The sequence below is a fragment of the Lampris incognitus genome, chromosome 8 (assembly GCF_029633865.1).
Source record: "Lampris incognitus isolate fLamInc1 chromosome 8, fLamInc1.hap2, whole genome shotgun sequence".
In the NCBI taxonomy this organism is placed as follows: Eukaryota; Metazoa; Chordata; class Actinopteri; order Lampriformes; family Lampridae; genus Lampris; species Lampris incognitus.
Window position 1 is genome coordinate 33,155,481 of NC_079218.1, and position 72,089 is coordinate 33,227,569.

The 72,089-nt window shown below is 43.3% G+C and overlaps 1 protein-coding gene across 1 annotated transcript; it reads left to right on the forward strand.

The window, feature by feature from the left end:
- Positions 1 to 15,926: 15,926 nt before the first annotated feature.
- LOC130117327 (glutaredoxin domain-containing cysteine-rich protein 2) lies at positions 15,927 to 34,279 on the forward strand. Its single transcript, XM_056285537.1, has 5 exons — positions 15,927 to 15,986; positions 17,551 to 17,737; positions 18,392 to 18,498; positions 26,433 to 26,654; positions 34,106 to 34,279. The coding sequence occupies exons 1-5, from the start codon at positions 15,930 to 15,932 to the stop codon at positions 34,277 to 34,279; spliced, it is 747 nt and encodes a 248-aa protein (XP_056141512.1). The 5' UTR covers positions 15,927 to 15,929.
- The last annotated feature ends 37,810 nt before the right edge of the window (positions 34,280 to 72,089 follow it).

Here is a 72,089-nt window from a genome sequence, read left to right on the forward strand (position 1 = left end):
AAAGACTGGAAGCCATCCATGCTGCAAGATGTTCATTAAACTGTAAACTAAGTCATCCATGTTCTCCTGCGTGCTTTATATGCCATCCACCTCTACCAATTGGCGACGAGGTAACCCACCTGCTACGAGTATAGATGACTATTTTTTTTGCAAAGATGGCTGTAAATGTACCCAGTCCTGTCCCATTTCTGCCTTGTCCTGGGAAACCTGCTATCCAGTTCAAGACCTGGATGCGAATGTTTGACAACTATCTCCTAGTCATAAATGCAACAGGGAATGCATGGCCAGCTGCAAGAAAAAGAGCTGTCCTGCTTCATTGCCTTGGAACCGAAGGTCAGAGGATCTTTTACTCACTACCAAATACAGGTGATGATTATGATTCTGCTGTTGCTGCACTACAAGCACATTTCACTCCTATGGCTAATGTGGTAGTGGAACACCACACATTCAGAAAACGAGTTCAAGGCCCACACGAGACTGTTATTCAGTATGTGGCTGCTTTATGAGGCCTGGCCTAGGTTCAATCAACTGATTGCAATTTCTCTCCTTTTTCATGAACTCGAATGGCAGTATTACATGACTAAATGTCCATGGTCCATTAGTATCAAAGGGTGAAACATCCATAGAAGTACTGGTGGGCCCCCCCCAACCCCAATCTTCACAAAGAGACAAGGAAAATACCATATACACCCGAAATTATGTTTCTACATATTTCAAAGCCATGTCTTCAGTGAGTCTATACCACTAGTGTACACATTTCTCTTCATCTCATTACTACATGTTCCACAATATTGTCTTAATTCCATTTTTATGCTAAGATAGTAACCCATTTCTGTACTTATTCTTAAATAAATGTCCATATTCTCTGTTTCTACATTAAGTGTAATATGTACTTTCAATGCTATAACATCACCATGAACTGTAACTTGTATTAAATCAAATTGTAAAGTTAAACTAGCTTATGACAATGTCTCATGTTCTTTTAATGTCTACTTATTGCTATGAAAAGGATACAAGAATGATGATCTGTTAGAAGGATCATGGCTGGATTCTGAGGGCCTTTTTCACACTGACAGGGCAGGTCTTCAACACCTTAAAGGTTGGCTGGCCTAGCTGGTCATAGGTGTAGAGATGCCGGGGCTGTCTGGTTCTCTTTGGCCTTTCCTTCAGCGTTTCAGCATCACTCTGATCATTATCAGATTCAACAGCTGGAGCATCAGTATCTTCATCCACGCAGCGTCTCTCCATTCGCTCCTCTTTTGGATTCTCCTCAGGTTCAAAAGCTCTCTCGGGCTCATCTCTGAGTGTATCCGTCCTAGTGCAGAATCCTCTGCTGCATTGAGGCGAGAACCAGCTCGTCGCATCGCTGTCCACATATGATACTTCTCTTCACTGGAACTGTTCGTGTCTGTCAGGTAAGTTTAGAGTCATTACATTAGAGTCATTTAGCCGACACTTTTATCCAAAGTGACTTACAATAAGTGCATTTAACGTAGGAAATCAGGAGAACTACTAGTCATCAGAGGTCATAAGTGCATCTTCTCTCTAAACAAGCATCTAAGACCAAAACCAGTGCTAAAGTAAAAGCGCAAGAAAGAGATTTTTTTTTTAAATGAGTGAATACAATAAGTGCTAAGAGGAAGTAACAGGGTAGTAGTTCTTGAAGAGGTGAGTTTTCAACCTGCGCCGAAAGATGGGCAGCAACTCTGCTGTTCTGACATCAGTGGGGAGTTCATTCCACCACTGTGGGGCCAGGACAGAAAAGAGCCGTGACCGGGTCGAACGGCAGCAGGGGCCTCTGAGCGACGGGACAACCAGGCGTCCCAAGGCAGCAGAGTGAAGTGGTCAGGCGGGGGTGTAGGGCTTGACCATGGTAAATTCAATTTCCATCCATCCTTCATAGGGAATGGCTGTTCCATTTGCTGCTGAGAGTTCTAATGCTCCTTCCTCAAGAAACTCCTCCACTGGTCTTAGGTCAACATCTGGCAGGTGTCTTCTTTTCCAGTTAGCCCCCACAACTGATACCTGTGAACTGGTGTCCCACAGTATCGTAGTGTCAACACCACCAAGTGAAGGTTGAACTAGGCATCTCTTTCCCACCAGCTTAGCTGCTTGTTGCTGCTTACCAGTGAGAGGTGCTGTTAGATTGAACAGACCGACTTTGTCCATCTTTTCTGCAGGATGTAGCAGGATTACAATTTTATTTGTAGTGGCTGCAAGGTTTTTACTACCACAACTTGATGCCCAGTGTTCTGTGCTGCCACACTTATAACAATGACCACACCTTCCATCAGGGTTGGACAACTGACACTGCCAACATTGTCTTTTGTTTGCAATTCTAGGCTGTGGTTGATATTTTCAGCTTGGCTGCTCACTCACTTTAATTGGTTGGGGCCTTGAAGTCTGACTGAGGCTTGTGATTTGAGTGGGGAGATCAGGACATATGGCTTTGCTCCCTTGATCAACTTTTTCCATCAGTGTATCACGTTTGTGGATTTCACCATGTTTAGTCTTGCTATTTGGTTTATGCGCACAGCTTTCCTTTTCAATTTCCTCATTTTCCTCGCTTATTGCTGCAACTTTTATCATCCTTGCTTTTGATGTACAAAACCCAATTCCAATGAAGTTGGGATGTTGTGTAAAACGTAAATAAAAACAGAATACAATGATTCACAAATCCTTTTTGACCAATATTCAATTGAATACACTACAAAGTCAAGATATTTAATGTTCAAACTGATAAACTTTGTTTTTTGTAAATATTCACTCATTTTTTAATTTGATGCCTGCAACATGTTCCAAAAAACCTGGGACAGGGGCATGTTTACCACTGTTTTACATCACCTTTCCTTTTAGCAACACTCAACAAGCATTTGGGAACTGAGGACACTAATTGTTGAAGCTTTGTAGGTTGAATTCTTTCCCATTCTTGCTTGCTGTACGACATCAGTTGCTCAACAGTCCGGGGTCTCCGTTGTCGTATTTTGCGCTTCATAATGCGCTACACATTTTCGATGGGGGACAGGTCTGGACTGCAGCCAGGCCAGTCTAGTACCCGCACTCTTTTACTACGAAGCCACACTGTTGTAACATGTGTAGAATGTAGCTTAGCATTGTCTTGCTGAAATAAGCTGGGACGTCCCTGAAAAAGACGTCGCTTGGATGGCAGCATATGTTGCTCCAAAACCTGTATGTACCTTTCAGCATTAATGACGCCTTCACAGATGTGCAAGTTACCCATGATGCCATGGGCACTAACACCCCCCCATACCATCATAGATGCTGGCTTTTGAACTTTGCTCTGATAACAGCCTGGATGGTCCTTTTCCTCTTTAGCCTGGAGGACACCACGTCCATGATTTCCAAAAACAATTTGAAATGTGGACTCGTCAGACCACAGCACACTTTTCCACTTTGCGTCAGTCCATCTCAGATGAGCTCGGGCCCAGAGAAGCCGGCGGCGTTTCTGGGTGTTGTTGATATATGGCTTTCACTTTGCATGGTAGAGTTTTAACTTGCACTTGTAGATGTAGCGATGAACTGTGTTAACTGACAATGGTTTCCCAAGTGTTCCTGAGCCCAGGTTGTCATATCCTGTACAGAATGATGTTGGTTTTTAATGCAGTGCCGCCTGAGGGATCGAAGGTCACGGGCATTCAGTGTTGGTTTTCAGCCTTGTTGAAAACCAACAATAGAGATTTCTCTTAATCTTTTGATGATATTATGGACTGTAGATGATGAAATCCCTAAATTCCTTGCAATTGTTTGTTGAGAAACGTTGTTCTTAAACTGTTGGACTATTTGCTCACGCAGTTGTTCACAAAGTGGTGCACCTTGCCCCATCCTTGCTTGTGAACGACTGAGCCTTTCGGGGATGCTCCTTTTATACCCAATCATGACACTCACCTGTTTCCAATTAACCTGTTCACCTGTGGAATGTTTCAAACAGGTGTTTTTTGAGCATTCCTCAACTTTCCCAGTCTTTTGTTGCCCCTGTCCCAGCTTCTTTGGAACGTGTTGCAGGCATCAAATTCAAAATGAGTGAATATTTGCAAAAAACAATAAAGTTGATCACTTTGAACATTAAATATCTTGTCTTTGTAGTGTATTCAATTGAATATAGGTCGAAAAAGATTTGCAAATCATTGTATTCTGTTTTTATTCACGTTTTACACAATGTCCCAACTTCATTGGAATTGGGGTTTGTAGTTGATAAGTTATTCTTTCTCTCCATTTCCAGGCAGCTGCTGTCATTTTCTCCAGAAGAATTTCATCTTTAACTTTTCGATCTTGTAAGTATGGCTTTGCATCTGCCCGAATGGTGTCATCAAGGAGGCCAGTGATCACTGTTTGGAGGAATTGATTTTGAATAAGCTCTGAGCTGTACTTCAGTCTGGATTCCGTTCTTTCTAAAGCAAGTAGTACTTGTTGTCTCAGGTCCATAGCTCGCACCAAAAACTGAAGTGGCGTTTCTTTTGGTCCCTGAACAGCACACATGAGGGGTTGATACAGCTCTGTGGCATCTTTCTCGAAATAATGAGTCCGTAAGTTTTGTTTGAGATTTTGCAATGTCAAATCAACACTACACAGTAAAAAACTCCATTTGTACACTCTTAAGAGTTAAATTAACACTCAGGAAGTTGAATTAATGCTCAGGATTTTACTGTACTTTAAAGGTAACTTTTAAATTTTGTTCCTGGAACTATAGCTTGAATGACAGCCTCAACAACTTCTCCTTTGTCATTTCCTTTTTTCAGTGCCCTTCGAATTTGTCTTTCCATACTAGTATATCCTAACTTGTCTCTTTGATTTGGCTCACTTATTTGTCCAATTATTTTTAAATCTCTTTTGTAAAGTGGGTGAAGAAAGGTGACATTTTGGCCAGAGCCATTTACTGCTTCTGTGGCACTTGCTGAAGAGATACTTCCTCTGTGCTCGTTTGGGTTATTGGGTGCAGTACCAATTTTCTCCACAGGAAAGCGTTTTCTCAGGCTGGGGTTTAGCGTTGTAATTTTTCTCTTTTAGTTCGCCCGTCCTATCAAATATAGATATTTCTTCGTTTAGCTCATCAATTTTGTCATTTAATTGTAGTAATAGAGACATCCCCTCATCTTCTCGTGAAATAACATCTTCACTTTCTAAATACTGAAGGATTTGCCTCCTCAACTTTCACAGTAAATTGCGTTCACTTTTCTCCATGTTCACACTGAGTGCTGCACAGATATCATTTAGCTCCGGTGCTGACAGTGTCAGTAACTTTTCTTAAATCTCCCCAACTACATTCTCCCAATCAGGCGACATCTGTTGTACGTTGGACATGATAGAAAAAGTTTACCTTCTCTACTTCTTCTGTAGCACTGCACTCTTGACGTCGTTGGTATGTTATGCTAGCAGCTAGTGCTTACTGTCTTGCTGCTAGTCACTCGTGACTTGTCTTGCTTCATGATAAATTCTTCAACCGGGCGGAAACACCAAGTTTATGTTGCGCTCTTGAGAAGACCAGGACTCTGTCTTCCTTTTTGGCAACTTTATTCCTCGGTTCTGCTTCTTTTTGTTTTGTTATACTAAGCAAGCGGGGCTCACATACACATGTACAACTCGCGTCTAATCCATCGCATCTCCTAACTGCGCATTCTGATGATGTCATATTATTGACACTTGACCTCTTGGCAATAACTAAGCAAAATAATATTCAGAATGCCTAATGCAAATACAATTACAAATACTGGAATAAAATTACAATCTACCATGAAATAAAAATAAATTCTCCTTTTTAGTAAATTATCTATGCAAAGTGCTTAGAATATTTCTGGGTTGCAACATACTGTATATAATTAACACTCAATACAGACAAATGAAGGCGAGAGATGTGTATTGGTTTCTTCATCTCTCACCCCTCACTATTTCCCCTGTTTAAGGGCACAACACAATAATGTCATAGTTTCATATTGCTGAACTTTGAGACGTTAGCTAGTTTACAGTTTTATTATTACCAAACAACTAGCAGCAGCTAGCAAAAAGTGAATGTATTTAATGCTACTAATAAGTCAAAAAGGAAATATGTTAGCAGAAAGCAGAAAGCTTTCATTTGACTGTTGGTTGAGTAAAATAAATATGCGATGGCCTGGCAGCCTGTCCAGGGTGTCTCCTCGCCTGCACCCCAATGACTGCTGGGATAGGCTCCAGTATCCCCATGACCCTGAGAGCAGGATAAGCGGTTTGGATAATGGATGGATGGATGGATGGACATACTGACTCCCACTGCAGTCCCAGGATAAATAAGTGGCACAGCATCAGAGTTCAAAGCTAATTTCTTGTGAAAACCCAATGACTTTTGCATTGGGTTATGGAAATACTCCTCTTTGAAATGAGCATTGCAGATATGCTGTCTCTCCAGATTTGTAGGAATGTGGGCCACATGTCTGTAAATAAATTCCAACCATACCAGCAGTATTATGGGATTGTTTGGTAGATGGTGGAAGGAAGCTCCAGGGTCCAGATTACAATTAAAAACTGCACTCTACTATGTTTGCTGTCAAACCTTTTACTATATGCTAATGCAAACTCGCTCTCTGTACTGACAAGTCCGCTCTGCGCAGGAGATTTCAGGTTTCTTTGCCTGCCTTGCATTTGCATGTTAGACAGCGTTTGGTTTTTGGATTTGTGATGTACCAAATCTAGTTTACCTGGAGCAAGTTTAAATCTCAGATTTTAGGGAAGTGCACATGTTGTGCCCTTAAACAGGGGAAATAGTGAAGGGAGAGGAATGAAGAAACCAGCACACATCTCTCGCCTTCACTCATCTGTATTGAGTGTTGATTGCACACAATACAACCAAATTCACACATTTTTTGGTATAAACACACCGTCTTAGGGCCACAGTTTCCACAACTAGGTTATTCTTCTACGTTTTTCCTAAATAATGTAAATTATATCTTTAACCATTGTATAAAATGGAGTAACTTACATGAAATACGTTTACCTTTTTAACTTGTATATTTTAACTGACACATGAACTTACTTCTTATAGTGATGAAATAATGTTTTTAAGCACCTTACAGCAAGTCTCAGTGACTAGCTTAAATGCACATGATGGTGGAACAACAGCCGCACACTATAGCTATACAATAGCAGTAGTTAGTTTACACGGTGACTGAGTTAATCTGAAACTCGTTAAAAAACAAAAACAACAACAACATAAAAGTAATAAAATAAAAGTACAAAAGTCACCTCTGGCTCTCACAATGAACAATTATCAACATGTGTTGCTAAGTTTATAGTGCTTTGTGTCAGCTTAAACAGGGAAAAAGCGAGGGGAGAGAAATGAATAAACCAGCACACATCTCCCGCCTTCGCTCGTCTGTATTGAGTGATGGAGAGGAGCACTGATTCTCACCACCGGAGCCCCAAGGCATCACCAATCGATCGATGCACAATTAACCTAGAGAAGAACCTGCATTACCTATTTGTACTACTAATTACACTAACTTTATACCAATAACCTTAGCAACATAGTCAAAATAATAATAAAATCAAATGTTATGAAAATGAAATACAAGGAGTACAATTGCATAACACTGAAAGGAATGAAATTATTTTCTGAAAAATTAAATTATTTCTAAATTCTTATCTGCTCCACATAGACCGCTCCTCCTCCAGGAGAGGAATTTTAAAATACTGCTCTAGTGACAAACATTGCACAGATACAAGTCAGTATAGCAAGGCCAGGCATTTTAGGGGACACAAACATATGAAAAACGAGTGGAGGGGTAAATGGTAAATGGATTGGGTACTTTAATATTCCCCTCTCCTCTCTTCTGTTTCCTTCCCCTTCGCATATCTTGCCCCTTTTTCACCCCTCCCCTTCCTCTATTTCATTCTCTACAGTATGTACAGTATTGCACACCTTTCTTTCCTATTCTTCTCCTGTCCTGCCCTTTTCCTGCTAAAGAATGGAATGACAGACTCAGAAAACAGCACTTCAAATCAACTCAGTGCAGATGGCAGAGTGGCAATGAACTGACAGTGGGAAGAGAGAGAACGTTAGAGCTATAATCGCCTCCATTTTGAAAAGGTCTCATCTTACCATGGGCTAAAGACCAGGTTACCAACAACTCCTGGCTGAAGTCTGTTTATTACAGGTGACAGTTCATCATTACCAACTTCCTGTTTGATACTCTCAGTACCCTGTCATTGCAATTTGTGTTTATGAAAATTTGTATTCAATGTGCCCTGAGGATAATGATTATAATAGGGAAATTCAACCCAGTGTCTCCCACTGTCGACCTGATCTCCATTTTGTTTTCGTCTTAAAAAAAAAGAAGAAGAAAAAAAAGGTGCTGCCGATAGGGGAGACAATCAATATGATTCCCCCTGGGAGGCTTCAAAAATGGAACAGGCAAAAATAATGAGCCGGTGAGCAAGCTGAGATAGAAAAGGGGATTTTTTAAAAAAAAATTTGTGTCTTGTCACACTTTGATTATTTTTACAGGTAAAACATGAAAAAGAATAAGGGAGAAAGAGATGGAAAGACAGACAGACAAGAGTGGGGGATAGAAAGAGCTCTAATGAAAGCAGATGGGGTAAAATATATAGTGTTGCATGCCCATTATTTAAACGGCATCTTGGACACATAGAAGAGTAAACACACACACACACACACACACACACACACACACACACACACACACACACACACACACACAGGTCAGAGTCATAGTGTATCAGTACCTAATTATTGTCAAGTGGGATGGGGTAAAGACTGACTGCCGCAAATTGGGGAGATTGGGTTTTTGGAGGAGTTGGGCATAAGGATTTTTGGAGTTGGGGGGCTCTATATAAACAGATGTGCCCCTGACACAGCCCACAATGTAATATGATGATAGATTGCCTACCCTGAATGCACACGTCTTTTATGTAAGTTGGAGGTAGACTCTACAAAATGTTAAAAATAGGGTTTTTGGTTCCCAAGTCATGAATTCTCAACACTTCGTCGGCCGATGTTGCGTTGGAGATACGGTTGTCTTTAAATGTGTGGCTTAATGAAGCTATCCTTGCAGCAGTAGCTCAAGCATATTATATCACCGGCACATATTATTTCTCTTTTTGGAAGCATATTATCAGAAATGAATGCTCCCTGAAAATGGCTTAAGGGAGTAGTATAGCCACAGAGTGTATGTACCTTGGAGATGAAGTTCATATTTTAACTTTTTTTTTATCCCCTCCCCTTTTCTCCCCAATTGTATCCGGCCAGTTACCCCACTCTTCCAAACCGTCCCGGTCACCGCTCCACCCCCTCCGCCTATCTGGGGAGGGCTGCAGACTACCACATGCCTCCTCCGACACATGTGGAGTCGCCAGCCGCTTCTTTTCACCTGACAGTGGGGAGTTTCGCCAGGGGGACGTAGCGCATGGGAGGATCACACCATTCCCCCCAGTTCCCCCTCCCCTCCGAACAGGTGCCCCGACCGACCAGAGGAGGCGCTAGTGCAGTGACCAGGGCTAACATCAGGCTTCCCACCCGCAGACGCAGCCAACTGTTTCTTTCGGGATGCCTGATCAAGCCATAGGTAACATGGGGATTCGAACCAGGGAGCCCCGTGTTGGTAGGCAATGGAATTGACCGCTACACTACCCGGATGCCTGCATATTTTAATCTTATTAGTAGAGGGGTAAACAAGGATAATAAAAGCCAGGAACATATAATGTGAAGACACCCAGATAGATTTACAGTGACAATGACAATCCAACATGACCTGACACATTGAACAGATCCTTCACGCACCCAAAACAATTTCTCGCTTATGAGAACCTCCTCACAGAGGGGATTTTTGGCTGGGCTTTGTCCGTCCCGCTGTAAGTCATGCTTGCCCTCTCACTGTGCTGATGACAGTTATCCATAAACCCAATTTCAAAGTGTGCATGAGGGCATTTGTTTGCTTTTCTTTACGTAAAATGGTCTTATGCAGATAGAAAAACTGACCAATATCAGAATATGTGGATGCTTTCTAATATCGTGACGAGAAAAAATACAAAGAAGAAAGAAATCGGACGGGAAGAAATAGGAACACACACACACACACACACACACACACACACACACACACACACACACACACACACACACACACACACACACACACACACACACACACACACACACACACACACACACACACACACACACACACACACACACACAATGACCCACAGTTCATAGACTACCATTTTAGTCTATTACAGTCCAAGATTCAGGAACCACCTTGAGCTCAACAAAGCATGATGTGTGCTTGGCACTTGGTAATTACTTGAGAATTTTGTCTAAAGTCTGGGCTCAGCTTGATGATGACAGGATAAAAAGGATGCCAGCAGATCAACCTGGCTGCTACTATCCTGAACACATGATGAGAGGAAATGATAATCAGCTAATTTGGAAGTCTTACTACTACTATTTTCATCTGCTCCTGTTAGGGGTCACCACAGCGGATCATCCATTTCCATTTGTTCCTGTCCTCTGCATCGTCCTCTGTCACACAAGCCCCCTGCATGTCCTCCCTAACCACATCCATAAACGTCCTCTTTGGCCTTCCTCTTTTCCTCTCCCCTGGCAGCTCCATATTCAGCATCTTTCTTCCCAAAAGACTCAGCATCTCTCCTCCACACATGTCCAAGTCATCTCAATCTTGCCTCTCTTGCTTTGTCTCCAAACCGTCCAACCTGAGCTGTCCCTCTAATATAATCGTTCCTAATCCTGTCCTTCTTTGTCACTCCCAATGAAAATCTTAGCATCTTCAACTCCGCCTCCTGTCTTTTCGTCAGTGCCACTGTCTCTAAACCATATAACATATAGCTGGTGTCACAACCATCTTTTAAACCTCACCTTTAACTCTTGCTGGTACCCTTCTGTTGCAAATCACTCCTGACACTCTTTTCCACCCACTCCACCCTGCCTGCACTCTCTTCTTCATCTCTTTTCTGCACTCCCCGTTACTTTGGACAGTTGACCCCAAGTATTTAAACTCATAGACCTTCATCACCTCTACTCCTTGCATCCTCACCATTCCACTGTACTCCCTCTCATTCCCGCATGTGTATTCCTTCTTTTTCCCACTGATTTTCCTTCGTCTTCTCTCCAGTGCATATCTTCACCTCTCCAGGCTCTCTTCAACCTGCACCCTACTCTCGCTACAGATCACAATGTCATCTGCAAACATCATAGTCAACAGAGACTCCTGCCTGACCTTGCCTGTCAACCTGTCCATCACCATTGCAAACAAGAACGGGTTCAGAGCCGATCCTTGATGTAATCCCACCTTCACCTTGAACCCATCTGTCATTCCAACCGCACACCTCACCACTGTCACACTTCCCTCATACATATCCTGCACCACTCCTACATACTTCTCTGCAACTCCTGAATTCCTCATACAATACCACACCTACTCTCTCGGCACCCTGTCATATGCTTTCTTTAAATCCACAAAGACACAATATAACTCCTTCTGGCCTTCTCTATACTTCTCAGTCAACATTCTCAAAGCAAACATCACATCTGTAGTGCTCTTTGGTGGCATGACACCATACTGTTGCTCGCTAATCGTCACCTCTCCTCTTAACCTAGCTTTTAGTATTACTCTTTCCCATATCTTCATGCTGTGACTGAATCAACGTTATACCTCTGTAGTTGCTACAGTTCTGCACATCGGCCTTAATCTTGAAAATTGGTACCATTATACTTCTTCTCCACTCCTCAGGCATCCTCTCACTTTCCAAGATTGTGTTAAACAATCTAGTTAAAAACCCCACTGCCATCTCTCCTAAACATCTCCATGTCTCCACAGGTATGTTATCTGGACCAACTGCCTTTCCACTCTTCATCCTCTTCATAGCTGCCCTCACTTCCTCCTTGCTAATCCATCACACTTCCTGATTCACTATCCCCACTTCATCCAACCTTCTCTCTCTCTCTCGCTCTCTGTCTCTGTCTCTCTGTCTCTGTCTCTCTCTCTGTCTCTCTCTCTCTCTCTCTCTCTCTCTCTCTCTCTCTCTCTCTCTCTCTCTCTCTCTCTCTCTCTCTCTCTCTCTCTCTCTCTCTCTCTCTCTCTCTCTCTCTCTCTCTCTCTCTCATTTTCTTCATTCATCAGCCCCTCAAAGTACTTCTTCCACCTTCTCAGCACACTCTCCTCACTTGTCAGCACATTTCCATCTCTATCCTTGATCACCCTTACCTGCTGCACATCCTTCCCAGCTCAGTCCCTCTGTCTAGCCAATCAGCACAAGTCCTTTTCTCCTTCCTTATTGCCTAACCTCTTATACAACCCGCCATATGCCTTTTCTTTGCCTTTGCCACCTCTCTTTGCTTTATGCTGCACCTCCTTGTACTCCTGTCTACTTCCTTCATCTCTCTGCCTATCCCACTTCTTCTTTGCCAACCTTTCCCTCTGTATTCTTTGCTGTACTTCCTCATCCCACCACCATGTCTCCTTGTCTTCTTCTGTCCTGATGACACACCAAGTACCTTCCTAGCTGTCTCCCTCACTATTTCTGCAGCGGTTGCCCAGCCATCCGGCAACTCTTCACCACCACCCAGTGCCTGTCTTAACTCCTGCCTGAACTCCACACAACAGTCTTCCTTCTTCAACTTCCACCATTTTATCCTTGGCTCTGCCTTCACCCTCTTCCTCCTCTTGATTTCCAACATCACCCTACAGACCACCATCTGACGCTGCCTAGCTACGTTCTACCCTGTTACCACCTTGCAATCTCCAATCCCTTTTAGATCATGCCTTCTACATAAGATATAGTCCACCTGTGTGCACTTTCCTCCACTCTTATGCGTCACCCTGTGTTCCTCCCTCTTCTTGAAATATGTATTCACCACAGCCATTTCCATCCTTTTTGCAAAATCCATCACCATCTGTCCTTCTACATTTCTTTCCTTGACACCATACCTACGCATCACCTCCTCATTACCTCTGTTCCCTTCACAAACATGCCCATTGAAGTCCACTCCAATCACCACTCTCTCCTCCTTGGGTACCCTCTCCACCACGTCGTCCAACTCACTCCAGAATTCTTCTTTCTCTTCTATCTCACACCAAAATTGCGGGGCATATGCACTGATAACATTCATCAATACACCTTCGATTTCCAGCTTCATACTCATCACTCTGTCTGACATTCTCTTCACCTCCAGCACACTCTTGACATACATACTCTTCCTTCAGAATTACCCCTACCCCATTTCTCCTCCTTTTCGCACCATGGTAGAAGAGTTTGAACCCACCTCCGATGCTCCTGGCCTTACTCCACTTCCACCTGGTCTCTTACACACACAGTATACCTGTCTTTCTTCTTTCCATCATATCACCCAGCTCTCTCCCTTTACCAGTCATAGTGCCAACATTCAAAGTTATGACTCTGACCTCCACACTCATACCTTTCCTCCTCTCCCACTGCTTCTGGACATGCCTTCCCATCTCCTTCTCCTTTGCCCAACAGTAGCATAGTTTCCACCAGCATCCTGCTCGCCAACAGTACTGGTGGCGGTCATTGGTAACTCGGGCCTCGACTGATCTGGTATGGAAATCTGATTTATGATCCGCATATTTGAATTGGCAAAGATTTTATGCCAGATGCCCTTCCTGATGCAACCCTCCCCATTTATCCGGGCTTGTGACTGGCACTAAGAATGCACAGGCTTGTGCATCCTCAGTGGCTGGGTTTGGAAGTCTTAGAGATAACAAATAGCCAAGCAGAAACTGTGACGTTCACATTCCTCCATAGCTCATACTCCTCCATAGGGGTGATGCTAATTGGGGAAATGGGAGCAGTGCCCTCGTGCCAGGCATTGTGTCAGTGTACTAAATCAAATTCAACACAGTCAGGCGCCTGGCATCATATCTTCCCAGAGGGCCCAGAGTTCCCAACAGCATTCCTGTCCATAGTGCATAAACACAGACAAATATATATACCCCCCCTTTTTTCTCTCCATTGTACCTGGCTAGTTACCCCACTCTTCTGAGCCATCCCCGTTGCTGCTCCACCCCCTCTTCCGATCCAGGGAGGGCTGCTGACTACCACATGCTTCCTCTGATACATGTGGAGTCGCCAGCCGCTTCTTTTTCACCTGACAGTGAGGAGTTTTGCCAGGGGGACGTAGCACGTGGGAGGATCATGCTACTCCCACCAGTCCCCCCCCCCCCAACAGGCGCCCCGACCCACCAGAGGAGGCGCTAGTGCAGCGACCAGGACACATACCCACATCCGACTTCCCACCCGCAGACACAGCCAATTGTGTGTGTATAGGGACACCCAACCAAGCTGGAGGTAACTAGGGGATTCGAACCAGTGACCCCTGTGTTCGTAGGCAACGGAATAGACCGCTACACCACCTGGACACCAATCAAAGATATTTTTAGCTTGCTGTGTAACGTGAAACAATCATTGTCAAAAGCCAGTGGTTACAATTACATGATTATAGGATTTACTTTCAAGGATTATTGCTAGAAATATAATAACAAGGTCCCTGGAATATATAGAAAACTGTTACATGTTTTTCACATATCTTGAGAAAACTTTTCAATTACAAATTTTTAGATACTGTTTGTAAAAAAGTTTTTCTCATGTGCTTCCACCAAATCCTAGAACTAAGCAAAAACTCAGATTAGAAAGGAAATTTCATGGGACTCACCTCAGACTAAAACATTCCCACTGAGGCTTAGAGACAGACTCAAACTCTGAAAACCCACAGAAAACTTTTAAAGACCAAGGACTTGACATGGAGCTGACTTCAAAACCCATTCATGCAAGCACACACACACCTACACACGCACACACACACACACACACACACACACACACACACTCATTTTAAAATTCTCTGCCTAGAAGAATAAATAAAATAAAACTTTGCTACAGTTTCAGATATATTATAGATGTATCTATCTACATTATACGTAAACATATTGTATGTATATTTTAGACATGTCTATATATAACCATATAACTAACTACATATAACCAGACAACATCCAGATATAAAAACAGTTTCTTTCTGCAGTTTGTCATTCAAATGAACACTTAACATTGTCAATAAATCCAACCATTTTGTATATACTGTACTGTACATTGTGTGTATACTGCCTCAGACATGTATGTAAGTAACCTGCCAGCATGCATTTCGGCATCTCTGATATATTCTCTGCACCATTGCACTTTATCACCTCTTATTTTGCCTGTATAAGTAAATCCTTGTGTATATAGCTGAAGATTGTAGTGTTGTTATTCTATGTTAAGTACACTGAGAGAGCCACAAAACCGGAGTCAAATTCCATGTACGTGCAAACCTACATGGCCAATAAACATGATTCTGATCCTGAATCACATTTTAGATGTGTTTTATTTTTTTGTAAAGGTTACTATTTTCAGTATGACAGCAACATATATAAAATGACTTATTTAGTTTTCAACACTGGTACACTAGGCTCTCTTCTAGTGGTGTAAATGGAGCACTCTAACTCACTCACACACACACACACACACCTTCTATTCTGGTGAGCATAATTATTTGATGACACAGCCTCCAGTTTCCTGGGCCCTCTTTTGTACACACGATCTAGGTGTGAATAATTCAACACTCCTATGCTTGCAAGGTGGGTACCTTGAAACAGCAGGTAGATGCAAACTATAGGAGGCAAAGCAAAGAAGAACAGCACTTTCTGAGTTTGTTAGCCACCAAGCGAGGGACCATTAATCCCAGGTTCTTCCTTAAACACAGCCTTATCCTGCATTTAGCCATATAAAATCTTCCCCAGGTGGTCCGTTCATTCCTGCTGACCATACACCGTCAACTGAGCTCTGACAACTTTTTTCTTTCCCCAGGTAGAGAAGAGTGACACTCCCTAAGCCTCCTCATCGGATCAGCCAGCATGGAGGACTTCCAGAGGAAGATGAATCAGCGCTATGAGAACACCAAGCCCAGAAAGGTACGTTATATATGTGTGACAAAATTTTTTGTTTTTTATTTTTTTTACTCTCAAAAAGTTGACATTGTTGAGCAAAAGACAAAAATGAATTGAAGCTCACAGTTTATTTGTAAAGCACTGGGAGAAATAAACACATAAACACTCAGTTCTTCCAGGGGGTGAGCTGTAGATTGTGCATTTTACAGGAACACCATATTGATCCAAAAACTATTTATTGCTCGGTGTCTTGTATCACAGTCGATGTTTTTTATGATTTATACATCAGTTTATGATGCAAATTACAGTATACCTAAGGGACACAAGTACATATTTAACCCAGTTTTATTTTGATGTTTTTTTACAATGATAAAATGCCTTTATGCTTCGTCTCGAGCACAAAATGTGTGTGTTGAAAATGAGCCAGTATTGCATCCTTGATGATGACCACCGTTTTTTGAGCTTACAAAGGGGTGAATACAGTTGAAACAGGAGTGGAATACAGTCATTGTCTGTATGCACCACTCATATTAAATTTTTAGAGAAAATGTTTGTAGACAGCAGTTTACCTGCTCAGTCATCCTTATATTAAAATTGTATACCTCCGCGCGCGCGCGCGTGTGTGTGTGTGTGTGTAGGTGTGTGTGTGTGTGTGTGTAGGTGTGTGTGTGTGCCTGTGTGTTTACCAGGTTTTTCTATCCTTATGGGGACCAAATGTCCCCATAAGGATAGAAAAAACCTGAAACCACCTACCTTGTGGGGACATTTTGTGGGTCCCCATGAGGAAAATGGTCTATTTTAGGGTTCGGACTTGGTTTTAGGGTTCAGGTTAGAATAAGGATTAGGTTAAGGTTAGGGTTAAGGGCTAGGGAATGAATGCAGTCAATGAGGGGTCCCCACAAGTATAGGATGACATGGTGTGTGTGTGTGTGTGTGGGTGTGTGTGTGTGGGAAAGTAACCCAAATCCACTCTTGTCTTCCCACTAGATGGATAGATATAGATAGATAGTTGGATAGATAGACAGATTTCATTTATGACACGCTTTCCTTTAACAATAAATCTCACAATTCTACAAGTTAAAAGCAGTTTAAAAGCACATACAAACAAAGGGAAGCAGCCGAGAAAGCTCGAGCCAGAAGTAGGAGTGGAGTGTGGTGGGAATGAGCCAGTTTTGAAAGAAGCGAGAGTCAGTGGTGCCTTCAGGCAGTGGGGGCATTCGGAGATAATGAATGGCTGAATGGATGGCCTGATCCTCTGGAGGAGCTGGCAGTTGCTATATCTGGGGTTGGGGTGGGCAGTGTGGAGGGTCAGCAACTCCCTTCAGGAAGGGAGGTGCAATTCAACCAGCGCACTGAAGTCAGAAGAAGGATCTGAGTTTCAACCCTGAAAGTAAAAGGTAGGCAAGGCAGTGTGCGCAAAACAGGTGTGATGAGTTCTCATTTTATCACCCTCATCAGGATCTTGGTCACGCGGGTCTGGATGCTCTGCAAACATAGTAAAGGCTTAGAGGACTAGTCACGTTCTTTTCTAAAACAACAACAAAAAAACAAACAAGAAAACAAACTCAACTCTTCCTCTCAACCATAGGTGAGGTTCAAGCTTGCGTCATCCTACAGCGGTCGGGTCCTGAAGCACGTGTATGAGGATGGTCAGGAGCTAGACAGCCCAGAGGAGAAGTACCCTCACAGCTTCATCCACCGCAAGATCCCCCCCAGCCACCTGGAGATGGAACAGCTCTGCGGCTTCAAGGATTCACAGGGTGACCAGCAAGGTGGCTATTTGTCTGTGATGTCTACTGTTTACTTTAAAAATTTGCACATCACCCACAAACATGTATCCCTCCAGGTGCTCTACTTCCTTCAACCAGTCCAAAGACATGCATGTTTTTTTGCAGTGTCATCAGATTGTGCAACAGAAAGGATATTCCTGCCATTTCAGATACCAAAAATGACTTCATGTACTGTGTGTTGGATTAAATGAGTTATGTGTTCACTTAGTTTGCATCTCAGATATTTTAAAACAAATTTTCAGATTCTGAGACACTTCCTTTGTAGATTTTTCTAGATGCTCTGATTTTTTCTGCTTTAGAATGATGTTTGTCCTTTATGTTCAGTGATCTTTATGTTGTGCATCCTGCCAAGGCAAAAATCATTGAATAAGCAAACTTACTTGGTTAACAATGAAAGACTTTGACTTGAACCTGTTGGCAGTCTGTGTGTGTGGTTTCTTTACTCTTGGTCATTCTGCAGGTTTCACAGTGTTTTGGTCTGCTTGTAAGCTTGTCTCTGTAAATTTGTGTGTGTGCGTGTGTACCAGTAGCAAGTTTCATGTTGTCTCGGTGAGTGTGGCATTAGATGACAGCACGTTTTTACGAAATATTATCAAATAACATCATATCTAATGACACACTTTGTTCTATTCCCAGAAGTGTACCCTCCTACAGGGCTCATAGCCCAGAGAATAAATGTGTATCGAGGGGTGGGAGCCTACAGACCTAGTGTGGCCCAGACTGAGACAGAGGAAAGTGATGCAAAGGTAAAAAGAAATGTGCTGATTAAATGACTCACTATGTACTTTTCTGTGCTTTCTACTGATGGTGTCAGATGGGTGGACTTCATAACATCATTACTTCAACCTAATGATGTTAACCTTGCACTGAATGCAGTTTAGCAGTTAGTGGTCATGTTACCATGCAAATATTGTGTGAATTTTTTTCCCCCCCAATTGTATCTGGCCAATTACCCCACTCTTCTGAGCCATCCCGGTTGCTGCTCCACCCCCTCTGTCGAGCCGGGGAGGGCTGCAGACTACCACATGCCTCCTCCGATACATGTGGAGTCACCAGCCGCTTCTTTTCACCTGACAGTGAGGAGCTTCACCAGGGGGACGTAGCGCGTGGAAGATCACACTATTCCCCCCAGTTCCCCCTCCCCCTCCGAACAGGTGCCCCGGCTGACCAGAGGAGGCGATAGTGCAGCAACCAGGACATACACCCACATCTGGCTTCCCACCTGTAGACACGGCCAATTGTGTCTGTAGGGAAGCCCGACCGAGCCATAGGTAACACGGGGATTTGAACTGAGATCCCCGTGTTGGTAGGCAATGGAATAGACCGCTACGCTTCCAGGACACCCCCATGTTGTGGGGGTATCCCGGAAGCGTAGCGGTCTATTCCATTTTTGCTATGATTTTCATAGAATTAACACTGTCCCTGTATGCAGGGCACAAATACTGTGTCACCAGATCCCTCAACAAGAATGCTGGATTGTAAACAGTTATGTCAGCAACAAAAACCCAGGTTTGATCATGTGTTTTTGTTCAATGGTGGAGAAGGTGCTGACACAACAGCATTGGTGAATGTTTCATTTGAAATGGACCTCAGGGATTCATAGTTGTCAAGTCCCAATCCAATTACCCATATTACTATAGGGGTCAGCTAGTTCAACAAAAATGCCAATCTTCAGGATTGTGGTTTTAATCTAGCATCTGTCATTCGTAGTATTCTCTTCTTTCCAAATTTACTAAGACTGATTAATCATAGGCAAATGGCCTTCCTTCCTCATGTCTACTCCACCAATTCAGTTTGAAAATTTGAAGTATGAAGAGTCAGGCTGAAAAAAGGAGTATTTCATTAACCATTAACAGGAATTGTAAAGAGACAAATTCACTGCCCTAGGGAGTGAAGCGTGTAACTTTTTTTTCTTTTTTTTTTCTTCCCTTCCTTTTTTGCTGCTGCCATGTGTAAACGAAAAGATCTGTCTTAGATACTGTCTGACCACAGCAAGATGAGTATGATGATGTCTTCTTACAAAACAACTGTTAGGTAACAGTACAGAATGGCCAGGATCTCCGCCATCATAATTTATGGGGAGTCTTGGTACACAGAGAGAGAGTGAGACAGTAAGCAAGACAGAGAAAGAGAAAAAGACGTAGGAATGGAAATACATTTGAACAGTTGATTTTTCACAGTTACATTAACTTCTAATGAAAATACCTGGTGAAGATTTACATTAATTACATAACACGACACATTCATGACACAGCCATAGACAGTCTGTGGATAGGCCATAACTGATCTAGTACGAGTCATAAAGGTTTTATTCATATATCATGATTCCACCTTGCAGGCTGATAATTCTTGTGCTAGGCCTACTTCTCATCTTGACTGAGTATTCAGCGCGTCAGATGTTGTATGGTATAATCATCAAGCATACAGCAATGGAAGACATTAGTGGAAGCAAGAAACCAGTCAGGAGGGTGGCATGATGGCCCAGTGGTTAGCGCTGTTGCCTCACAACAAGAAGGTCCTGGGTTCAAACTCCAGGGTTGTCCAACCTTGGTGGGTCATCCTCTGTGTGGAATTGCATGTTCTCCCCGTGTCTGTGGTAGGTTTTCTCCGTGTGCTCCAGTTTCCCCTACCATCAAAAGAAACATGCATGTTAGGGTTTATACTCCTGTCTGTGCCCCTGACCAAGGCAATGGGAAAAGAACTGGAGTTGGTCCCCGGGCGCAGCATGAAGGCGGCAGCCCACTGCTGCTAGCTACACAGATCATAGCTAGGATGGGTTAATTTGCAGTAACTGAATTTCCCCAAGGGGATTAAAAAAGGAAAACTTAACTTAAGTAGGCCTAATACAAAAATTATCAGCCTGCGAGGTGGAATCATGACATAGGAATACATCCTTTAGGATAGGCAACAATAAGCCGTGGGCTTCAGCGTATACCTTTTTTGGTCATTGATTGATTGAATTTTGTTGTGTGAAGTGGACTGATGTAAATATGTACGATGATGTTTTTTTTCCCCTGTTTTTCTGTCTGTCGGATATGAACACAAATGTATGACCGAAATAAATCATTCATTCATTAATTTATTCATACTGGATCAGTTATGGCACAACTACAGACTGTCTATAGCTGTGTAATGAATGTATGTCTGTGAGTGTGTTTTTTATAGTTAATGTAAATCATTACCAAATACCTGACCTGAAGTTCATCATTCAATATCTTGAGCACACAAACAGTAAATCTTTAGTGTTGTCAATATATAAAACCATGTAGGTGCTATCCTTCTAAAAGAAACATAATAGGTTTTAACTTTTGTAAAAATAGCTACTACCTTTTCTGTTGACTAACTGTTCACATTCAAAATTAGTCACTGTGCCATGTCCTAGAGGACATTTAAAATTAAATCCTTTTTGGACTGAATCACAATGTGTTAAATGGAAAGTTCACATGTCATTATCTACTCACCTTAATGCTGGTAGAAACAAGGTGTTCTTTTCCATACAACAGTGAAAGAGTTATTTAACAAATGTCAGGGCAACTTTCTTCCAAACCATTGCAGTGAGTAGTGGCCAGTTCATCAGAGTTCCAAAAAAAAAAAAAAAAACCTTAAAAGTACTCTATATGGGGTTGTGCCGCACAATCCAAGTCTTCTGAAACCATATGTATGATAGCGCTGTGAGTGGAGAAGACCAAACTTTGAATCAATATCTACTGCAAATCTTCCCTTCCTCCCATACTTTCAAAATGTCTATGATTACGTGCATCTAAATGTTGCCCCCCTGACTTGGGTGTCAGAGAGGGTGAATATTAAAAGAATAAATCTTGTCAACAGGAAAGAAGAGGCATACAACATAAACTTGTGTTCAGCTTCACCGCAGGATTTAATCTGCGGAGTTGTCCCTCAGTAAATCTAATAATCCTCCTGAATAGTATGCACCCTCTGCTGGCCGGGCTGAATGGTGAACTAGAGTGGTAACAAGTAACCACAACACAATGAATTGTATTCATTTTGTATATAAAAATAAAGGCGTTTACACCGGTGTCCCATGGCTGGTAGGACAGTTGTCCCAATGATGGATAAGTGAAGATCTCCCTTGGCCTTGCCCTTTATTGGGACCTTCTTACTTCTGTCTCCATTTGATGTTCCCTTTCCTCCACTTCTTCTCCTTGAGTTTTCTCCAGTTCCTGTGCCATGTCCTTAGTATTTTTTGCTTTTTGAGTTTCCTTGGGTTCTATTCAGACAACTGGGCAGAATTAATGAGCTGTGGGATGGAGCCTTGGCTAAGTCTGTATTAGAGCCCTGTACGGGCCAAAATCTCCAGCTCTCCAGCCCTGCCCTGGCCCGTGGTGTTCAAGCCATAGCCCAGCCCAATAAAATCTGCAATTTTTCAGCCCAAGCCCAACCTGGGACCGACACCAATATCACTTTAAACGCTCTCTGACATGCACTCTCTCTGATGCACGTTTTCTCTGATACGCGTTCTCTCTGATACACACAAGTTGGGACACTAAGTGTACTCCTCTTCCTCGGAGCTGTCCATATCCAGGTTGTTGTTGTCATTTGTCTGTCTTGGTTTTTGTTGTGTTGCTTTTCTCCCTGGACATGCTGTGGGCAGTGCTTTTTCCAGAGGCTCATTCACCAGCAAAAGTAGGTTCCTATGTTGGACACACAGGGTTTTTGGACCTGTCGCTATTTGAATTTTGTAAACTAGACCCTTTCCAATTCTCTCCACGACTCAATGAACCACTTGCTCTCAGTAGACACATAGTTTCCTGGGACCACCTCTCTTAGAAAGGTTTCTCACAAATACTCGGTCACCTGACTGGATTACAGCACCACGGACTGCTCAGTCATACCGTTTCTTGCCCTTTGCAGAGGATTTCTCACTGTTGCTACCTGCAATCCCAGATGCAATGCGCATCCTCTTTGCCCGTTTCTGTGCATATGTGTGCTGGTCAGATGTTTCGGTCTCTTCCTTGGGTAGAAACAGTAGGTCTACAGATAATCATGGCGCTCGACCATATAAGAGGAGAAATGGAGAAAAGCCGGTAGCCTCGTGCCTTGTGCAGTTATAGGCATGCACAGTGTGGGGAAGGTAATTTTTCCACTGACTCTTCTTTTCTTCTTCAAGGATCTGCAACATTTGGAGGAGTATGTGGTTCAGTCTCTCTACTGGGTTGCCCTGTGGGTGGTAAGGGAGTGAGCAATACCAGCAAGCTGCTGTAGCCTACTGAACAGACTATTCTCAAACTCCCTTTCCTGATCGTGGTGTAGCTTCTCAGGGTAGTCAAAGCATCTGAGCCATTAGCTGCAGTAACTTGGAGTGGGTCATCTGGCATTAGGTTCTCTAAGGCTGGTAAGTATTTGTCTTGCCATTTTTATTTGTTATTTTTCTACCAATGCTCTTGATCCACCCTGGTTTTATATACATCTCTTTATTTTATTTTATTTTATTGGCACTAAGTACTTCAGTTTAGTTAGTTTCAGTTCAGTTAGTTAAGTACTTCAGTTTAAGGTCTTTATGTTTTATATTCTCTATAGTTTTTGTTTTATATTCTTGCTATTATGTGCATTTGTGTATTATTGTGGGTATTATTATGCGTGGGTTTCCTCTGGGTGCTCTGGTTTCCTCCAACAGTCCTAAGACATGTATGCCAGGTGAATTGGCCATACTAAATTGTCCCTAGGTGTGTGTGTGTGTGTGTGTGTGTGTGATGATGGTCTGGCAGCCTGTCCAAGGTGTCGCCCCTCCTGCCACGCAATGGCTTCTGGGATAGGCTCCAGCATCCCCGTGACCCTGAGTAAGGATAAGCGGTTTGGATAATGGATGGATGACTTTGTCAGTATGGTAACCTGTGCACTGCTATCTAGTAACATCTCAGTTCTTAGTCCATTGAGGTAACAGGTAAGCACGTCTCTTGCCAATCAATTTTGCAATACTATTCCCTTGTCTTACCCTGTATTTTGGTGGTGACTGGCTACTGGCGGTTGTTTGGGCTTTGGGACAGGTTACTGTGACAGGGGATTCTGGTTCACGAGTGGTCATAGGTGGTCCCTCCCCAGTGACCTCCTTCCATTTCCCACTGGCTTATCTTTCATGAGGCAGCCAACAGCTCTGTGACCTTCTTAACCACACTTAAAACAGTGGGTGCAACTGTCAGTCTGCTGGGCAACACACAGTTTGCATTTTCCTTTAGTTGCTGGATTGGTTGGTTTTGCATTACCTTGTGAGTTAATATGTTTGGGCTATGGGGCATTTACAACAGACTGAGGGCATTTTCCAGACTTTGTCAATGCTGAGACCTGTGCTATAAGTTATTTTATGGCCGCGTGGTTGGCTTGAACTTCTGCCTGAGTTCGTAAACTGTGCAGTTCAGCCTGCAGCTGAACTGCGCTTTGTCACTCTCCCTGTTGTGTGACACTGAAAGTGGGTGTTTTGGTTTTGTGTGTCTGACCTAAGCATGTTTGTTCCTCAACCTCCTCACTGACTGACTGTGTCATTATTTCTAACATGAAATCATTAGTAATACTCCTGTCTCTCATGTGAGGTTTTAGGTCTCGCCTGACATGAGTGTTTTTCATTTATCCCCTGATAGAGTGATTAGACAAACACACCTCGTACTAGTCTACTGTCATACTGAAACTCAGACTTGGTCTGCTGAGAATCAAACAGTATGTGTCGCCTCAGCCCTAATAAGCGGTACATGGACTGTTAGGGATTTTCTTTGTCTTGTTGTTTAGCGTGACTAAGCTCCTGGAGTAGTTCTGCACTACTCTTGTCTGTTTTCAGAAACTGGTTAAGCTCAGCAACAGTTAAACCATCCTTAGTCATCAGCGTGTCTTTAAAGGTACCAGGCTTGATTATTCTTAACACAATATGAATGACCTCTGCTTCTATGAAGTTCTCAGCTAACCCTTCATCAATTTGCCTACACAGAATATTATAGCTTACATCAGAGTCCGAATCAGAGATCAATCAATCAATCAAGTTACATTTTATATAGCACTCTGTCCTCCATGCATTTTAGAGTCTCTGCGAGGCAGTAGTGCAGCAACATCTGTGAGCCTTACCAACCCAGTTACCTGAATGGCCATTACAGTTGTTTCATCTCTCTTGACATCAGTTACAAGAGATGCTTCTACAGACTTAATCTCTGCTGTGAACTTATGCTCCTCTCCATCAACCAATTCAGGTGTTTGCAGTTCCCTGATGGGATCATTGAAGACCAGCAGATGAGCCATGCCTTAGTCCTCTAGACTTCCCAAGTGGTCGCTTTTCACAAAGTCCATGATGAAGTCAAAGAGTTCCACACCTATGGCAGATCTTCCTCTACCTTGTCCTTGGATGATTCTGCAAGCTTGAAGAATACATCTGTTTTGTCCGAGCTGGTCATTTGGTGGAGCTGCCACTGGATTTCCCTTTGCAGTTCTTGCAGAGCAGGCATCTCTGATGTCTGTTGTCTTGCACATTGGTCGAGAAACTTGTAGTCAAATTCAGCTTGGCTGATTGTTGCCATCCTGACTTAGGTGTCAGGGAGGGTGAACATTAAAAGAATATAGCTTGTAAACAGGAAAGAACAGGCACACAAATAAGCTTGTGTTCAGCTTGACTGCAAGATTTAATATGCAGTTTTGTGCCTCAGTAAGTATAATCTACTACTACTACTACAACTTTCGGCTGCTCCCGTTAGGGGTCGCCACAGTGGATCATCAATGTCTATCTCTTCTTGTCTTCTGCATCTTCCTCTGTCACACCAGCCACCCGCATGTCTTCCCTCACCACATCCATAAACCTCCTCTTTGGCCTTTCTCTTTTCCTCTTCCCTGGCAGCTCTAGTAAGTCTAATAATCCTCCTAAATGGTATGCGCCCTCTGCTGGCCTGGCTGAGTGGTGAACTAGAGTGGTAACAAGTAACCACAACACAATGAATTGTATTCATTTTGTATGTAAAAATAAAGGAGGGGGGCTCCGTTTTATCTGCTTATTTATATGAACCATACTGTTTTTTTAATCTGTTTATTCATGTATATGAACCATACTGTTTTTTATCTATTCATCTTAACTAGGTTGTATTCGATTTTTAACCCTTCACACAAACCTAACATAGGCATGCTCAAGTTTCCTGTGGGGTTTGGGTTCTTGGGTGAAACTTGAACATAAAGTCCGTACCAATATTTTATCCCTTTTAACCAATACATGGATGGTATTATTAATCAACCCACTATTTGTCACATTTCTGAAAGTGGGACGTTGATGTGGAACCATTTTATCTTTTAAGGTAGATAAGAATGCACTGTGGACATACAATAGATTAGCTGTAGTTTCGCACAACTTTTATTGTTGTATTTTTTTCAAGTTTGTGTTATTTCAATCTTGCTATGTAAAGCACGTTCAACTGCACGTTTGTATGAAAGGTCCTACATGAATAAAGTTGAGCTGAGTTGAGCCGAGTTAAATTATTTTGGAATGGCAAAAAAAGCTAATAGATATCTACTGCACAATGTTAAGAAAACATCTTATCAAAAACGCTGCTGCATTGTGGGTAAACTGCAATATAACTTTTAACTTTGAATAATAATCAAAAACTCATTAACATTTTGCAATACACAATTTTGTTTCTGTTGATCTCACATTTTCAGTTTGATATTTCATGACTTGTGCTTTCCTCTGTCTCTCCTTTAGTCCTCTGTGCTTGACTTTGGCAAAATTATCATCTACACGAGCAATCTACGGATCATCAGAGCATCTCCGAGGAAGGCTGAAGTGTTAAGACACAATGTGATGCCATCTGTGGGTTTGGAGGATTACCCGCAGATTAAGGGACGAGGGAGTGGGAAGAGGACTAAAACATCCTGTGTCCGGGATGGGCAGGGGGGGGGACAGATGAGCAACACAGAGGATAAGGTAAAGGTTTCCTGAGAAAATTATCTTAGTTACATACATTGTTCTAATTTGTGGGATTCTAGCACTGTCTCTCACAGCAAGAGGTCGCTGAGTTTGATACCAACACTTCTGTATGGAGTTTGTACATTCTCTGTGTTTTCAAATAAGTTTTATCTCTTGCCCCTAATATCTTCATGTTAAATGAATTGGAGATACTAATTTCCCAGTGTGTTAATGATTGTGTATGTGGTATGGATAGGCAACCTATCCAGGGTGTATCCCTGCCTCCAACCAATTCTTGCTTGGTTAGGCTTCTGTTCCCTGTGACCCAAAATAGGTTAAAGGTGCTATATTCAATGATTTAGATTTCCTGAACCCTAACATGAAACAAGGGTTGTTAGATAGTAGTGATTGATCTGACAAAGACCTCAATGGCGGAACTGGCGGAAGATGTTTCCAGGTCACAATGGCAGTGAATGTGGATGAAGGCTGCAACACAGGGTAGCCCCCAATCGTCTTGGTTCTCCGTGCCATTGGACTCTGGCCACCCCCTGCCAATGACCATGGAGTGGGTGCAGGTGCATCAGCCACTCCACATAAGAAGCTGTCACGCGCAGGCATCCTCCCATTATGCGGCTCCAGGATCAGCCTCTACACCCACCTGAAGACCCAGAGGAATCCAGAGAGGGGACAGAGATACTCAACCCCGATTGACCACTGATGATGAGTGATTGAAACAAAGGAAATGACCGCGCGCACACACACACACACACACACACACACACACACACACACACACACACACATACACACACACACATACACACACACACACACATTCCCCATATTTCTGCATGTAAGAATACAAGCATGAGGTCGATGGAATCTTACAATTTACAATTTCATTTGACAAATCAGTGGTGTGTCACTTTTATCCAAAGTGACGCACATCTGAGAGTTAATACAACACAAGCAAGGATATAGTCGGGAGACACCAGTGCAAGTAAGTGACAAAAAACTAGGTTCAAGTCTGATAGGACATAGGTGTCAACAGGCAGTGCACAAAGGCAATGCATAGAAGCGTTTTTTTTTTTATTAATACCATCAGGTGTGGAGGTGTTCGTGAAAGAGTTGGGTCTTTAGCTTCTTCTTGAAGATGGAGAGGGACTCAGCGGATCAAATGGAGTTTGGTAACTTGTTCAACCACCAGGGAACTACAGAAGAGAAGCGTCTAGCTAGTGACTTAGGGCCCTGTTGTGGTGGAAGTGCCAGGCGCCTTTCATTGGCAGAGCGTAGTGAGCGGGACTGAGTGTAGACCTGAATGAGAGAGTTCAGGTAAGCGGGAGCCATTTTAGTTTCTGTTTTGTAAGCAAGCATCAACGTTTTGAATTTGATGCGGGCAGGTACTGGGAGCCAGTGAAGGGATATGAATAGCGGAGTGACGTGTTGTTTTGGGTTGGTTGAAGACCAAATGCGCTGCTGCATTCTGGTTCATTTGCAAAGGTTGGAAAGTGCATGCAGAGAGATCTGCCAGTAAGGAATTGCAGTATTCAATGTGTGATATTACAAGAGCCTGTACCAGGAGTTGTGCGGCATGCTCAGACAAATAGGGTCTAATTTTCCTGATGGTGTGCAGGGCAAATCGGCAAGCCCGACCAATCGAGGCCATGTAAACCTTAAAGGTTAGTTGGTCATCAGTGATGTCACCCAGGTTTCAGGCAGACTTTGTGGGCATGAATTGGGTTGATCCGAGCTGGATATTGATCTGTTGTTGTAAGGATGGACTGGCTGGGATGACAATGAATGCAGTCTTAGATAGGTTAAGCTGAAGGTGGCGTTCTTTCATCCAAGCAGCGATATACACTCACCGGCTACTTTATTAGGCACACCTGTCCAACTGCTCGTTAACGCAAATTTCTAATCAGCCAATCACATGGCAGCAACTCAATGCATTTAGGCATGTAGACATGGTCAAGACGATCTGCTGCAGTTCAAACCGAGCATCAGAATGGGGAAGAAAGGTGATTTAAGTGACTTTGAACGTGGCATGGTTGTTGGTGCCAGACGGGCTGGTCTGAGTATTTCAGAAACTGCTGATCTACTGGGATTTTCACGCACAACCATCTCTAAGGTTTACAGAGAATGGTCCGAAAAAGAGAAAATATCCAGTGAGCGGCAGTTCTGTGGGCGAAAATGCCTTGTTGATGCCAGAGGTCAGAGGAGAATGGCCAGACTGGTTCGAGCTGATAGAAAGGTAACAGTAACTCAAATAACCACTCATTACAACCGAGGTATGCAGAAGAGCATCTCTGAACGCACAACACGTCGAACGTTGAGGCAGATGGGCTACAGCGGCAGAAGACCACACCGGGTTCCACTCCTGTCAGCTAAGAACAGGAAACTGAGGCTACAATTCGCACAGGCTCACCAAAATTGGACAATAGAAGATTGGAAAAACGTTGCCTGGTCTGATGAGTCTCGAATTCTGCTGCGACATTCGGATGGTAGGGTCAGAATTTGGCGTCAACAACATGAAAGCATGGATCCATCCTGCCTTGTATCAACGGTTCAGGCTGGTGGTGGTGGTGTAATGGTGTGGGGGGTATTGTCTTGGCATGCTTTGGGCCCCTTAGTACCAACTGAGCATCGTGTCAACGCCACAGCCTACCTGAGTATTGTTGCTGACCATGTCCATCCCTTTATGACCACAGTGTTCCCATCTTCTGATGGCTACTTCCAGCAGGATAACGCGCCATATCATAAAGCTCGAATCATCTCAGACTGGTTTCTTGAACATGACAATGAGTTCACTGTACTGAATGGCCTCCACAGTCACCAGATCTCAATCCAATAGAGCACCTTTGGGATGTGGTGGACCAGGAGATTCTCATCATGGATGTGCAGCCGACAAATCTGCAGCAACTGCGTGATGCTATCATGTCAATATGGACCAAACTCTCTGAGGAATGTTTCCAGTACCTTGTTGAATCTATGCCACGAAGGATTAAGGCAGTTCTGAAGGCAAAAGGGGGTCCAACCCGGTACTAGCAAGGTGTACCTAATAAAGTGGCCAGTGAGTGTAAGCAAGGTATGATGATATCTGTGCCGAGATTGTGAGGTCATCTGGCGGGAATGATAGGAAGAGCTGGGTATTGTCAGCATAGCAATGGTATGAGAACCCATAGGAGCGGATGATTGCACCAAGTGAGGGGGTGTATATTGAGAAGAGAAGGGGACCAATAAGTCCTGTGGTTTAGACACGTCTCCCCTCCAAGATACTCTAAAAGATTTCCCTGAGAGGTAGGACATGAACCAATGGAGGGCAGATCCTGACATGCCAAGCTCAGTGAGTGTGGAGAGGAGGATTTGGTGGTTAACCATGTCAAAGGCAGCTGACAGATCTAGCAACAATAAAGCTACACACTGCACCTCACGAGAGCACTGATCTTAGTCCCTCTATGATGTTGTATGGACGAAAGTTGGAGACTCCACTTGACCTTGTCACCCAGCCCATGTGGGATGGAATGGATGACCCAGGAGTCCCCTGCCCCAAAACCTTGACAACCTCGCTTCAAGAAGCACATGATCATGCCCAAGCACTGCTTAATACGAGTCATGATCGTCAGAAGTGCCACTACGACGACAGTCGTGACAGTCAGATTTGCTGTGGAGCAGTTCCGAGTCAAAATCAGATCAAGAGTATTGCTCGCTTTGTGTGTGGGTTGGGTGGGGACCTGTTTGAGGTCAAAAGAGGACAAATGAGACAGGAAGTCAGTTGCTTGGGTTTTGTCAGTAAGGATATTCATGTCTTCTATGACAATCAGTGGTGTGTCATCGTCAGGAATGGCTGAGAGTAACATGTCTAATTTGACTACAAAGTTCCCCAGTTGACATCCTGCTGGGTGGTATAGGACAACCACAAATAGCTTAATAGGAGCAGTACCAATGATTTCATGGTATTCAAAGGAGGAGTTGTTGCTTAGTGGAGAAAGCTTAGTGAATTTCCAGTCTTTGGAAATGAGGACACCTGTACTGCCTCCATGCTCAACAGAATGGGGTGTGTGAGAAAGCAGAGTCAACGGTGTGCAGCCAGTGTGGCAGTGTTTTCTGGACGTATCCAGGTTTTGGTCAGGGCTAGGACCTGAATGTCTGACAAATTATTAAGTGCATGGATAAATTCTGTTTTATTTACAGCCGATTGGCGATTCTATAAGCCAAAAGTAAAGGAGGAGTGAGTAGAGGAGGCTTTCCTGAGTGAATAGAGGCTCTCAGGGTTGCGTTGTCTGCGACAGATGCGATTTTTTAATTAACCTTGAGTGACAAGGATGTCTTTGTAGCACATGAGGGGTGAGGCAGGCAATGAGAGAAAAATAGTAGAAAGGGAGTTACCAGTCGGTGTCCTTGCTCGGTGGATTCACACAAGTAAACTTGCAGGTCTTTACCCAATGTGGGCTGACACATAAGGGCTTCCGCTGACACTACAGCACAGCTGTGTGTTTAAATACCAGGAAGTACCACAGCTGAACCCGGCCCCGTCTGATTTTCACAACAAAGGAAGCAATAAAGGGCAGAACCCGCGTCAGCTTACCCACCTATTGAAACTCAGAGAGTGAAACTAGCAAGTGCTCAGCCCAACAAAGCCCGACAATGGCCTAAATCTGGATCAAAACTCAAAAAACAAGTTCTAAATCACTTACCAACAGACTGCAATCTCCTTTGTTCAAGATCAGAGCTTGTTCTGCTGGGTTTAGTTCAATCTCTTATACGCTTTTAGTGAAAATCTCACCTCCATCTGATTTTCACAACAAAGGAAGCAATAGAGGGCGTGACCTGCATCAGGTGACCCACCTATTGAAGCTCACAGAATGAAACTAGCAAGCACTCAGCCCAACAAAGCCTGATAATGGCCTATATCCAAATCAAATCTCAGAACAAGTTTTAAATCACTTACCAACCGACTGCAATCTCCTATGTTCTTTTTCATTGTTTGTTTGAAGGTCTGTTGCAGTCCTCACCAAGCTAAGCAGAACTCACAATATCTGTGAACAATTTTCTCCTGAGGTATTTCTCAACTGATGTCAGTATACACAGTTTCTCAGCCGCATTTCTATTTGAATTTGTCCTGCTTGCTTTAATTTGTCATTATTCACATCACCAAGCCCTAAAGGTCAGGATTTTATTCGAATTACGCTGAACATGTTACAGTTGATGCATTTTGTCATTGTCATTACTTTGTTTTTTTCTTCTCGTTCTTCTCCTATTCTCAATCTCTTGTAGCCATTGTCACGTGTCTTTCTCACTTTCTCTGTCTGTTGACTCAGCAAAACAAGGGAGTTGGTGTGAATGTGTATATGTACGTATGTGTGTGTGTGTGTGTGTGTGTGTATATAGGTGAATGTTTGAGACGAGGGATTACGTATGTTTGTGTGTGTGTGTTTGTGTGTGTTGGAATATCTGTCACTGTCAGATTTGTCTCTGAAGTTGTATTGCAGTGATACAAACCCTTTGTATCAGGGCACTTATACCTTTTCTGTCATTTCTGTCATGTTCTCTCACTTTTTCTCCCTCCGTACCAGCCCCATGGTTTTAGTGTTATCTGTCGGTTGTGAACACATACTGATGACTCCACAGTTTTTCATTCGCTCCTTGCAGTATTCGACCGCCATTCACCAGCCTGCAAATGCACTCAGCCTGCAATGACTCCCCCTTCCCCCCGACACACACACCATGCACACACACACACACACACCACCCTTCCTCTCACCAACATCCCAGGCTGATTATTGTTCCGTTTGCCTCGTTTTATTGCTGTTCTTTCTACCCTCTCCTCACCTCAAATCATCTTTGTGGTTATTGTCTCATTTTCTCTACCACTGAACAAAAAGAAAAGGCACCAAAAGTTTTACTCTCAGCTTTTTTTTTTCTTTGCTTTGGTCTTCTACCGCCTCCACTTCTGTGTCTAATGTCTGTTCCTTTTCTCTGTCTTTGTTTACCCGAGCTTTTTGTTAGAGTGGACTATGTTTTTTTTTTTATCTTGCGTTTTACTTTTCATTTGAACAGCCACCACCATTTCAGGGTGTTTTTTTCAGACTCTGTCTTATTACTTTCCCTTTAACTTCCGAATAAAGGAAACTTGGTTAAGGACTTAACATGAAGCTGTAGTGGTTTTTCAGCTTCCACAATGCCGATGCCTGATGTGGGTCAATCAATAGCCTTGGCTGGATTTCTCATGCTCCATTTAAGAACAAGAAACCAGAGAAATTTGGAAAGAAGAACACGCCTTCAATCTCTGAGAACGCTGATGGATTTCAACTGAGATTCCAAATGAGATTACATATTTTGCATGATTATTGTGAAGACATACTTGCTTTTGTACATCTTTTTACCAACACTGGTAGATATTTTCAACCTGCTTCAGCCACAGTTCCCAATGCATTCTGATGGATTTAATTAACCACACGTTTTCGAGCCCACATCTAGTTTGGAGGGTCATCTGGAGGACCAGAAGAACACTACCCCTCCATCCCAAATAAAAATGGGACACCATACGTTATGCAAAAAGGAGGAGTAGGGCTGAGTGGTAGGGTTAAAGGGCAGCTTTGGGACGGGACCTCAGTCTCCCCTAAGTGTACTCGTACTGTCTTTTACATGTCAGAGATGAATACATCTCTGGTGATAACTGTATACAGTTTCTATTATATCCATACTATTAGAATATCTTTCGTTTAGCATCCGGGTCGCATAGCAGTCTATTCCGTTGCCTACTAACATGGGGATCGCTGGTTCGAATCCCCGTGTTACCTCCGGCTTGGTTGGGCGTCCCTACAGACACAATGGGCCATGTCTGTGGGTGGGAAGCCGGATGTGGGTATGTGTCCTGGTCACTGCACTATCACCAACTCTGGTCAGTCGGGGCGCCTGTTCGGGGGCGGGGGGGGGACTGGGGGGAATAGCATGATCCTCCCACGCACTATGTCCCCCTGGCAAAATGCCTCGCTGTCAGGTGAAAAGAAGCGACTGGTGACACCACATGTATCAGAGGAGATATGGGGTTGGAGAAGTCACCAGGATGGCTCAGAAAATAGGGTAATTGGCCAAGTACAATTGTGGAGAAAAAGGCAAAAAAAAAAAATTCTTTTAAATGGTATCACAGTCCTTTCTCCCTGTCTGTCTGTCTTTCTGTCCATCTATTGTCTCCTTTTTCCCACACTCCACCCTCTCTCCTCCTTGTAACTTTTTCTTTATCTCTAATTTCTTCGCTGGCCTTACCTTCCCTTCCTCTCTCCTCTCCTCTCCTTTCCTCTTCTCTCCTTTCCTTAACCCACCACTTCTCCGATCTCCATCCTTTACTTCTCCTCTCCTACCTTCCCATTTGACCCCCCCCCCATTTCCATTCCTCTCCCCTCCCCTCCTCTCCTCTCTTCTCCTCTCCTCTCCTCTCCTCTCCTCCAATGTGTTTCTTCTTTCTCCAGGAGGTAGCCACTTGCCAGCATTGTGGTGGTTCGGGCTGCGCTCCCTGCTCCCTGTGCCATGGCAGCAAGCTGTCCATGCTGGCGAATCGCTTCAATGAGTCCATCAGTGATCTGCGCTGCCAAGCCTGCTACCCTCACGGCCTGGAGAAGTGCCAGTCCTGCTCAGGCAAATAGCAGTTTGGCTGACTCCCATGTCTGGCATAAAGAGACATAGAGTGAATGAGAGTGGAGACAGTGTGTGTATGTTTGTGTGTGCCTGTCTGCACATGAGTACATGTGTGTATGTATATGTGTATTAATATGTATGTGATGAGGAATGAACATTGCAGTGTGTGTGTGTGTATGTGTGTGTGTGTGTGTGTGTGTGTGTGTGTACATACACACAGAGTGTTGTGATGCGTCTAGTGCAGCAGTATGTAGTTGGAGGGAAGGTGCACGTGTTCTCCCAACCCGCTTGTGTCCTTCCTGCCCTTAGCTTGCTGCCGCTGGCTAGCCTTTGTGGTGAATAGGGAAGCATCCTAGCGTGTAACCCTTCCCTTGACAGTACATAGTCTCTCCTTCACCAAGACTCCTGCCAGGCCTCCCCGTGGCCACACAGGCTAACTTGGCAGGGGATCTCGGAGCAGCAGTGGGCCCCAGAGATATGGTGTGCAGGCCCACCCTGGTGGACACGCCCTGGCACCTATCAACCACTGCCCCGCTGCCTTGTGGGTGAGTCTGGGAAGACATAAGGCTAAGGGAGCTTACCCCAACAGAAAAGCAAGCTGTGGCGGCACGCTTCGAGGCGGTTTCCGAAAAACTGGATTTCCGGCAGCCCCCTGCAGTTGTGTGGAGGTGCCGGTCGTCTAGGGATCCCCCTTGCCATCGGAACCATCTCCTCTACAGTCAAGTCATGTGGCGTTGGGAGAAGCGCACCCCTCATGCCACTTTAAAAACCATCTCTGCGCAGGTATCTTCTGCTATCTGAGTCCTCAAAGGATCCACAAATAGAAGAAGATGGTCATCATCAGGCACGATGGACCACCAGCAAGCAAGCAAGTGTGTGTGTGTGTGTGTGTGTGTGTGTGTGTGTGTGTGTGTGTGTGTGTGTGTGTGTGTGTGTGTGCGTGTGTGTGTGTGTGTGTGTGTGTGTGTGTGTGTCCAATGTCTATCTATCAGTCAGACAGGATTATCTCAATGGTAAAATTGCCCTCAAATCCAAAGTATTCTTCATGGAGTGTTTTCAAAGCCTTACTAGGAAGCATAAGCCATCATTGGAGCGGGAAACTGTGTCTGTGCAGCGTGCGAGAAATCATAAAATACAATTTCTGTGTGCAGTGAAAATGGCTCCTGATAAGGCAAACACATTATCAGTCTTTTGTTGTCACATAGTGTTATTTTGCATCGGTGCCCTCCCTACAGAGTCCCGCGACAAAGTTATCATTTTAATTAAAATGATGCAAACATTTTGCATTTTACTTTATCTACTGGGAGCAAAAGCTGCCAGGTTCCTATCTTCCCTCTCTGCTCGCCAGTGAGAAACATTTTTTATGAGGGTCAATGATGCTTTCGTCCTCTCAAAAGTTGAAGAAATGTAATCAAAGTCCAAGCTCACTAAGAAGTGTAATTGTTTCAGCGAGACAGCAAATGAAAGAGAGAGAGAGACAGAAGGAGATAACAGGGAGAGGGAGGCGATATAGCTAAACAAGGGGTCCCAGCAAACATGTCTCTTTGGGGCCCATGTGGGGCCACTGTGGGCAGGAACAGAGGGCCCACAGTGGGCTGCCCACAGTGGGCCCTGTTACCGGCATGAAATGCGGGGCACGTGTGGGCCCCACACTAAAGGCCTCTAGTGGGGCCCCAGTGGGCAGCCCACACTTTGGGCTGGGAGCAGTGGTCCCACACGGGTCCATAGTGCCCCATGTGTACCTGGTATGCTAGTGACATTTATTGACAGCCAGTTTAAACAAAAAATTAAGAAAATAAAAATTATACGAAGAAAGAATTTATTGAAAATTGGAAACAATTGGAATTGAAAAACAAAACTATATACCAAATTAAATGCTTTTATAAAACAGAACAACAAACATAGAACCACATTTGAACACAATAAGAACATTAAATCTAAAAAAAACTCCAAACATTAAATCTATTTATTTTTGCTCCTTCTGCTCCTTCCTCCGTCTCTATCCCTGGCATTTCTGAGCCACATTTTGATGGCAGCTTCCACCTCGGATGCTGTGGCCCGGCTGCTTTTTGTCACAGCATCCATAGACCTCACTATGTACAGGTTTCACTGGAACTAATATGTCCAGATGGATTATGGATGGATTAACAGATGTTCATTGCTTTGAGTGTCACAAATGAAATGCCATTCACCTGTTGGGGTAGAGGCAAATCTCGAACAGAGATGTCTCGAAACCTGGGCAAGTAAAGCCAAAATTATCTGTATGTTGTGGGAGCGCAGGAATGAGGAGACGGAGAGATCGAGTCGAGTCAATTCCGTTTACTCGCCACACAAAACGACACCGATACAGCGCAATCTCTCGTGGCAACCAGCTAACCGCTAGGCTGCTGCAAACATGGCTCCAGCCCGGAAAATCTAAGCAGTGCCTACGTCAGCACTCTGAACGTCTGCCTTAAAGGAGCAGCAGCGCCTGGTGAATCTACCCGCAATTGACCTTTCGCAAAGTCCCGCCCCCTTAGTTACTGTTGCTATGCCCGTCAAGCATTTCAGAACTATCCAGGAAGTAGCCGGAAAACACCAAAACATGAAGGAAGAAATCAGCGCATTGTGTGGGTAAAAGTAACAGTAATAATACGTTAGCTGTATTAGCTATCAATAATAGCTAGTAGCAAGCTTAGCTTGGAGCAGACAGGTATTGTTGTTGATTTTGGATGGATTAAGCTGGCCATGGGGTCTGCTATACTGCAAAATCTATTGCCGACATTGCGCTTCTTGCGTTCTGGGTTTCGGGAAGGGAAAGAAAATTACACCCCCTCCAAACTTTTCAGATATCTAGTATCCGGTTTGCAGATCCCATAGGCACACCATTCCAGCATTTTGTTGTGTGTTTGAAAGCTTGACAGACCGTTCCTAAGGTAGGATTGGACAAGCACCGTTCTGGGGCGGTACTTTGCGAAAGGTCAATTGTGTATCACCACAATGTGACCGTGTTTTTTTATTTAGGTAAACTGACACTTTGATTGTTCCGTGGACTCAGGCGGGGCAACATTCAAATTAAACTACCCAAATCCAACTTCTTGGAGTATTTAAAGTAATAAGGATTGGCACCACCTCGTGACCAAGCCCAAATTGAACCAGGGGTATAGGTTATATTTACTTGTGTACTGCTAGAGTGATGCAGTGTGTCAAGTTTATTACTGCACACATTCACATGTCATACGTATTGCAGACTATATGAGACTACAATAAGCTGCTGTGTGTGTATGTTTGCTAAATTTCTGATGGTTCAAAATTATTAAAATTGTAAAGTTATGAGTAATAGTTAATCTGTAATTAAGTTGGTTAAAAAACAGCATGAGCTGCTCTATGGGAACATTTAAGGGACAAAAAATTAACAAAAAAACTAGTGTTCTTTCTCTTAACTATAATATGAAACAGCTGCGACAAACCAAAAAGTTGAGATGGTACTTGTCTTGTTGGATGGGCAGTTTTAGTTTAGTATGGGATGGACCGGTTATATCTTGGACAACTTGTTTACATTTTACTGTCATTTTTGCAGATGTCAGACTATATGCAGCATTCGGCATGGGCGGTAAATAGAAAGTTTGAGTACCACTTACCCTAAAGCAATTGTAATCTTAAAATGTTTTAACTGTACTGTCAACAAGGGGTTGACCTCAAAGTTCAAAACTGCTGTGGGCCCCGCATGGGCTAACCCACAGAGGGCCCATGTGGGCTTACTGTGGGCAAGACCACAGTTGGACTTGGCCACAGTAAGCCCGCATAGGTGCCTCAAAGGGCAAAACTGCTGTGGGCCTCGCATGGGCTGACCCACAGGGGGCTCATGTGGGCTTAGCGTGGGCAAGGCCACAGTGGGTTGCCCACAGAAAACCCTCATGGGGGCCTCAAAGGGCAAAACTGCTGTGGGCCCCGGATGGGCTAACCACATGGGGCCCATGTGGGATTAGTGCGGGTTTGCCCCTGCCCACATTGCCCCACGGTAAACCCACACCTACCCACAGTGGGCCCGCACGGGCATGTTTGTTGGGGTAACACAGGGGGATTGGTCAGCACTGGAGATTAAAGTGGGTTTTTTTTTTTTTTAGATTTAGAGATAGAGAGATAAAGAGGCAGAGAGAGAAGGACAGGGAGCAAGATAAAACCAAAAAGAGCAAACAAGAAAGCATCCATTGATTCCCAGAACACCGACACAGGGGGGCAATGGGTCATTTTATCATTTCATGGTTTTGGAAAATAAATCCCTGCACACGTGAATGTGTGACAGGTGCGTCGGAGGAAGGTGCAACTTGAAAACAATAGAAGGAACTCCTGCACACTGTCTCGCTTACAGCTGAATCAAAATCCATAATAAATAATCCAGCAGTAAATGCAGGAGTGCTTTCTATAGTTTTCATTGTTTCACACTTTATACTGTAAAGTTCTTGTGTTTATTTATTTTATTTTTTTGGGGGGGGGGGCAACATGTCTCAGATTATGGCCCTTTCAGCCTTGCTTTTTTTTTCTAAGCTTAACATTTGTGGTTTTGCTACTTGAATAAAGGAGGTGCCTGTTCTAGTTTTAGTGGCTCCATTATTGTCATGAACTCAACATGTTTTAGGTTACAAACTCAAAGAAATTGCATACAGAAAGCACACGTACAGCATGTACTATCGCCCAACACAGAGGGAATAAGGAAATATAACACGATGGATGGGAAGCTTATACCCCAACATCATCACTATATATGCTAATATAGCATATGGTTACCTATATAATTTCTCTCCTCACTGTGTATCAGCTTCCCATTCACAAAACCCCCGTTAACATGTTAAAGGGTTAGTTAACTTGTTAATAATTGTTTACTTACATTTATTTTTCGATAATTTTTTTAATTAATATTATTAAAAAAAACAACGTGTTAAAGGGTTAGTTAAGTTGTTAACACTTGTTTGCTTACATTTATTTTTTGATAATTTTTTTATTAATATTATTTAAAAAAACATGAACGTGTTAAAGGGTTAGTTAACTTGTTAACAATTGTTTACTAACATTTATTTTTTGATAATTTTTTTATTAATATTATTAAAAAAACATTAATATGTTAAAGGGTTAGTTAACATGTTAACACTTGTTTACTTCCATTTATTTTTTGATAATTTTTTTATTAATATTATTAAAAACCATTAACATTAAAGGGTTATTTAACTTGTTAACACTTGTTTACTTAAATTTATTTTGTAACTTTTTATTATTTTTTATTATTTATTCATTTAAAAAATAAAACCCCCTTTAACGTTTTAAAGGGTTAGTTAACTTTATTTAAATTTATCAGTAATATTTTTGTTTTCATTTTCAAGCCTCTCAAGTTTCGCTGAACACATCTTACCTTTAGAGCCCTGTTATCACATTTTTGTTTCTTTCCTTCTTCCTTCTGTCAGCAATATAAACAAACACAATCTTCAGCAATGCACCTTTAAAGAAAAATGGATTTGATGCTGACTATGTGTTTGTTTTTCTCATTTCCACTCTGCCTTAGGCTTCGTAATATGCATTTCAGTAGACTTCCCCTGTTAACCTTTTTTTTTTTTTTTTAGGATTTAACTGCTTTGTAACCAGATATGAATGCCATTCAACGTTTTATTGGATCTTGAAGAATTGTTGCTAAAAAGGGACTTTCCACCATTGTCATAACCCTGCAAGCCCAGATGATCAATCAAAGTCAATGTTAGCAGTGCCAACCAAGCGCAGGCCATGTCCCCAGAAAAAATCCCATTTGAGCGAGCACCCCAAACTATTACAGGCCTCTCTGTCTCTGCAGGTTTTTCTTTAGGCAGTTTTTTTTATTATTATTTCAGATAAACATGCTCATTTGAAGAACAGAATATAAGGCCTAATACTAGTCTGGAGTTAAGCCTCATCCCAATTCAAGTCTGTGCTAGGAGTTTAACCTTTAGCTTTCCAAATTCTCATTTTTTTAAAGCATAGCCACTGATATACCTGACTCTTCTAAATTCTCTCTCTCTTTCTCTTTCTATCTCTCTCTCTCTCTCTCTCTCTCTCTCTCTCTCTCTCTCTCTCTCTCTCTCTCTCTCTCGCTCTCGCTCTCGCTCTCTAGCCAGTTTTTACACACCAGGCTGCAATGCATCCCAAACACAAGCTGATGCTCTCTTCCGTTTTGATGTTTTCCATCAGCTTTCCGTCACAGCACCCAGGAGACACAGCAGCGGGTCACACAGATGTGTGGCCTGCTGCTCTGCATCTTATCACAGGGGACCTCAAGGTGACTGGAGAGCTGATATCTACCCACCGAGCTGCTTTTCAACCTTACACTCAGTTAAGCTCCAAACAGGCTTGTGCTTGTCAGGAGAGGGACAATCAGACAAATAGATGTCCTGCAACACAAAAATCGATTTTGTCTCTGTCTCTCTCTCACACACACACACACACATTTGTTTTTCAATACTTGTGAGGACCCTCAATGACAGTCTTCATTACCCAGTCTTAACCATACATGCCTAGCCTTAATGCCTACCTGACCAAGTACTAATTCAAACCTTAATCCTAAAACCCAAGTCCTAATCTTAAAAGAGCCTAGAAGAAGTGAGGACCATCCAAGATGTCCTCACTTTGCAAAAAATGTCCTCTATCATGGTTAAAAACACAAACTGGTCCTCACAAATAAAGCTGAACAAGACCACCCCCCCCCCACACACACACACACTCTAACTCAATAACAGATAGGCTTACTGTAAAGTTTTTTTTTCTTGAGTAAAACTACCACTAACCAGAATTTTTAGATGCTTATACTTTGGTTACCTTAACCTCAACCCTAAACCTAACATTTCCCAACAACTGTGAAAGCTGCCACATGCACCCCCCCTCCCCCCCAAGCTCTCTTTTTGTCAACCAGAGCACATTTTTGAAAATTATCCACAGGCTTGTCCTCAACTAAAAAAACACTCAAAGCAAACAAGTGAAATGCAGCTTGCAGAACAAGGTCAACATTGTAAAGCCACAACACCATGACTCTATTGCAGACATTAGGGCGGGTTGTGAATGTTTTTCTAATTGCAAAATTTAATCTGTGTGTTAAGAGTCCTCAGTGCCCTCTTTCACTTCATTCTCTGGATGTGTACAAGTGAGATACACTGCATGTTACATGGTCAATGATATTTGTTTTGCTTGCTATTTAACTGTCAAGGGGGTATTAGAAATGAGACAATATCTGTCTGTTAAAAAAGTATTAGAGCATAACAAAGAAAATATGCCATAGCTTTCTTTTATTCTTTGATGCTAGGCATGACATGCATTGCATTTCAAACCTTTTTAGTTTTTTGTTAAATCTTAGTGGGCGGACACTATCTGCCCATGCATACGCCTAAAGCAGTAATGCCACATTTGCTGTTCCTGTGATGTATCAGCTAACATTACATAAAACCGTCATTTATTCCAAATCTCCATTATTACATAGCAGCGTTTTTAGTCCCAGCAGCCTATCCAGGAATATCTAGGGAGGAAGTTCTTAGTGGTGACAGAATCATCAGTTATGATGTATTAGAGATATATCAGTGTAATCTCTTACAGTCCATTCATAATACATGATTCCGAGAACAGACAGCAGTGACTGTTCATTATTCATGCCAGTCTCGCACCAGAATATTGCACCACAGAGGAGACTGAGATATCTTTAATCTCCAGGCAGACTTATTTTCTCTTTTTGGGTTACCTATTGTCTTTCAGTCAGTTTCTTTCTTACCCCTGCCTCTCATCCTCCTAGCGCTTTCTTTCCACTCTTCTCCCTTTTAACTTTTCTCCCTACTTCTACCCCATCATTGAGATAAGTGGGATTCATTGTGGCAGTGTTGCTTTCAGCAGATGGTGCTAGAATCAAAAGGTCTAAATGCTGAGTCAAAGGGTTTCCAAGCCACCCAGAAAACAATGAAAAACATTAATAGTTTTTTTTTCTTCAAAATATTAAAGCTGAAATCTGGAGATAATTATTTTTGTTACTGACACCTATGGTGATACTAGTAACAGAAGGGGTGTCTGACAAGTCCTAATCCCAGAAGTCCATTCAAGATAAAAGTCACTAAGTACTTTTGTCAGCACCTTTCTCACTATTGATCAAGAAAACACATGGTTGAACCTGAGTTTTAGCCATTGATATTGTGGTATCTGTTGGTGAAGATTGTCTACGTGCTGGCTTTGCCATCACCAGGATACATTTGACTCTTCTTTAAACCCTACTAGAATTGCCCTCCTCTCCTGAATTTGGCTGCCATGGTGACGTGTAAAATGCTCTAAATCATTTTTAGAGCAGCAAATGTAATTTTTTTTTACTACTTTGCTACTACTACTTCCCTGTGGGGCAATTCTTTCTCAGCATTCAAACCATCCTAGCTGTGTAGCTAGGAGCAGTGGGCAACCGCCATGCAGCACCCGGGGACCAACTACAGTTCATCTTGCCATGCCTCAGTCAGGGGTACAGGCAGGAGTACTAACCCTAACACGCATGTCTTTTTGATGGTGGGGGAAACTGAAGCACCTGGTGAAATCCCACCGCAGCCATGGAGAGAACATGCAAACGCCACACAGAGGAAAACCTGGGATGACCCCAAAGGTTGGACAACCTTGGGGTTCGAACCCAGGACCTTCTTGCTGTGAGGCGACAGCGCTAACCATTGGGCCACCGTGCCGCCAGGGTGTTCATGATTTGTATAAGTAGATTAACTTTTGTCTTAGATACACCATCAACAAAAGTTTTAAAAGGGATCTTTTTTTTCTTTTTTTTTTTTGCATGTGCAGTACCAGTCAAAAGTTTGGACACACCTACACATAGCAGGGTTTTTTATTTTCACTAAATTTCACCTAAGTACTAAATGAAACAAGTGGTTTCTATGGGGTCATTTCAAAATGAAAATGTTTACATTTAAAGTTGTTTTGGAACATAATTCAAAAATAGGCAAAGACTTAAAGATTTTGAAAAACATACATTCCAAACTTTTGAATGGTACTGCAAATTTCCTTGACGTAGCTTTAAGGTTCAGACTAGGTGACTTTCACAAAGATTCTCAGTCCCAGCCTTCCTCTGCATAATCATAAGCGTCTTAGGAAAGTCTCAGCATGCTTACAGTCCAAGATGCTTAAGACAAAATCAGTCTGGTTTAACTTTCTCACCAGTCCTACGGGTGGGCTCCCATGTCTGTGACAGTCAACAGCCAATGAGTTGTTGAGCACAAGTACAATGCACAGGTTTTACAAAGCAGGAAGTAAACATTACAGTGGAAAATACGTGTGCAATACAAAATCACTCTTCTCACTTCCAATAGCCACAGAATGGTACTTGTATAGTCTGTGACTTAACTTTCTGGTGCAGTTCTCCAGTCCATACAAAAGAGGGTGCACAATTAGTCAGTGCCAGGCCCCAGTGTAAGATCTTCGAAGCAGGCCCTGGCCTGCCCATCACAATCAGATGTAACAACCTAATGTCAGTAGCGAATGAAAGAAGAGAAAACACACAGCTTTAAAATGATCAGCAACAGCGAAATGCACTGCACAGTTGATGCCTAAAGACCTTCATGCTATAGAAGAGGAGTCATACCAAGGCCAAGATAGTGATATAATAGCTTACTTAAAAAAATCTGGTGTCGGAGCACCATAACAGATGAAAACATAATCGGTGATGGCGCACCCACACATTGGCAACGTTATTCATGTCTGCGCATAGGCCTTACAAACACAAAACACGTGTGTAGGTTGACATTAGCCAAATAAATAATGGAGAAGTTCCACTTACATCATAGGTGCACTTTTTTGCTGTGTGAAGTCTTGACACTTTGCCAGCTAGCAAACTCTTCTGTGTGGATTTTGCTACACCGTAGTATGCATGTCCATAATTACGTGCAGGTACACTTTGCACATTTTTGAACATACCGTATACTGTAGACTCACTGCTCAAGGTCTTTGATACAATAGTGGTGAGATAAAGAGGGGTCCGTGTGTGTGGGCCCTAAATAGTTGTGGGCCCCAATGCAGCTGCATTACCTGCATGTTTCGCCTCTGGAGCACACGCTACTCCAGTGTTTGTTGCTTGCTCTCCATTTTGTTCAGTTACCCCTGCGGTACTCTTGCAGTGCAATAAGAAATAGAAGTTGTGAGGGATTCATGTAATCAATCACCCCATGCAATTCCTAGTTGTCTAATGTGTCACCCAAAGAGCAGTGATATTCAGAAACACACTCTCAGATTAAAGGCGTTTGCACACCAAGTATGAATTTTTGCATGCATTTTTTTAGTCTGTCAGCCAAAAAAAAAAATTATGTGCAGAAAAAATGCGAACTGGGTCTGAACTGTTTTTTTTTTTTTAAATTATGTTGCACAAATTTACAATAAACAAAATTGAGTCAAGTAGTGAAGATGACTTTGGGGTTCTCTCACTTCTGAAGAGAAAGTAAAAAAAGAAAAAAGAAAAAAAGAAGGGCCTATTAGGTTGGCTGAATCCAATACTGAGACGGTATCAAGCAATAGGAGAGTTTAATGCATACATAAACAACCCATTAAAAAGAGGAGGGGCAATTACTGTAATCCATTTAATTCAGATCCAGAAGAGTATCTGGCAATATCTACGGTAGGGACACACACGAGTGTTGTCCCACAATATGAGATCCTTTTGATGGATGCGATAAAGTGCAGAAACTCAAAAATGTTCCGAATACACTTTTGATGGATGACTTTATTCGAGTTGTTGTTTAAACTTAATGTACAAAATGTGATGTCATATTCATTTTCCAAGAAGAGAAATTTTTGGATGAAAAGTTGATGCAAAGTCCTTAAGAGTCTTGTCAGGTTGTGTAATGTGTACCAAGCACAAAGACAGAATCTATGATGGTGTTAGACAGTGGCCTCTTAGCAAATGAGCCCCACTCTGTTACGCTTAGATTTTTGTACCATTTTGCAAGTTGCTTACATTTTTTTGCTTTGGCCTTTTGTGTGTGTGTGTGTGTGTGTGTGTGTGTGTGTGTGTGTGTGTGTGTGTGTGTGTGTGTGTGTGAGAGATCTGTCAAAATTTCATGGATCCTCAATTCCATCTCTTGCAAACTTTGAAGAACATCTATTTCCCGCAGCAGCACACTTAAACATCACGCAAGGCCATAGATACAAGCGGTTTGTTAGCACACTCCCCGTTAGCCACTCCACCTTGTCATACCTAGAACACTTAAAACTCAGATTTACCGAGCCCACTCTGCACCAGCTTGACGGGGGGCTTTGGTCTCCCCTGTACCTTCCTTCCTAGTTTTTCCTCATAGGAGAAAGTGTGAAAAGATTCCCGTAGGATCCGGTCCACGATGTTTGCATCCATCATAATTCTTCTTTGCAAAAGTTGCGAGACAGGACAGGAGCTAGCTAGCTAAGCTAGTTAGAACAACTAACGTTAGCCTACAGTACAGGGCTATTACACGAGGTCAAGATTAAAAAAAATATGCAAATATAAAGATGAGCAATAAAGATCTGAACAGATTAATTAATTATATTTACAATATATATATACAAAAACAACCAAAAACTAATATATTAATCACCAATTTATCTCTTTTTCCTATCTTTCACGGTGCTTCGAATACCGAAAGTGTAAATGTAGCCATAATGGTGCATACAGTTCATTGATACATTTCATTGATACTTAATTGATGTACAGTTTATATATAGTTATTTACATTTCATATTAATAATTGATTCCATGATTGGTTTTTACGTTGTTTATTCGTTGATTATTGAGTGACACATGATTTGATTTGTTTGTGATTGTTCACATGTGTGTATTTGAGTCTGGTCTCGCGTTGTTTGGGAGACGTGCTTTCGCCTTTTTTTCCGGTCGCGCGCTTCCGCCTGCTTCCTGGCGGGATGATGCATGGACTGTCGGGTGGCCCCGCGGTATTTTCTCGTTGTTCGCGGACATCATGGGTTAATGTTTGTCACGGAAGCTATAAGGTCAATCATTGCAAGTTTCATGGACAATTCCCTCATTCTGGCATGCAGCCAACGAGGTACGTTATATATGCTATGTGTAGCCTACGTTATGTGCGGTCTGATTTTATGTTAATTGTGCTAATTGTATTGTTTCATGTATACAGTTTTCACGGTGTTGATGGAGATTTGGAGACTTCATTAAACCTGTTCAAGAAAGCTACTTGTGTTCGCCGTGCCTTGGGGGATTTATAAAACGGTATGATGAAGATTGGCGAATAAGTCAATATAGGATCGGAAAGGCTGAAGTGGTGTTGTCTGATTGGTTAGTTGGGTGTCAATCATTTTCAGGTCGAGGAAATACTAGGTGAAGCACTGCTTCACCGGGTGGGCATTAAAACGTGTCATACACCATAACTGTCCAATCAACAACGTGTGAAGTACTACGTCAACTTAAATTCACTTACACTGATCCTTGGAATTACATGACTTGATTTCCATCACCACATTCGTGGGGGAACTTCCGATAAAGCTATCTATTATTGGCCCACATACCCGCTCAAGTGAAACGAGAGATTCGGGAAGTTAAAGAATAATTTAAAGTCTCCACATCATCTTGAGGCTTGAGTTAAAAAAAAGAAAAGGTTCTGTTAAATTACTTTGTGCCCGATTTTTATCCTGAAAGCTTAGCCTGACAGATTCAGCATTCATTTGCACTGGAGAATAATAAATCATCCAGCTCCAAAACTGAGGAAAAGGGGACATTGCAGAGAGGTGAACGACAACGTAATCGTTTATCTTTCTGTGAAGTATGAAATTGTAAACGACTTTTCTTTTAGCCTGTACTACCCGTGATTAATTACGAAATAATGTAAAGCAAATAATGACTGTGTGTGTGTGTGTGTGTGTGTGTGTGTGTGTGTGTGTGTGTGTGTGTGTGGAGAGAGAGCAAGACAACCAAAATACTGCGGTAACCTACGCAGGATTCCCCCAAATGGTGTTATCCAAATGAATTGGGATGATGGTTATTTGCACTATAGACTCTATGAGCATCTTTTCTTTAGCGAATTACCGTCTACTAGAAAAAGTTTTTCATGAAAAACCAGTTCTCCGGGTCGTCCGGGTAGCGTATATAGATAGCGCTGCCTACCAACACGGGGATCACCGGTTCGAATCCGTCGGGCGTCCCTACAGACACAACTGGCCGTGTCTGCGGGTGGGAAACCGGATGTGGGTATGTGTCCTGGTCGCTGCACTAGCGCCTCCCCTGGTCGGTCGGGCGCCTATTCGGGGGGGGGGGCGATAGGGGGAACTGTGGGGAATAGCGTGACACCCCCCCCCACACACACACACGCACGCTACATCCCCCTGGCGAAACTCCTCACTGTCAGTCCAAAGGAGTTGAATCAAGTGCAACTGGAGTTGTTATATATCCGTGGAGACGTTTTGCCTCTCATCCAAGAGGCTTCATCAGTTCGTGCCTTTCTGACTAGACCAAGCTAGTCTGACTGGCTGGTGATGAGACTCAGAATTTATCCTCTAGGAGTCGTTGTCAGAGCTATAGATATGCGTGAATCTTTGTGATCCTCACTGTCAGGTGAAAAGAAGCGGCTGGCGACTCCACATGTATCGGAGGAGGCTTCTGCAGCTCTCCCCGGATCGGCAGAGGGGGCAGCGACCGGGACAGCTCGGAAGAGTGGGGTAACTGGCAGGATACAATTGGGGAGAAAACGGGGGGGGGGGGTTAGGGTTCTTTTACTTCCAAGATAAACCAAATAAATCTCAAGCTATTGTTTGGAACCGGGACGTCTCTTTACAATAGAATATGTGTGGTTTGTTTATTTAACATGGATATTGCCTCGATAATTCTATATGTAGCTCAGCGTTTGTATGGCGTATGTATGGTGCAACAATTACAAAACTCAAAAGAAATGCATCGTCCCACTTATTAAAAAAAAAAAGCTGCGCTCAGAGCCAGTTTCTCTCCTCTTCCAGATATCCACAGACCGAAATGCACAAAACTGGAGAATGAACATCAATGTTGCTATAAATCCTTACTGCCCTACAAAGTAAAACAACAGTTGTTTCGTGGGTTTTAAAGATCGCAGGTTACAATGTAGATTATGATGTTATATTGAGAAAAAAAAGTAGACATAAAATCCCACTAAAATACATATATGCTTTACAACAGCTGGAGAAGTTCTGGATTTTGTTTTTTTAAAACAGGAAATTAATCGGCCTGGCTGACCTGTTGACTCAAATGTCGTTTAATCACAAATAGCAGCAACAACATGCAGAGCAAGACGTGGGGACTTGTTTATATTGCTGTGAAAAGAATGACACTGCGTGTGTGCATCACATGGACAGGGATGATGACTTCCGTTTTAGCACTGAAGTAACGATATGCTAATCTAACGATCCCTGACAGGGAGGTCAAAGCGTAGGATGAGATACATAACAGCATCCTTGGTTTTACTGCCTTTTTGAACACACACCAGCCTGGAGGATGCTTGACCCCTGCTTCTCTGGTTTCAGCTGGCCAAATTAACATATAGTATACCAAGTATGTGCAAGGAAAAGGGCCTGGTAGACACAGTAGATACAAATTCATGGAAAAAAATATCCATATTCAAAGTGACTATTCTACAAGATGTTGGTAGTATTTACTTCTGCTCATTAACAGTGTCCGTAAGAAAAGCCTATAATTTGCATGTGACAGGGACAGCTTAAGGGAACACAGAAAAAAACCCCCAACAAAATAAAAGTTCTCAATAAATGCAGGGTCAGAGGGCAGCTGGTAAACAAATGAATTATCAGTCTCCAGCAAATCTGAACTTTGGTATGTTTAGCCCAGAAGAAAAAAAAGCGAAGAAATTCTGCATATGAGACTAAAAACTTCAAGAAGCTTATAAAAACAAAAGAAAGATAAAAGCAAAATCCGGATAGAAAGCAATTAAAACTTTACAAAGCAAAACTTGTTGAAAAACAGTCATTTGTTATCATAAAGTGACAAATATAGTCATGAGAGAATTTAAGTAAATTTTAAGTCTTTGAATGCTAAACAATGCTAAAAAAATAAAACATGTTTATCAAGTTTCCATAACAGAGTGTGTTGCCTTTCTTCTTTTGGGACTTTGGTAGCTGGTGCACTCATTGTTTTTGCAATGCATGTACCAAATTGGCAGTTGTGAAAAAAAAAACTAACAAAAAAATTGGCAAGCTCCAATGCCTGGAAAATCCCTCCTCTGGGTAGTCTCTGGAGATGGCGCTTGTTGTAAGATAAGAGTAAGCAGGGTGTACTGTGTAAGGTAACCTACTTTCCATACAAGCTCTTTGGGGTGAACTGATAGCTGCATCAAATGAAAATCTGCACTTGTCTCTGTTTAAACAGCAGCCATGGCGAATGCTGTGGCAAGGGTCTCAGGAAGAGGAGCAGAGCTGTGTAAAATGCCAGCCAACAAGCACACTTAACTGAACAGTTTGTAATATGATAACAAACGATGGCTAAGATAAGATTGTACTGTGTTCTAGTGAATGGAAAATCATTGACTTTTTTCCTCTCTCCTCGCCCTGTGTGGACCCCTACCCTGACCTGTGAATAGCATGACTGTTAAGTATTTTCTTTGTACTCTCCATCAGCTACCGTCAGCCAAGTGCCACAGCAGATAGGTTCCCTATAAGATCCATGTCCTATCCATTCTGACTCAGTGCTGTAGAAAAGGAAATAGTCTGTGGTTTTTTTCTTTAATTTATTTTTTTTTTAAAGAGGAAGAAAGCCTACTCGAGCCATAAAATGGTATACACATCGATATTCTGAGTTTAGGTAGACATAATTTTCCGTTTATATTCTCCATTTATATGCTATTTTGGAATGTAACAGATGTGAATGGGGACCAAAAAACAAAAACAAAAAAACCAAAAATCCAATACATGGTTAAGAGTAAAGATAATGTCAACAGGAAATATCCCTCCATGCAAATAAATATTTTACAGTGATTTATTCAACACATTCGGGCCAAATTCAAATTCACGTTGACTTTCAGCCAAGCCAGTTTGCACATGCCCAGAAAAATCATGTCAACACATACCTTTTACACATTTTTCCAGTATATAGTGTTGTGTTGTGAGCTAGACTATATAGCGTTAATATTTTATTTAATTTCATTGTCATACCTGTGATTATTTAATATTTTTTCCACCAAGAATCTGTAGAAGGGGATGTGCACTGTTCCTTTAAGACGCAGGCTATGACGCTACTGTGGGTGGCAAGAACGGACAGTTTTTGGTTTTTTTATGTATCTTGCACAAAAAGAGAACGGGTGCTTCGAGTGTCGAGAATAAGAAGAAGAGCACCGGGGACAATAAAGTTGCCAAACAAAAAGCGGATTTCTGTCACGTTTGTCAAGTAGGCAACATAAATTTGGTGTTTCCGTCCGGTTTACCTTTTTTTTTTTCCCGTCATGAAGCAAAACTTCGGAGGGGATCCACACAGTAGTGGCTACCAATGTGGCTGCTCGCTTAGCATGCTAACCCAACTCCAACTCAACGACTTGAGCCTCGCCGAACTGATGGACCAAAGGTAAGAGTAAAATGATGTCTGACCCAGGGGAAATGTCGCCTGAGTGGGAGAGAACATTGGGGGGGGGGGGGGGGGAGACAGAAGTTTGCCTTTAGTTTAATTTATTGTTTATTTGACAGGGACAACGCACAATTTTACAATTGCACCCGTGTTAGCCGACAGCTAATTTGCATCTGCAGTCACTGGGCAGGCAAACAAACAACAATTAATATAGAAGTAAAAGCATAACAATACATAAGAAAACTATTGGAACAGGCAGACAAAGAACAATTAAGACAAAATAAAAACATGACAGTACACCAGAAAACCAATCTCAGAAGTTATAAGTACAATCTGATCTACTTAAAACTGGATATAAATAGCAATCTGGCCTATATGACAACAACATAATGAATATGGATTTCATCTATTTAACAACAATAAATATAAATCGTAAACTGACCTGAAACATCAATAAATAACAATCTGACCTAAACTATGACAACAGCTGTAAAAATCAAGCTGGCCTATTCAATGGCAAGAAGTATAAATTACACACAGTCTACGGTCATGTTGCACCAGGGCTGGTTCCAGCCAGAACCCTAGGCTGCTCCTGACTAAGAAAAATATAGTAACTACTCTGAATAAAAAGTAAAACAAAAACCCTAAGTGAAATCTAAAATATGTGCAGAATATTAAAGCAAGGACATTTATTTGTGATTACACGTTTGTGCTGATTTTAACCTAACTTAAGACACTTTTTAAATACTGCAAAGCTGGCTGACTGTCTGACATTAGGGGGAAGGGAATTCCACTTTCCCATCACTTACTGAAAATGCTGATTGACCAAAAGTAGTCTTTCTAAACTGTGGTACCCAATCTCCCCTTGAAGATGCTCTGGTCCTGACCCTTACGGTTCTGTCACTGTCGGGAGAGGCCAGGCGTGCTCTCGGGGGGGGGGGGGGGGGGGAGGTGCGAGTCCATGAATAATCTTGAACATCAGGCATAGATCTGAATAAATTAAAAAAATATCAAAATTAAGAAAGTCATATTTTTTCAGGATATGGCAGTGGTGAAATTCCCTTGGTTTTTTTATCCAATATTTTTAATATATGTTTATATATAGAGAATATACTGGCTTGAGGGTGGTCACACCTGCTTGGGACCAAGTGATTATACAATACGACAAATGAGGGAAAATCATGGCATGTAGAAAAAGATTTGCATCAGATGAAGACATTTGATGCCTGATCTTCTTAAAATTATTGGAATCGAACTTAATGTTCCTGGTTACCTTACTGACATGTTTTTTAAAAGACACGTGCTTGTCCATTATGATGCCTAAATATTTTACGTGTCACCGCATTAATAACTTCACCGTTTAATAAAATGTCCGGATCATCTGTATTGTTGGTCCTTGATGTAAAGTACATGCAGAATGTTTTGCTTACATTGGGAGTTAAGCATGAGTTTGTAAGCCAATCAGATACCTTGCACATGGCAGCTGTTAATTTAGCTGCAACTTGCTCTTTTGATCTTGCATAAGTGAAGATGACGGTATTGTCAGCATACATTTGAATGTTTACATCTGGACAGGCTTGTGGAAGATCCTTTATGTATATACTAAATAAAATATATCTATACCGCTATACTAATTCAAAAACACAGCTCCGACCACACCACCATTGTCAAGATAACTTTTAATCTGCTCCACAAAATAACAGATCACAGTTTCTGTAGAATGATGCTTACGGAAACCAAATTGCATTGGGTGTAAATTATGTACGCCTTCATTTAAGTGGGTGACTAGCTGGTCACACACAATCTTTTCAGCAATTTTGGAGGCTATTGGGAGACTACTGATGGGTCTGTAATTTGATGGAGTAGTACTGTCCCCTGACTTAAAAACAGGCCTTTGCTTACGGTCAGTGGCGGCTCCTGACAAATTTCACGGGGGGGGGGGGGTTGTTGTGATGATGACTAAGGTGACCCGTTCAGTGGGTAAATTAATAGGTAGTTAGACAATTGTCACATTTCTTTTTTTTCTGGTCAACTCACATAGCAATACCACCTGTAACCATTAGATAACAACACAAAGATTTTCCCTTTATGCTAGGCCTATTTGTGGAAAGTTACATCCATGAGTCATCATAAATAAAAAAATATTGGCTCTACAATGAATATAATCAATCCAGTATGATCATCAACAGTTAAATTGTCATCAGTCAATTTACCTTCAAATACCTTTGAACATGGAGAGAGATATCTGCTTTACCATTAATAAAGAAGGGGACTACATATAGGTAAAAAAACAGTATTTATTTACAGTTCTTGAAAGTATTGTTTTTTTCCCATTGCAAATGGCTTACAAAAGCACTGGCACAATAACTAAGTTATCAGATAGAAAATATTTAGTATCTAGTGCTAGTAAATTGCATGGAATGAACATTCATATAACTGTCACCTATGAAAAGTGACAATGGTATGGTATGGTTGTAAACATGATGACAAACAACATAAATAAACTGCAAGTACACAATAGTTTATAAAAATGTAAGTAATAAAGGGGTAGTATTTTCAAATTCCTCAATATTGCACAAACAATAATCTGTTTGAATAATCCTTTACAGAAACAAACAGTAAAAACAAAGTCTGGCTATTTGAACAGATTGCCTGAACATTTTAAAGATTTTGTGCAGCTTAATTATCTTTAAGTGCAAATGAAAGTGCACACATTCAACAATGAACTATAAATAGCAATAGAATGGCGATAGCAATAGGATAGAATACAAAATAGAATAGTGAAGTGGAATATAAAATAGAAAACAGGCATGAAAATCACTCACCTTTCGGCGAAATTTGCCGTTTTGAATCCAAAATAGGTGACCTACGTGAATCGTGTAGATCCGATGAAAAAATATTTTTTTTTGGGGGGGGGGGGGGGGGTATGGACCGGACATGGAGTTATACACGAGAGCGCGGAGCCATGGTGAGCTGGCCTATCGAATTCGCCTTTTTCATTGACAAAAATATTCCCCCTACGAGTGCGAGGGGCCTCGCGTCACCAGTCTTCTCTGGGAAGGTACCGCTACCCGATTGGTTCGTGAAGTGCTCGTGCAGCAAGTGCTTGTGCTGACCAAAGCGATTGATGGAGCAGCGCGCGGGGCTGAGCATTCCATGGGGCTGAGGGAAGACGACTCTTTGGACTAACATTAGCTGACTGATGCCTGCCTGACTGAATTTGGTGAGCGTTTCAATCATTTCAGTATTTTCTGATGTATAACGTTACTCAGGAGCTCTGTTGACATAGCCTAGTCCTACATGATTTCAGGTAGCTAATCTATCACTAGCTAGAGCTTTAATAAAGAATCCACGTGTCATCGACGCATACGTTAGCTATATTCCACACAGACAGGTGGAGAGATTTGCGTCTTGCGGAAAATTGTTAGCTAGCTAGTTAGTAGGGTAACGTTAGCTAACGTTAGCTAACGTTAGCTTACACCGTATACGTGGCAGACTAGGTTGTATAGCTAACGTTATCCCACAAAAAGAAACACGATGAACGTTAACTGTTGGCTTATTCTCAAAATCTCTAAAACCCATTTCAGGACGTGTGGACTGAGGAACTGGTGCGGTGGGAGGCTGAGGTAATGTTAACGCTAGCTAGCTAATGTTAGCTAGCTTTTTGTGTTCTAAGTTAGTTAACTCACATTGTAGAATCTGAGTCAACAAATTAGCTAACGTTACGTTAGCGAACGTTAACAATATCATAATTTCACTGTCCTATGTGTATGTGTCACAGGACAGGTTTATATCAATGAACTGGACTGTAACCGTCGATTTATGAGTGGCGCAAGCTCTCTAGTGCCTGGCTCGTCATGCGGCTGGGTGGTTCGTATCTCAGACTCGCCGTAACCGGTCACAGCCAGAGCATTCATGGGGTAAGGCATTCATTAGGCCACCCTTACCCGAGGGATAGTGGGTGTAGATAGGTGTAGTGTTCAGGGACTCGTCGTTCTCCAGCGACCCCTCTGGCCCACCCGGGTGCCTGCAGCCAAGCAACTGAAAGCATTCTCCCTACGCCTCCTTCGCGGCCTGAAGGTGATGCAATCCATGCGAGGCTTCAGCGTGTAAAATAGCGAGAGCAGCCGACACGAGTTTGAAGGAAGCTGGTGTTACGACTATCTCCTTCCTGTGGAAACGTGAGCCAGGGGAGTTATTCGACAAGAGTCCGGCCATATGCCATTGGGTTAATCGGGTGGGATAAGGGGAAAAACTAGAAATAAATTTAAAGAAGTTATATCTTGTGGATGAAGCTCTTGGCAGCCTTCGTGTGACAGTCTGGTCAAGAATGCTGGTGCGTTTGGGTGACCAGGTAAAAAAACTGGCAATACCACCCAGATCGGAGAAGAAAACTCTCACTGCTGGGATGTGAGAAGTTGCTTGCTCCATAATCAAATTCAGTTGGTGTGCATAGCAATGCACATAATGGGCATTGTTGAAATGCTCATGAACTTTTTGCTGCACATCAGACCACTGTCCCCTCACCACACTGGCTTAGTCATATGCTTGCGCAATGAGTTTCTCCTTATCACCATCGGAAAAAAGACTGTTCAGTCTGTCCAAAAGTACACTGGCATGTGAAGTAGAAGTTGCATCAATAACAGGGAGAAATAAAAAAAACCAAAAAAAACGTTCCTGCACTGCATGGTTCGCATCGATATAGTATCTCACCACAAGCACCAGTTGAGACTGTTGAAACGTCGGTGGTCTCATCTGCTTGAATGACTACAAATTTAGCAGACTTGACCTCCTCCATTATATGTCCCCTGATGACCGCTAGCATGCATTCCAAAAGCTCGTTCTGCACAGTCTTTGGAGTGCCCTTGAAAACTGTAGCAGAGTTGAGGTGCTCCTCAAATGCCTCATCTAAAGATGCCACCAAGTCGACTAGGCCACGAAAAATTCCAGGGTTGTTGGAGCCCTCACTTTCATCTTTGCCTCACAAGGCTAACTCAAACTCTCCACAAAATTTCACACAATCGATGAGACGGGCTAGGATGTGTCTGTTCTTGCTCACCTCATCGTTGTGATGACGAACTGCTAGCCTGTAGCTCTCATCTAACTGAGTGGCAATGTTCACCCTCCCAAACGGTGAATATTTCAGACAACTGTCCATATGGATCTTCGATGCCTCGTGTTTCTTCACCTTTTCAGACAGATGGTGCATGTCAGTGACTCCTGTAGTTGTCCATGCGGTGGTGTCTGCCGTGTTGCCATCAGGGTGGAACAGTAAGCAAGGGTAGCAAAATACAGCATTGGCTGCCTCACAGCCTGCTAGCTAGGTTTTCCGCTCATACCAGCTCCGCGAAAATCCCTGCTTATATGATTTCCCCCCCTTGGTGGAAACTTGTTTGATGTTTAAATTTGGTTGGGGGGCGGTCCCAATTGTTTTGTTGCCAATTTATGTTCTTTACTATGTCTACTGAAAGGAACTTCTCTTAACGATGCGATAGCGTTGCTCTGAGTCTGAACACTAGTCATGTTGACCTTGAGTGTGACTAGATCGAGGTAGCTGCCCTGGCTATCCCCAGGTTACGTATGATGAAAGCACATTATTGCAAGCCCTCACGGATCCCATAGGGATTCCATTGTAGAGCCTGCAATTTGAAAAAGAAAAAACAAAGATTTTACATGAGTCTATCAGAGCAATCTGGGCGATTTTCAACCTGACTGAAATCGCCCAAAACGCGATGGAGCACGACCTTACGCTGATTGGACAATGTCATACAGAGGCAGGTCAAACTGTCTAGAACAGTCACAACTACTGTAACACTGTGGTAGAATATGATAGAAAAAAATCCCTTCTTTTTCCCCTTTGGTGGTACGTCACCCGATTGCCCTTATAAACAAACCGCCCATGGATTGGAGTTAAATGAGACAAGTAGAGCCCTTAGCCTAACCGTGAAGGAGAGTAACAGACACGTACCTCGCAGATTGAGAAGACTTTTTCTGCAGTATTTAGAAGGGAGAGATGTGTTGTCATTAGACGATGCGGGGCTATCAATATTATTAAGTACCAAAGACCTCATAGATGCAATGATTAAAAAAAACAAAAAACGAAAGGGTGACAAATCACAAATCGACAAAACAGTATCCAAGCGCCATCCTGTGGGGTCTGGTGATATTGTACCAAATGAACAGCGTGTAGAGAATGCATACCAAAATGGCGTCGAGTCTGTCCCTGTAAGAGGTCAACTTATTCACTCACTGCATAAGAGAGACTTAAAAGTAATGGGAAAAATAGGAGAATCAAACCAAAGAGACAAACTAAGCTATGCCAGCCTTGAAAGACAAATCCAGAGGGCTCTACAGAAGGGGTATGATGAATTTGAGGTAGTGGATGCCATTATCCAAGCCATCATGGCAGGAATAAAAATTAGGGAGTTACCTGGAAAGCAGAACTAATTTGACACTCCCTGCTCTCAAACAAATTCTAAGGACCCATTATATTGAGAAAGATGCCACAGAGCTCTACCATTCACTTACCCGGGCAGTCCAGGACCCAAAGGAAACCCCCATCCAGTTTTTGGTGCAGGCCATGGACTTGAGGCAGCAGATCCTCTTTGCCTCAGAAAGAGCACAAGCAAGACTGAAATGTAGTGCAGAACTAATCCAAAATCAGTTTATATGGTTATGACTGACCTCCATGATGACACTACCCGATCAGACCTTAAACCATACTTACAAGTCCCATTGATACAGGATAAGGTTCTGCTGGAGAAAATTAATGCTGCTTACTGTCTGGAAATGGAAAGAAGAAAGTTGTCAGCTGCAACAAGAACCAGAATGGTTAAAATAGCAGCAGTAAATTATGAGGAACATGAAAAGACTGAACAAGATAGCCAATTTAAAGTAGAACAGAGTAAAACTAAGCAGAACAGTTCACTAAAGCGTGACACTCTAATGGAAAAAATGGATAAAGGTAACAAAGCAATATGTGAAGCAATCCAGACACTTACTACGCAGACAGTAAGTCTTATCAGACTCCTCCTCACTGAGCAACCGGATCGACTTACCAGCCCACTGAAAGACGTCAGCCACTCACTCGCACAGTGTATACCCGAAGGTGTCAGCAGTCGGACAAAGACAATGACCGGGACTACTGCAAATAAAATTGAGGTTCTGTCTTCCACCGAAACAAAGACAGGCCCAGCAAATCTGTTTCACATCACAGCACCTCTAACCGGAAAGCAACAGAAGACGGCTAGACTTGTGGGGAAGAGATGCGTAGTCCGAGGCTCCATGGGGGGCGTAAGTACATCAGTGTTATGGGACACAGGTTCACAAGTATCTATTGTCGGCAGTGGTTGGAAAAGAAAACACTTACCTGATATTGTTGAAGTAACACCAGTTGAGGACCTGCTTGAAAAGGGGAAATTAGATCTCTGCTGCTAACGGAACAAACCGTCCATATGAAGGATGGATGGGAGTCGAGTTCATCCTATCTAAGAATACAGTGGCTGGAATGAGTGACAAACCACTCCTAGTGCCAATTCTGAGAGCCATTTATGACTTTGAACGCCCCATTCTTGGGTTCAGTGTGATTGAGGAGCTGGTGCAGAGAGATTTGTTTGAAGAAAAAGGCCAGATGGTGCAAACCCTGTGCTCAGCACTGGAATTAGGATGAAAAACAGAAAGCGCAGTTCTCTCTGTCCTGAGGAAACAAAAGTCAGACAGTGAACCCCACATATCCAGACTAGGACGAAAACTAGTTGTCATCCCAAAACATAAACGGGCGAATGCAGGGTGTGGGAGACTGAATGAAAAAAAAAAACAATGAGTGAGTTATGTGTAATCTTAGACCTCAACCAAGATGTACTGTGGCCAGCAGGATTGGTTGTGAGGGAACAGCTCATTCAACTTCCAGAGGAAGACAATGGAAAAATTACAGTGACAGTTCAAAATATGACAAACAATAACATCACACTATCTGGGCACACTACACTAGGCTGGCTGTATGGTGTTGATGCTATTTATCCATTGGAAAAGAAAATGGATTGTGAGGAGCCCCAGCCAGCTGCCTGCAATACTGAACCCCAGGTTGAACAGCCCAGCCAAGCATCAGAAGAGGGGCCCTGGGATCCTCCAGTGGACTTAATGCATCTGCTAGAACATCAACGACAGCGGGTACAGCAGATGCTCTGGGAGGAATGGGATGTGTTTGCTAGGAACGACTGAGACACGGGATGCATCCCTGACCTCAAAATGGACATACAGTTGAAAGATAATGTCCCAGTCCAGAAAACATACAATTCAATTCCTCAACACCTCTATCACAAAGTCATAAAACACATACTGGACATGTTAAATCAAGGATTGATCCAGGAATCACATTGCTCTTATTCCTCGCCAGTGGTGTGTTTTAATAAAAAGGATGGGAGTTTACGCTTATGTGTTGACTACAGACAACTGAATGGGAAAACACTATCTGATCATCACCCAATCCCCAGGATACAAGAGATCCAGGATAATCTTGGGGGCAACTCCTGGTTCACTGTGTTGGACCAGGGCAAAGCCTATCACCAGGGCTTTGTGAGCGAGAGTAGCAGACCATGTACTGCATTCATTACGCCTTGGGGGCTACACGAATGGATAAGGATCCCATTTGGCCTTACAAATGCACCATCCACCTTTCAGTGCTACATGGAGGGATGTCTGTGAGACCTAAGGGATAACATTTGTGTCCCGTATTTAGATGATGTGCTGGTGTTCAGCAATGACTTTAAACAACACATTGAGAATGTCAGGAAAGTACTTCAACTACAGAAGAATTGTGGCATCAAGTTGAGGCCAGAAAAATTTGACTTTTTCAAGTAAGACGTGTGCTATGTTGGGCGCATCATCTCGGCAGAGGCGTACAAAATGAACCCAAAAGAGACAGATACAGTGCAAGCTTTGAAGCGGGAGACACCAACCACTGTTCATGAGGTGAGAAAGCTGATGGGTTTGCTCAGTTATTACCAGCCCTGTATAGTGGATTTTGACAGAAAGGCCAAGCCTCTATATGCACTGTTAGCAAAGCTGCAGACTGAGCACAAAGGGACTTAAAAAAAAGAAGAAGAAAGGGGGGCGTCCAGGTAGCGTAGTGGTCTATTCCATTGCCTACCAACACAGGGATCTTCGGTTCGAATTCCTGTGTTACCTCTGGCTTGGTCGGGTGTCTCTACAGACACAATTGGCTGTGTCTGCGGGAGGGAAGCCGTATATGGGTATGTGTCCTGGTTTCTGCTCTAGCGCCTCCTCTGGTCGGTCGGGGCGCCTGTTTGGGGGGGAGGGGCCTCACACGTGCTACGTCCCCTGGTGAAACTCCTCACTGTCAGATGAAAAGAAGTGGCTGGCGACTCCACACGTATCGGAAGAGATGTTGTAGCCCGCAGCCCTCCCCGGATCGGCAGAGGGGGTGGAGCAGCGACCGGAACAGCTCGGAAGAGTGGGGGAATTGGGCAGGTACAATTCGGGGGGAAATCCAAAAAAAAAAAGAAAAGAAAGAAAGGTGGCCGTCAAGCAGCCCAGCTCCCTCCATCCCATCCGTGGATCAGCTGTCAAACCCACCCATCATGGCATATTCTGATCTGGAGAAACTGTTTGTGCTACAGGAGGGCCTAGGAGTGGTTTTGTATCAGCAACAAGAGGGGATTTTGAAAGTCATTGCGTACGGGTCCAGGACATTAACAACAGCAGAGAGAAATTATAAGTTACACACTGGCAAATTGGAATTTCTAGCTCTCAAATGGGCCATCACAGAACGGTTTCAGGATTACCCGTTTCATGCGCCACATTTCACTGTGTACAGCGATAATAACCCACTGACGTACTATGTCACCAAGATGGCAAAACTGAATGCCATGGGACATTGCTGGGTGGCCGAGTTAGCAGACTACTGATTCACCCTGAAGTACAGACCTGAATCAGCAAGTGGGGATGCAGATTTCGTATCAAGGCGACCAAAACCCACTGTTGAGTTTATTCAGGAATACACAGAGGAGTGCTAGCAGAATGTTTTGCAGTCTGTGGGTGAAGCCTTGAAGGTGGCAAGAAGAGAGGAAAGCAACTGGATCTCAGCAGTGATCTGCAATGTGGACATATTGCTCAGAGAAAGCAGCATCACAGTGTCAATCAAACCTCTTTCTATGGGAGATATCAAAGCTGCTCAAAACTCAGACCCAGTAATAGGCAGAGTGTCGATCTTGAAGAGCTAATACAATCACGTAAGATACAAAGACAAGCTGAATGAAACGATACCTGTGAGACAGCTTGTGAGAGAGTGGCTTCGCCTGCACATAGATGAAGATGGAATTCTGTGGAGAACAACAGTGTCCAGAACCCAGCTGGTGATTCCTGAGTCACTCAAACCTTGTATCTATAAGCACTTGCATGAGGAGATGGGACACTTGGGGGCTGACAGAATGGTTGCCTAGCCTGACAGCGTTTTTTTCTGGCCCAAGATGAGGGAGGAAATGGAGCATTATGTAACTAAGGTGTGTTGCAGTGTTAAAACAAAACAAAGAGTTTGAGAACAACCCTTTTCACAAGCTGCAGAACTGCAGCAGGATCAAGCACTTGCGTATGATCCCATACCACCCTCAAGCAAATCCAGCAGAATGCTTTAATAGAATGCTGCTGAATATGTTGCAGACACTTACAGATACTGAGAAGTCAAATTGGAAAGAACACATTAACAAAGTGATCCACGCTTATAATTCAACTGTGCATGAGTTGATGGGTTTTTCGCCATTTTTCCTCCTGTTTGGATGTGAGCCAACCCTACAAATTGACATGATGTTTTCACAGAAAGAAGTGAAAGGGAAACCGTCACATGCTGGATATGTGGAGAAATGGAGAGAAACCATGCAAGAAGCTTACGCCATAGCAATGAAAAACCCGAAAAAGGCAGCAGTTTGAGGGCAGAAGAATTACAGCCAGCACGTATGGAGCTCTGTATTCGAGTGTGGAAATCATGTCCTGGTAAGGAACCTGACACCGAGAGGAGGACCAGGAAAGCTGCGCAGTTATTAGGGAGACCAGTGGTCAAAGAATGAAGGGGGGCAGACAGCCCAGTGTATGTGGTTGAACTGCTAGAAGGAAAGGGGAGGACATGTGTGATACACTGGAATCTCCTTCTACCTTGTCCGTATATTGTTGATAAGCCAAAGACCAGAGATCCACATCTGAAAGAGAAACGAAGCAGAAACGGAGACAAAACACCAAGAAAACTGATACAGGATACTGACCTGAATGATACAGACAGTTCTGATGAACAGGAATGCAGTCTGTTGATGGAAAGAAGGACATGACCTTGCCTTAATGCAGAAGCAGAGGTATTCCATCCTAGGACAGAAATACAAAGAAGGAGCCTGGACAAACACCTGTATCTGATGAGTATCATGAGGAGGAGCAGGAGCATAGCGAACATAACACAGAGGACTCAGAAGAGGAACATTCTGCAGCATCATGATTTGAAGATGAGCAGATGGAAGCTGGGATGCAGAGGAAGAGACCAGCAAGAGTCAGACGGCCAACACGTAACTACACTTAACAACCAACTAGGTCAGCCGACCTACCAAATGATGAGAATCTGCTGAGTGTACACTGGAGAAGCAGTGTTGTGAGGACCTCCAGTGAACAGCGTGACCTTGTTCCCAGATCTTCACTTTTGTATCCTTTCATCCATAATATGCAGTAGGAATATTTGGGAAAGAACTAAAGTGAAGTGATGAGAGTAACTTGAACTTAGAAACTGTTGCAACTTATTCACCTGTCTTCATCCTTCCTTGATGTGTTCCAGTTTCTTATAAGAGGCTATGTTGAAGTTATGGTTATTGAAAGGAAAAAATTTTGGTAACATTTTGTTTTTTATTTTTTAGTGGGGGAGGGTGTTGCGAGCTAGAATGTATAGCATTACTTTTTTATTTTATTTCATTGTTATACCTGTGACAGCACAGTGGCGCAGTGGTTAGCGCAGTCGTCTCACAACAGGAAGGTCCTGGGTTCGAGCCCCGGGGTAGTCCAACCTTGTTGGGTCATCCCGGGTCGTCCTCTGTGTGGAGTTTGCATGTTCTTCCCGTGTCTGCGTGGGTTTTCTCCGGGGGCTCCGGTTTCCTCCCAACGTCCAAAGACATGTAAGTCAGGTGAATTGGCCGTACTAAAAAAAGAAATTGTCCCTAGGAGTGTGTGTGTGTGTGTGTGTGTGTGTGTGTGTGTGTGTGTGTGTGTGTGTGTGTGTGTGTGTGTGTGTGTGTGTGGACCGTGTGATGGCCTGGCTGCCTGTCCAGGGTGTCTCCTCGCCTGCCGCCCAGTGATTGCTGGAATAGCATCCACTATCCCCGCTACCCTGAGAGCAGGATAAGCGGTTAAGATAATGGATGGATGGATGGATGTTATACCTGTCATTGTGATTTGTGTAGTGTTTTTCCACTGAGAATCAGTAGAAGGGGATATGCACTGTTCCTTTAAGAGGCAATCCATGATGCTACTGTGGGTGGCAAGAACGAGCAGGTTTTTTTGATGTATCTGTAGCACAAAAAGTGTCTGACTGCTTCGAATGTCGAGAAAAAGAATAAGCGCACCGGGGACAATACAGTTGCCGAACGAAAAACGGATTCCCGTTACGTTTGTCAAGGGGCAACAGTTGCAATGAAGATGAGTGAAAAAGCGGCATAGACAAAGGCATGTTGGTAGAGTTAAAATACTGTGGGCCCCATAGCCATGATGGAGAATTTATTTTAGCTGCCTTTAAAGTTTTCATTTTAAGCTTTTAAAGTTTTAAGCTATCTTTTAAGCATTCTTCCTGCATGGCTGAGGAAGAGCCGGCCTGCATCTGGATGATGCCAATCGATTATCGGTTTATGAGTGTGTTGTCTGTGTCTTGATGTGTGTCTTTATGTAAACACTTTGAAAATCAGAAGATTGAAAGTGAGATGGCATAAAGCCTCTTCAACCTTAATCATTTGGCATTTCACTTATACTGGCCATGAGAATCATTCCTGTACTAATGATATTTAAATAATCCGGTTGTCGCGATCAAACAGTCTGCTTTAAGTGATCAGTTTTGGGGCTTTCATGTATGAGAAATTTGGAATAAAAATATAGCCGCAAGCAGCGATTAACGGGGCCCAAGCAGTGTTGCAGCTGCCTCTATGTGACATAAAGAATAAGCCTCTCAAGTTTCATGAAGATCGGAGATTCACACTGGCAAATATTAGCTACTGAATTTTGATTGGCTGTTTGGGTGGCCAGTTTGGTAATCCAGCCAATTGGCACTTTAGACAATGTAACCAAATGGGGCCAGATTTTTTAGCTTAAGTGGTTTTTCAGATATTGACATGTGTCAGTTGTAGCGCCTCCTATGGATGAAATTTCACAAAATTTGGTGTGCTTTCAAAGAATGTTGTGTTGACTGTGTGTAACAAGTTTCGTTAAGTTTGGACAATCATATCACAAGATATAGGCAATAGAATCACTATGGACCACACCTTAAATTTTGATTGACATGTAACTTCGAAATGGAAAGGCATATCAAAATTCTTTTAACAAATTTCTATCAGCATTGTGTGGAGATGAAGCAGACCAAATTTCACGAGAATCGGATGAACAGCCTCAGACTAGTTCATTTTAATTCACTTTCGTTTTTTGAAAATGACGGGACAATTTTGCAGGCAAAAATTGGCGGGAATAGGTGTGTTAGATTCAGGAGATTTTAAGGAATCAGAGGAGAAAAACATTTCTCAAAAATTCCATACAGAGCACGAGATATGATCCAAAACGTAGAAGCGCCGGGACTGGAGCCAATGCGGAAACAACAACAACAACAACAATAATAATAATAGATATAATAACAATATGAATGGTAACAAAATCCGAACTCAATGCATGCAACCGAATGGAAGCCATCAACACCCTGGCTACACCAGTCGTAACTTACAGCTTCAACATCGTCGACTGGAAACTAGAAGAGATCAGGAAACTAGATAGAAAAACAAGAAAAATATTTATCTTAGAGAGGATGCACCACCCAAAATCAGATGTGGATAGATTGTACCTCCCCAGAAACGAGGGTGGCAGGGGTCTAATCCAACTGGAAACTGCCTACAAAACAACAACAATAGGCCTAGATACTTACCTTAACACCAAAAAATTACCCCCTTCTCATGATTGCTAGAGAGCATGAAAAACAAAACAAAAAGTACTCGGTACCTAACCAAGTCGCAATGTTCAGAAGAGAGCTCAACCTCCCTGAAACACCGCAACCTGAAAATGAAACTCCAACCATCCATGCCTGAAAAGTCAAAACAAAAAGCAGTGTCACGCCCAAGAACAATGAAACAAAAATAGGAAGGGAAACAAATGCATGGGCAATACCCAAAAAGAGTAGGTGATAAAGATGTAGACCAACATGTGACCAACCAATGGCTCAAAACAGCTGGGCTGAAATCCGAAACAGGGCTTTATCATCGCTGCCCAAGACCAGGCCATCAAGACCAATTACTACCGGAGCAAAATCCTCAAAGATGGCACAGACCCAGCGTGCAGGATATGTGATCAATTCCAGGAAACCATTGACCATATCGTGGCAGGGTGCCCTGAGCTAGCCAAAACTGAATACCTACAAATACACAACAAGGCCGCCACATACCTGCACTGGAACATCTGCAAAGAATTCAACATCAACACAAAAGAAAAATGGTACGAGCACGAGCCCCAAACCGTAACAGAAAAAAACGACATCACAATCTTATGGGACATGCCAATACAGACAGATCATGAGATAAAGGCCAACAGACCAGACATCATCATCAAGAACAAAAAAAAGAAAAAAGCTGCCTACTCATCGACATGTCCATCCCAACTGAAAGGAGCACCTCAGTAAAAGTAACTGAAAAACTGTCGAAATATAAAGACCTTGAAATCGAGATTGAACGAATGTGGGGAATGAAAACCACGACAATACCAGTAGTGATAGGAGCCCTGGGACTTGTAAAAAAAGGGATGGAGAAATACTCCCAACAGATTCCGGATAACATCAGAATACAAGAACTACAGAAGATCGCACTACTTGGAACATTTCATAGCCTAAGAAAGTCACTATCCATCAAATAGACTTGTACCTCATTCTAACCCTAGGCCCGAGGAATGGGCCCGGTTATTATGTTGTATTATGGCATGAAGTTAAAGGAAATGTGTATAATAATAATAATATCTATCCATCCAATCCATTAGCTGAACCGCTTATCCTGTTCTCAGGGTCGCAGGGATGCTGGAGCCTGTTCCAGCAGTCATTGGGCTGCAGGTGGGGGGACACCCTGGACAGGCCGCCAGGCCATCACAGGGCCGACACACACACACACACACACACACACACACACACACACACACACACACACACACACACACACACACACACACACACACACACACACACACACACAAACATTCATACCTAGGGACAATTTAGTACGGCCGATTCACCTGACCTACATGTCTTTGGACTGTGGGAGGAACCCGGAGGAAACCCACGCAGACATGGGGAGAACATGCAAACCCGACACAGAGGACGACCTGGGACGACCCACCAAGGTTGGACTACCCCGGAGCTTGAACCCAGCACCTTCTTGCTGTGAGGTGACCGCGCTAACCATTGCACCACTGTGCCGCCAATAATAATAATAATAATGATGATAATAATAATAATCCTTAGAAAAAAAAACAACAAAACAATAGGTCCCGCAGCTGTCGCTGCTTGGACCCCTAAATATATTTTGAAACCCAGTGTTAAATTATTGTTATTATTTTTATTTTTTTGATTTCCCCCCCCCTTTTCTCCCCAATTGTATCCGGCCAATTACACCACTCTTCAAAGCCGTCCCGGTCACTGAACCGCCCCCTCTTCTGATCCGGGGAGGGCTGCAGACTACCACATGCTTCCTCTGATACATGCGGAGTCGCCAGCCGCTTCTTTTCACCTGACAGTTAGGAGTTTTGCCAGGGGGACGTAGCGCATGCGGGGATCACGCTATTTCCCCAGGTCCCCCTCTCCCACCGAACAGGCGCCCCGACCGACCAGAGGAGGCGCTAGTGCAGTGACCAGGACACATATCCACATTCGGCTTACCACCCGCAGTCACGGCCAATTGTGTCTGTAGGGTCGCCCAACCAAGCCGGAGGTAAGACAGGGATTTCAACTGCCGATCCCCGTGTTGGTAGGCAATGGAATAGACCACCATGCCGCCTGGACGCCCCAAAGTTACATTTTAAATCTTTTTTTCCTCTTATTCTCATGATACTGAATGGTGCCACCTCCTCTCCAAAAAACCCCAAATCCTCCTCTGAAATATCCAGATGGCCTAATGTGCTGTAGGCTTACATCTGCTTTTAGTCCTCAGCCTACTGTCATTAAAGATATACTTAATTGATTTTGCTGTCACCTAAAGTCTGTTTTTAAGTTTGCTGTGCTTGAAGCTGCTGATATTTTGTTACTGTAAAATAGCCAGAAGGAGTCCACTGTCTTTCAGTCGATTAAATCCTGCAAAATAGAGAAGTTGACTGTTACACTATATTCATTCAACAAGTGTACACATGTCAGTTAGATGGTAAAAAAAAAAATCTCGGCTTTACTTAGTGATCGACCATTTAAGTGATTTTCACTTTATATCGTGGAATATTTCTCCAAATGCAACCACAAATACATGACGGTCATGAGAAAGAAAAAAAAAAATTCTGTTTACTTAGACAATTTAATCCATCCATCCATTAGCTGAACCGCTTATCCTGTTCTCAGGGTCGCGGGGATAGTGGAGGCTATTCCAGCAGTCATTGGGCGGCAGGCGGGGAGACACCCTTGACAAGCCGCCAGTCCATCACAGGGCTGACACGCGCGTGCGCGCGCGCGCGCACACACACACACACACATTCATGCCTAGGGACAATTTAGTATGGCCAATTCACCTGACCTATATGTCTTTGGACGGAAACCGGAGCCCCCGGAGGAAACCCACGCAGAACATGCCAACTCCACACAGAGGACGACCCACCAAGGTTGGACTACCCGGGGCTTGAACCCAGGACCTTCTTACTGTGAGGTGACCGCGCTAACCACTGCGCCACTGTGCCGCCACAATTTAATCATTAACATGAATAACCCTGTTTTAATGAAATCCTTTCTATATGCTAGTACCAGTGTCCAATGCATTTACCCCCTCCATTACTTATATTTTATCTGTTTTTCAGTCCATTTGTTATTGTCAATAACAGTTTTATGATTAACTTACTGAAGCAGTGGAGATCTGTCATGAGCCAGCCCAGGACCTAGGGCTTTTTCTCTTCTCTCCTAATGTTTGTCTTGATGCATGTGAAATAATCCAGGTAAGGAAATCACAGAGCGTTGAGTCAGTTCATTTGGACACAATGTTTATTGAGAGAGAAACGTTTCATCACTCATCTAAATGACCTCTTCAGTCTCAATGTTGAGACTTTCTGTGACTCCTTAATGTTTGTTTGTGTGCAACCTCCCTGCCCATAGATGTCACAAGAGAGCCTGAGTCAGGTTCCAGCCCAGTCTGCATTCATCATTTCTCTCTACACCTGTCCCCAATTAATATTATTTGCCATGTGTTTAAGGCCCAGTATGTGTTCACTTCTTTGCTAGATAATCTCATAAAGTGTTCTTCGCAAGGCCCTCTGTGTTAAGTCTCGTGCTTGTCTGATTTAAACATTGCCCACTTGGGTTGTATCTTTAATTGTGAGTTTTTGAGTTGGCTTCAGCTTTTGTTTTTGCTATCCTCTGTGCCAGGGCTTGAATCTTTAATTTTTATTAAAGAATTTAGAAGGAGATTTTTTTTTGTTTTTGTGCTGGAGTCAGCTATTGAGCCCTCTCGTGCCTTGCCTGACCATGATAAGCATGGCTGTCGTTAGCCTGTAGCTTCTAGCTAACCATTTCCGTCTGAGTGGCCAGTGGCCAAGCTGCACAGAAGGTGCTCATCTTTACAAAGTTGGAGTTCAATTAGGAAACGAGAGGGGTGAAATGCCAGTTAACATCCCGTTGGGCTATTTTCCAACCCATCCTAGGCTGGCATGTGTTGGATGTGGTGTCTCTTTCTGTTTGTATGTATGAGAGAGAAGAGGAAAAAGTAAGAAAAATCTGAATTGATGAGTCATAAGCGAAGGGGGGGGTGGAAGCAATGACAGCCAAAGCAGCTGTGGTTACAGATTACATTTAGAGAGAAGGGCCTCTGATTTAAACTGGGAGGCTATTTTGGGTCGCAATTGCTTCTATGATGGTCATGCTGAGGAGTCATTTGTGTTTGTGATTACTATGTGTTTAAAGGTGAGAGGTGTGTTTGTGCTTGCATGCAGGTGTCTGTGTGCGCGTGCATGTACTTTAGCTCACGTTTTCCTGAGTACACATGTGCCTGTGTTTTCAAGTGAAACGCTCCCCGTAAACATAAAGCATGGGACTTGAAGCAGAGCTGTGATTGATGCTATTTGAAATCAAAACTGATCTTGACTGAACTTAATCGTCAATTTTTTGTGGGCTAAATGGTGCCTTGTTAGAAATTTGAGGACTATTTTCATGATTAATAAACACTGCAATAGATTTAATGAATATGAAATTAAAGGACTATGGCTTTGGATATTGAAATTGCTTGTAGTTGTTTGCTCCTAAGCATCCATGCTGCTTACATCAAGTTTTATCAGTGCTAATAAATATGGCGTAGTGACTAAAAATTGACTCGACCTGCAAGGGCAAACAAAGACTAAGACTAAATCTTGCACATGATTATCAGTCATACTGTCACCCAAGATCTTCCTGTTCAAATGTTAACCAATTTAAAGGGAGGTATGTTTGTTGTGGCATGAAAAAAGGGTCCAGTCCAGGAGAAGACTGCTATCATTTTCCCCCATGTTTTACTTCATTCTGTTTTTCTTGAAAGGCTCTATGCATGTATGGAGCACAGTTTAATACTGTAGCAAATTTGGGGGGAGCTCGGAAATGCGGCAGCCAGGACGCGAACCCGGATATCGCGCACCATGGGCGGCAACGCTAACCAGTCGACTAAAGGGTCCGACCCATTAACCAAGGGCGTAGAGAGTCTAATGCTGAAGCACATACCAGCCCTCACGTCTCTAGGCGCACGCGCTTCTCATGGTGTCACCATCCCACTTCTGATACCATCTCATCTCATCTCATCTCATCTCATCTTCAGCTGCTTTTCCGGGTCGGGTCGCGGTGGCAGCAAGCTAAGTAGGGCACTCCAGACGTCCCTCTCCCCAGCAACGCCCTCCAGCTCCTCATGGGGGATCCCAAGGCGTTCCCAGGCCAGATTGGACATGTAGTCCCTCCAGCGAGTTCTGGGTCTACCCCGGGGTCTCCTCCCAGTTGGCCGTGCCCGGTAAACCTCCAAAGGAAGGCGCCCAGGAGGCATCCTAATCAGATGCCCGAACCATCTCAACTGGCTCCTTTCGATGCAAAGGAACAGCGGCTCTACTCCAAGCTCCCTCCGGATGTCCGAGCTCCTCACCCTATCTCGAAAGCTGAGCCCAGACACCCTACGGAGGAAACTCATTTCAGCCTCTTGTATCCGTGATCTCACCCTTTCGGTCACTACCCAAAGCTCATGACCATAGGTGAGGATTGGAACGAAGATTGACTGGTAAATTGAGAGCTTTGCCTTCTGGCTCAGCTCCTTCTTCGCCACAACGGTCCGGTACATTGTCCGCATTACTGCTGATGCTGCACCAAACCACCTGTCGATCTCCCGCTCCATCCTACCCTCACTCGTGAACAAGACCCCTATATACTTGAACTCCTTCACTCGAGGCAACAACTCATCCTCAACCCGGAGGGAGCAATCCACCATTTTCCGGTAGAGAACCATGGCCTCAGACTTGGAGGTGCTGACTCGCATCCCAGCCATTTCACACTCAGCGGCAAACTGCCCCAGTGCATGCCAGAGGTCGCATTCTGATGAAGCCAACAAAACCACATCATCTGCAAAGAGCAGAGATGCAATTCTGAGGTTCCCAAAACAGACACACTCCTCACCTTGGCTGTGCGTTGAGATCCTGTCCATGAATATCACAAACAGAATCGGAGGCAAGGGACAACCTTGGCGGAGTCCGACACCCACTGAAAACGTGTTTGACTTTGTGCTGAGAATGTGGACACAGCTCTCACTTTGGTTATACAAGGACTGGATGGCTTGTAGCAACTGCCCCGGTACCCCATACTCCCGCAGTACCCCAACAGAGTGCCCCAGGGTACATGGTCATAAGCCTTCTCCAAGTCCACAAAACACATGTAGACTAGCTGGTCAAACTCTTATGCCCCCCTCAGCACTTCCACAAGGGTAAAGAGTTGGTCCGTTGTTCCACAGCCAGGACGGAATCCGCATTGTTCGTCCTGGATCGGAGGTTCGACAATCGGTCGGAGCCTCGTTTTGAGCACCCTAGAGTAGACTTTCCCAGGGAGGCTGAGCAATGTGATGCCCCGATAATTGGAGCACACCCTCCGGTCCCCCTATTTGAATATGGGAACCATCATCCCAGTCTGCCACGCCACAGGTACTGTCCCCGACCTCCACGCGACACTGAATAGGCGTGTCAACCAAGACAGCCCAACAATGTCCAGAGCCTTCAGCATCTCAGGTTCGAATCTCATCCACACCCGGCGCCTTGCCACCGAGGAGCTTTTTAACTACCTCAGAGACCTCTGCCAGGGATATGGGTGGGGCTTCCCCCGAGTCTTCAGACTCTACCTCCTCCACCGAGGACGTATTATTCGGGTTCAGGAACTTCTCAGTGTTTTTTTTCCACTGCTCGACAATATCCCCAGTCTGGGTCAACAGTTCCCCTCCCCGGCTGAACACAGCCTGAGTCAAGCCCTGCTCCCCCTTCCTGAGTCACCGGATGGTTTGCCAGAACTTCCTTGCGGCCAACCAAAAGTCCTCCTCCATAGCCTCGCCGAACTCCTCCCACACCCGAGTTTTTGCTTTCGCGACCACCGAAGCAGCAGCCCTTCTGGCCTCCCAGTACCTGTCTGCTGCTTCACGAGACCCCTGGGCAAACCAAGAGCAAAAGGCCTCCTTCTTCAGCCTGATGGCTTCCCTCACCATCGGTGTCCACCAGCGGGTTCTTGGGTTGCCACCTCGACAGGCACCAATGACCTTTTGACCACAGCTCCTGCCTGCTGCATCTAAAATAGAGGCTTTGAACATGGTCAACTCAGACTCCATGTCCCC

What these genes read in the sequence shown, in the direction of transcription:
- LOC130117327 (XM_056285537.1), top strand. Translation starts at nt 15,930, where the DNA reads ATGGAGGACTTCCAGAGGAAGATGAATCAGCGCTATGAGAACACCAAG. An exon ending in ACAGGGTGACCAGCAAGGTG is followed by an intron (nt 17,738 to 18,391) that starts GCTATTTGTCTG and finishes TATTCCCAGAAG; the next exon opens with TGTACCCTCCTACAGGGCTC. An exon ending in CAGAGGAAAGTGATGCAAAG is followed by an intron (nt 18,499 to 26,432) that starts GTAAAAAGAAAT and finishes TCTCTCCTTTAG; the next exon opens with TCCTCTGTGCTTGACTTTGG.